The sequence below is a fragment of the Leiobunum rupestre genome, chromosome 6 (assembly GCF_980474605.1).
Source record: "Leiobunum rupestre chromosome 6, qqLeiRupe1.1.hap1, whole genome shotgun sequence".
NCBI classification, from domain to species: domain Eukaryota; kingdom Metazoa; phylum Arthropoda; class Arachnida; order Opiliones; family Sclerosomatidae; genus Leiobunum; species Leiobunum rupestre.
In genome coordinates, this window is record NC_143389.1 from 19,520,833 (window position 1) to 19,592,921 (window position 72,089).

The 72,089-nt window shown below is 36.6% G+C and overlaps 6 protein-coding genes across 8 annotated transcripts; 5 read left to right on the top strand and 1 right to left on the bottom strand.

The window, feature by feature from the left end:
• The first annotated feature begins 441 nt into the window (after nt 1-441).
• LOC149940162 (cuticle protein 16.8-like) lies at nt 442-1,883 on the top strand. 3 transcript variants are annotated; one of them, XM_090177758.1, is made up of 5 exons: nt 442-537; nt 631-750; nt 825-1,055; nt 1,135-1,405; nt 1,454-1,883. In XM_090177758.1, exons 1-5 carry the CDS (start codon nt 526-528, stop codon nt 1,555-1,557), a joined length of 738 nt encoding a protein of 245 aa, XP_090033884.1. In that variant the 5' UTR covers nt 442-525; the 3' UTR covers nt 1,558-1,883. The 3 variants fall into 3 exon arrangements, with proteins under 3 accessions (XP_090033884.1, XP_090033885.1, XP_090033883.1); XM_090177759.1 differs by having other exon boundaries at nt 1,135-1,306; XM_090177757.1 differs by having other exon boundaries at nt 1,135-1,883.
• A 7,603-nt stretch (nt 1,884-9,486) lies between these two features.
• LOC149940163 (uncharacterized) lies at nt 9,487-10,732 on the top strand. Its single transcript, XM_090177761.1, has 4 exons — nt 9,487-9,741; nt 9,818-10,027; nt 10,100-10,330; nt 10,409-10,732. Exons 1-4 carry the CDS (start codon nt 9,688-9,690, stop codon nt 10,688-10,690), a joined length of 777 nt encoding a protein of 258 aa, XP_090033887.1. The 5' UTR covers nt 9,487-9,687; the 3' UTR covers nt 10,691-10,732.
• A 16,607-nt stretch (nt 10,733-27,339) lies between these two features.
• Nucleotides 27,340-28,386, top strand: LOC149940164 (uncharacterized). The gene has a single exon (XM_090179181.1). It carries the CDS (start codon nt 27,340-27,342, stop codon nt 28,384-28,386), a length of 1,047 nt encoding a protein of 348 aa, XP_090035307.1.
• Nucleotides 28,387-28,399: 13 nt separating this feature from the next.
• LOC149940165 (uncharacterized) lies at nt 28,400-30,997 on the top strand. The gene is made up of 5 exons (XM_090179182.1): nt 28,400-28,435; nt 28,477-28,566; nt 28,654-29,072; nt 29,201-29,926; nt 29,986-30,997. The coding sequence occupies exons 1-5, from the start codon at nt 28,400-28,402 to the stop codon at nt 30,995-30,997; spliced, it is 2,283 nt and encodes a 760-aa protein (XP_090035308.1).
• A 417-nt stretch (nt 30,998-31,414) lies between these two features.
• Nucleotides 31,415-32,371, top strand: LOC149940166 (uncharacterized). The gene has a single exon (XM_090179183.1). The coding sequence runs from the start codon at nt 31,415-31,417 to the stop codon at nt 32,369-32,371; it is 957 nt and encodes a 318-aa protein (XP_090035309.1).
• Nucleotides 32,372-39,920: 7,549 nt separating this feature from the next.
• Nucleotides 39,921-40,715, bottom strand: LOC149940167 (very long chain fatty acid elongase 6-like). Its single transcript, XM_090179184.1, has one exon. The coding sequence runs from the start codon at nt 40,713-40,715 to the stop codon at nt 39,921-39,923; it is 795 nt and encodes a 264-aa protein (XP_090035310.1).
• Between the last annotated feature and the right edge of the window lie 31,374 nt (nt 40,716-72,089).

Consider the following 72,089-nt stretch of genomic DNA (forward strand, 5'->3'; position numbering starts at 1 on the left):
TTTCTCCCAAACTTGTTTTTTGGGTGTAACAAACGGGATGGTGACCGTCAATATGCCTTTTTTTTTCAACGTTTTAAGTTTCGATTTTTATTCGGAGATTTGGAGTAAAATTTGAACCCGAAGGCTGAATTTAGGAATTAAAGCGGTCGAAATTAGAAAAAGTGAAAGTGAACCCCACCTGAGAACGAGTTATATCCTAATACGCCTTTAAACTTCGGTAAACCAATGGATTCCTTCGGGTATTATACCCACAAAAATTAAAAGGGAACAAAGTTAAACCACTTTTTTTTCGGCGACTATCCACGTAAGTGGGTGCGAGCTAAGAATATGTAGATATTTGGTCACTCGCGCGACAAAAGCCTGTTTTTTCCAAAATTTTTGCCCTTAGTTTCAGCTATGCTTTAAGTCAGTAACAAAGGTACGTGGCAAAATTAGAGCAAATCTCGGAGTATAAAAATCTCCGTAATCCGTTGGAAAGTCATCAGTTCTTTCTCGATTCAGTTCAGGATTACTACTACTATTACCATGATCGCTAAGGTAAGCCACTTCCGAAGAGATGATGGAAATAATCGAACGTTTTCCATCGGCGACGGAAAGGTTTCACTGACAACGGATTTCTTTTTGCCGTAGATTGCCCTTCTCGCCGCCCTCGTGGCCGTCGCTCACGGAGGAGTCGCTTACGGAGGATATGGCGCCCCAGCCCTCGCTTACGGACACGCTCCAGTAGCTGTCGCCAAGGCTGTTGCCGTCGTAAGTAACCCTTCCAAAAGACCCTCTTCTAACGGTCGATTCAACCGACTCATTCTTCGTGTCTCCCTTGAAAGGAGGCTCCCCAACCATACGAATTCGGCTACTCTCACCACACCGACGATGGTGCCGCTTCCAGCCGTCAAGAATCTAGCGATGCCGGTAACGCCAAGCACGGTTCCTACTCCATCCAAAACCCAGATGGTACCTACCGTCATGTTGAATACGTTGCTGATGCTGCTGGTTTCCGCGCCGTTGTCAAGACCAACGAACACGGAACCGCCCCACAAAACCCAGCCGCCACCCAAGTAAGCCTTCCTTTCGCGGGAAATTATCGCTCGCGATTATTTATGTTCGGTACTGAATGTTTCGCATTCTATCATTTAGATCCTCGCTGAAGAGCCACCGTACAAAGTTCTCCCAGCCGCCGCCCCAATTGTCAAGACCGTAGCTACCCCACTCGTCGCTAAGGCCGCCTACGCCGCCCCAGCCTACGCCGCCTATGGTGGTCTTGGACTCCGTTCCGCCGCCATCGCCGCCCCAGGCATCGCCTACGGAGGTCTTGGACTCCGTTCCGCCATCGCCGCCCCAGGCATCGCCTACGGAGGTCTTGGACTCCGTTCCGCCGCCATCGCCGCCCCAGGCCTCGCCTACGGAGGTCTTGGACTCCGTTCCGCCATCGCCGCCCCAGGCCTCGCCTACGGAGGACTTGGACTCCGCGCCGCCTATGGAGCTCCAGCTTACGGTGGTTTGGGATACCGCACCGCCGCCATCGCCGCCCCAGCCTACGGTGGTCTCATCCACGGTTAAGCTTTGACTTGCCACCTTCCGCGTTCTCTCTCTGTCCATCTTTCTACCATCTCTACCATCTTTGTAAATTATTGAATCTTTCGCCAAACTCTTTTCTCCTACCTCTTCCAATTTCTCGTGACTTTCTTACCTTTTCGTTGGCTTTCATCCTTTTGTTTGGAGGTGTTTGCGCTCTCTCGTCTAGGAACTATTTATTAATTACCCCATGGAATGGTACCGGCTTAAATCTTAAGCGCTTTTCGATGTGAAGGAAAAAAGCCTTTCGGATGTAAATTATGTCGCTCGTGTTCTTGTATATTTATTGTAAAAAAATAAATTATTTTTTCCAATAATCATTTTGTCGTTTGGAATTCATTTGGCAACCAAAGCATTACCATAAGCTTATCACCTCTAAGTTTGAAACGTGCATAGCACCCTTTGTACCACCACTGGACGGGCGAAAAAGAAGAAATCAGGTGTTAGTATCGGCACCTGGTAGAGATAAATTGAAGCTTCTTCCTTCCCCCTTTCTCTCTACGCACCTCTCCCTTGCCAAAGCAGCTGGCATCATGCATTGCGGGACGCGTTACGTTTCTCTTTTCCGCCAACGGGTGGATTTGGCGCTGTACTTTCGCCAGTCGTTTGCTTGAACCAACACTGCCCTTTCGATTCAAACTTAGGGTTGATAGGCTTATGGCATTACTCGTATATTAAGTAAAACCGTAATAACGGTGCCCAATAAATTCATTTGAAATTTTTGAGCTTTTGCTAAATTTCTGTTTAACTTAAATTGGTGTGATTAAACAAGGCAGCTGAAATAGTAGCTTCTCCAAAGTTTTAAAACGTTTGTAGCAGGTCTACATTATTAGAACAACTAGAAGCATTATTGAAGGTCTTACACATCTCGAAATGGTCCAGGGTGTGAGAAATTCAATTGCTTCCAAAGCTGTAAAAATTATATTTTACCTACGAGATGAATAAGTTAATCTCAAATATTAAAATCTTTACTGTTCAAAGTAAAAACCAAATAAAGTCCTTTTAAAAAGCACATCTATCGCCAAATTAAAATTTATTCAAGAAACCCTGGTGTAAAAGGCCCGAAAGAACGAGAGCTTTCGGTCCTTTAACGTTTTGTCAATCAATTTGTCAACAACTAGCTGTCATTTCAATCGCTGATGGCTGGAGGATTAGCGTAAGATATTATGGTAAAAGTGGGTGTTTAGAAAGTTCCTCATTTCGTGTAACTTTGGGATGATGAATTTATGACTAATACTAAATAAAAACCAACTCTCAGGGTGGAAAAATATTTTAATTAGATTTATTTTAATTTTATTTAATAAAATCACAACTGATTTACGATATTTAAATTATTACTTGAACGTTTCAACCTAGTAAGGTTATAGTAATCGTTTTTGAAAGTAATGCATTTAAATTTCAGATTAACAATCATATTTGAGAGTAATGCATTTAAATTTTAGATTAACAATCATATTTGAGAGTAATGCATTTAAATTTCAGTTTAACAATCATATTTGAGAGTAATGCATTTAAATTTCAGATTAACAATCATATTTGAGAGTAATGCATTTAAATTTCAGATTAACAATCATATTTGAGAGTAATGCATTTAAATTTCAGATTAACAATCATATTTGAGAGTAATGCATTTAAATTTCAGATTAACAATCATATTTGAGAGTAATGCATTTAAATTTCAGATTAACAATCATATTTGAGAGTAATGCATTTAAATTTTAGATTACTAATCAAATTTCAAAGTAATGAACTTAAATTTAAGATAAACAATCAATTTTGAAAGTAATGCATTTAAATGTCAGAATATTTACATTTACATTATAAAGCTACTGATTTCGCTTGAACATTAGAGAGTAGAGAGTTCCTCTAATTAATAATCCTTTTCGTGAAAAACTGTTATCGATTGCAACATTTTGGTGCTTTTTATTCGATACTTGTGTACATAAAATTTTAAATATGTTCCAATCTGAGAGCCATTTCTAGAACGACCGTCAGTTTTTGTAAAACTTCAAACTAAGTTCTTAGGCCTAACACGTGTTCATTGCCTTTCGAGTAACTGACAAACTTATAGCACGGCTTATATACACAGGTTAGAATTCCAAAGCGATATGTGGGGTACCGTTACGAACTGAAAGATGGCGGCCCAAGGGAATTATGGCGTTCAATGCGCCATCTATCGATGAATTATTAAATGTATTTTTCAGATTAGTTTTTGGTATTTTTATGGAATATGGAGTCGTGACTCGTGAATTAGCGGATGTTTATTTTAGTATCTTGAGATAATTGAAATAGCAGTGTAGTGGTAAATAATTATGTTACATCTTCAAATTGTTTAATAAATAATTCTTTGGACAATTAGGCGGAGGCATAAGGGGTTATATTTTAATCATATATTTCTTAATTTAGCCTAGGCCTAGCCATTTCGTATGTTTAGTAAACACTGCAAAGCCGTGATATACATTTTTCATCAGGAGGATTGTGTGTATTCCGACCGTCGTACGTCTTGTTTAGCTCTAGCCTGTCTATAAAAGCCGTGCTTATAGATTACAATTATTGACTTATGTTTTTACTTTGACTTTCTTGGATATTAAAAGAACAGACGGGATCGACTTTAACTAAGAATAATTTTCAAAGCTGATTTTCTTGTAAATCAGATTGGTCCAATAAAACTCAACGTATTTTAAAGGGAATATAATCTCAGATATTTGGTGTGGAACACCAACGTTTGCAGCTCTGGCCGCTCTTGCCTTTGGCTTTAAAAATGTTTGGCGCCACTGTACAGGGAAATTTGAAAAATTGAAGGGGTCTTTCATAAAGATTTCTTTGCGAGTTATATTCCCTTTAATTAGTAATTTATTTTTATGCCATTTCTACAGAAAGTAGATATTATCTGCTTCCGAAAAACTGCCGTAGGTGGCGCCATTATAAATACGTCCATCATTTACAGGAACTGCACAACATTCCCTCAACAAAAGCCGTTACAAACTGTAGATTTGAAATGGTATATTGTAATATAATATTGGATAACAATTATATAACATAAATAACGCAAAATTATAGCCATTATATAAAACGAAAAATGACGCGAAAGTATTAACAAAAATATCTATTGTACAGGTAACTTCGTATGCATTACGATGTACCGCGTAGAAGCATTTTTGATGTTTAAAAGCCGCCTAACAAAAACCCGTTTCGTAAAAATTCGAATTCTTGATCGCGATAAATTACTTAAAAGGTGGAGGAAACGTTTCAAAATTAAAAATATGTCAAACACGCGCAATTATACAAGTGAAGAAAGTTATGAAACTTTATTTTAATGGAATATTGATCCTTTTTCTTAAGGTGTTTGAATTTCTACATCTAATTAACCATACTACGTGACAAAATTAATACATGTATACTATTTAAAATACAAAAATTAAGTTTGAATAAAATTGTGCACAATTTGAAATACAAGTAATAATTTTGAATAAAATTTAGCACTATTTGAAATACAAGTATTAATTTTGAATAAAATTTAGCACTATTTGAAATACAAGTATTAATTTTGAATAAAATTGTGCACTATTTAGTATATATGTCCTAATTTTAAATATTATTTATTTACTTTATAGTTTGCAAGTATTAATTTTAAATAATATTTGCCTACTATATAGTTTGCAAGTATTAATTTTAAATAATATTTATCTACTATATAGTTTGCAAGTATTAATTTTAAATAATATTTATCTACTATATAGTTTGCAAGTATTAATTTTAAATAATATTTGTCTACTATATAGTTTGCAAGTATTAATTTTAAATAATATTTGTCTACTATATAGTTTGCAAGAACTAATTTTAAATATTATTTGTCTACTATATAGTTTGCAAGTATTAATTTTAAGTTATACTAGTCTACTATATAGTTTACAAGTATTAATTTAATAAAAATACTTGTCTACTATATGGCTTACCAGTATTAATTTTAAATAGATTTTTGTATACTAAATAGTGTACAAGTACTAATTTTAAATAGATTTTTGTATACTAAATAGTGTACAAGTACTAGTTTTAAATAGATATTTGTATACTAGTGCACAAGTACTAATTTTAAAAAGATATTTGTATACTAAATAGTATACAAGTTACAAAGTACAAATACCAATGTTCATTTTTGTTAAATAAGTAAAATGATCACTCGAAGAAACACTAACCTTAACTTTGAAAACGAAAACAAAAACATTAATTAACATGTACTGAAAAATTGTATTCGAAATTGGATTATTGGATGATGTAAATTTAAGAACATTTATCACTTTATAACAAATACTTAATAATAAAGATTAGATTGTAGTATTGATTTTTGATGTGTTATCCTGTAATCCTACATAATCCTATACCGCCAACTTACATTCATTTTGGTACTTTAAATTGTTCAGCGATTTATTATATTATATTATATTTTGTGAGGAAAAGATTAAATATTTCACCCATTTCAATATTAATACTTTTAATTAAACCCTAATCCGGTTTGTATTAAATTAAAAAAAAAGTTTGTTATAGGTATCTATAGTCGCTCCGAAGTACGAAATGGTATTTTTTTTTACCGTAACTAGGTGCTAATGGAATATTCTGTCTACTAAACAAACTACCATGATACATGGTGCACGTTTTAGTATTGGGAAAATAATAATATAATAATACCCAAGGCGTTTCTATCGTATCTAAAAAAATAATTAATTGAATGGTTTAAGGTTAGGTGTCGATGATAAATGGCCACAGCGCGGTTTTTTAAAATACTTGGCAAAAAAACTTGACTGGCAAGAATTTAAAAAAACCGGAATTATTACAATACCTTCACATGTAAGCTTTCTAGGATACACCAGTTGAGATAATGAGCACGATATATTAGTTTTCTATTGCATAGAAAACTAATTTTTCTAAACTAGACCTATTTGTCAAATTATTCAAATACTCTTAACGAAGGTAGAAGGAGGTTAAACTCAAGCTGGTGCGTCCCACCTTTGAATATACTTCCATCAAACTACGTTTTGAAGTCAAGATATGCGTCCCACTTGTGATTAAACTACAGTCAAAATAGCAATAAAGCTGAATTTCTTATATTGTAGTGCTAGAAGCGAATCAGATATAATCGAACAATGCTTGTTTCAACACAAAACTCATATGAGAAATGAGTTGTTTCGAAAGTTTCAGTTATTGTATTTGCATGTCTAATCACTACTTTTCCAATTATATAAACTCGTTAGTTTCTGTTATATTTTGAAATTACTGTTTAACTAAAGAATAACTCTCTTGTAAACAACAAAACATTATTTTAATTAAGACACCAAACCCGTACATTTAACTTGATATTCGGTGGAGTAACTCTCTCTCTTTTTTTTAGTGCTGCCAACTCGTGCACATTATATTTCCTATTTTAAATTAAGAGTAGATACTAATAAGCAGATGCTAGCGCCATCTGTCATTAGGTTCAAGAGTTATATGCAAACACTACAGTTTCTTATTTGAAATCAGTAATAAAAGACGCTGCTGATACTTCATGGTTTAAAACATTGATTTAATGTAAAAACCATGAAGCCGCGTCTTTTGTTAGAAATTTTATCATTTTAGCCATTACTAATTATTTTAACGTTTACGATTAGTTTTATTTCAAAAACAACCTTAACCAAAGATAAATTATTTGAAAGGAAAATATTGCTCAAAAACACATTTATATTAATAAACACAATTATATGACAACTGAAGAGTAAAAGAAAGATTTTGAGATGCTTTTAAAAACATGGACTAATGTTTGGAAAATTTATGTTGAAGCTTAATACATTTTTAGGGTTTCACTCCACATAACCGGTAATAGTTAGTGTAGGGAGCTGTTGGCTCGCGTGGCATGAAGGGCTTGCCACCACCCTCCTACGCATTGTAGCCACCTGTTTAAAGGCATTATAAGTCGCTAGATGACTTGGGCCTAAGGTGGTGCCTTGGGTATTAGCCTATAGCTGATTATTATTATTATTATTAAATCCACTTATTTCTGATTCCTACATAAAATCGTCGCCAAAAACAAATATGGAATCTTAATCCTACCATATAGTTACGTGATTCGCTTAAAATGTGTACCTTTGCAGGCTATAGTGCTGATTCTCAAAATTGGTTTGGGAAATTAAAATAGTCAGGAAGAAGTTTAATTATTTCAGTAGAAAAATATGGATTGAAAACAAGAAGATATACTTAGGCAGAGTAATAATAATAATAATGAAAAACCAATTCAAAGAAAAAATCAAACAATTTGTCTTAACTGAAAACTGCAAACATGGCTTAAACCTAAAAAACATAGCGCATACCCTGAATAAAGTAAACATCTGTGATATTGACCCAGGCTGATAACCCGTATGAATATTAATTTATTCAAAAGAAAATTCCAGATGACAACAAGCTTTTTCTAAGGTAAATTCTTATACTGTTCTGAATTTGTACGGTGCGAATTTCCCCTTGTGATTATATAATTTTGTAAACACCTGAATTAAACATACCTCCCCGCCTCCAAAAAACTACCATTGTCAAGAAAATGACCCCAAGAATCAGATTCTAATTCTTAAAAAATAATGATAATAATAATAATAATAACAGCTGTTTATTACGTGCAAGCCAACAGTAAAAATGAATGACCTACAAGGGCTCACACGTTATTAGTTGAGTTTAAGTACTAAATACCTACGTTGTCAACGTTAGGAATTAAGTTTAAAATGGGGGATATAAAAAGCAGTATATATAAATTAGCGTAATGTCATAAAATTAAAATTCGAAGAGAATGAATAATGATTGAAATTAACCAAGAACAGTTTTTTTAAACATAATGGTTTGTTATTAAAAATTTCATTGTGATTAGTGGTTTTATTTGCGTATGACATTATTTCTGTTCGAAGGTTGATTTTTTAATACGTTTGTTTTAAATGATTGATAATATTTAGTTCTTTTATCAGGCATGTACAAATTTATTTTGTCAAGTAGTTCAGAACAGTCTATTGCGTTTGATAAAAGATTATGGAGAAATTTAATACTTATTTTAGCTAATGCCGCTCTAATGCTATCTACCTTCAATTTTGTAATATTTCTTTTGTATCCTTTCTATACAGTGATTTCAGTATCACGTGACACGACGTCACCTTTGTTTTTTCCCTAGATAAAAAATCCCGCACAAAATTCATTATCCAGAAATTTTCCGATTTATTTAAAAAAACTTTGGTAAAACGAATATCATTTTAACTTATTTAATTATGTTTTTTACGCAACCAAGCATTAATTTGAATAAAAGTGGTATTTATTTAAATAATTGTTTGTATTATTTAAATAATAGGTTTTATTCACCTTCGATTATTTAAACATTTTACAATTTTTATTCAACTATTGGTTATTTAAATAAATATTATTTAAATATAGCTTAATTTATTCATGGATAAAAATTAATCGACTGCCGATCAGTAGCCATAGCCACAGCTAGGAACTGAAACTACTCTATAGGCTGGATTTTTGGTGTTCGTTACAATGTTTAATCCCTTAGTGATAAAATTCATTCTTGGGCCCCCTATCGACAACAATTCGTCATAGACATCATCCTACATTAACTATAAGTCAGCAAAATGTTAGCACGCGTGCAAAGTGGGGGCCCCGTAATAATTTTTAACCTAAATCCGAGACTGGCATGTTACGTTTAGAAATGCGTAATACACGTACGGAAAGAGGCGCCAACGTATTCAGTGAAAAAATGTGGATCAGCCCTCGCCCGCGGCTCCATTCTCGCGTTTTAGAAAGATCCACCATTTTGGGGAAAGTGTATTTTTTTTCGAGCCGAAAAAACTTGGCGGGGTTACGTTTCCACACCCTCGGTCGGACCAACGATGCCAGCCGTCCGTTTAGAAAGGGATTATGAAAGCTTTATTGGGTGCGGTTAAAAGGGTTATGTATATAATTCGTTCGTTTCCTTCGAACAAGCCCAACGCCGTACGTAGATCATCCTTGGGATATATTTACGCGCGCTTAAAGGTTGAAATAGCATGTCCCACTAAACCCTGAAACGGGGTCGAGTCTCGAATATAAAAATGGGGAGCTTTCGAACCGATGGACATCAGACTTAGTTCGACTGACTTCAGCACTTCGACAATGCTCGCTAAGGTGAATTTACAAACGGCGGATTACGTTTAAAGGATTGCAACGATGGATTTAACATTTTAATCTCCATTGATTTTAGGTTACCTGCCTGTTGGCCCTCGTGGCTTTCGCCCGCTCCGGAGTGGTCCCCGCCGCTTACGGTTTGGGATACGCCGCCGCTCCAGTAGCTGCCGTAGCCGCTACCCCAGTCTACCGACAAGCTCCAGCCCTTTCCTACGCCGCCCCAGCCGTCGTCGCCCACGCCGCCCCAGTCCTCGCCACCCCAGTTGTCGCCAAGGCCGTTGTTGCTGTAAGAATTATACGAAAGAACGTTGTAAAATGTCAAATCATTAAGTATTCATTCAAATTAATATCAAAATAGGCCGCTGCTCAACCATACGAATTCGGTTACTCTCACCAAACCGAAGATGGTACTTTGGCCAACCGTCATGAAGTCAGCGACGCCAACAACAACAGACAAGGATCTTACGGATACACCGGCCCAGATGGCATCTACCGTCAAGTTGACTACGTCGCCGATGCCCTTGGATTCCGCGCTACCATTCGCACCAACGAACCAGGAACCGCCCCGCAAAACCCAGCCGCCACCCAAGTATGCCCCACCCTTCTACGCAATCCACCTTCTACTTATCAAAACTTACCACGCTAATAATTCGAATGGTTATTTCAGGTTCTCGCTCAAGAACCACCCTACAAAGTTCTCCCAGCCGCCGCTCCAATCGTTAAGGCCGTAGCCGCCCCAGTTCTCGCCAAGACTGTCGTTTCTCACGCCGCCCCAGTCTACGCTGCCGCCGCCGCCCCAGTCTACGCCCACGCTGCCGCTCCAGTCTACGCTCACGCTGCTGCCCCAGTCTACGCCCACGCTGCCGCCCCAGTCTACGCCCACGCTGCTGTCCCAGCCGTAGTTAAGGCCGCCGTCCCAGCCGTCTATGGCGCCAGCTACCTTCACTAAATCGAGTCTACTTTGACCAAGCTTTCCTAAAAAGTGTCTCTTCTCTTTTCCACCTTTCAAATTCTTCCTTTTTCACGGTAAAGCTACTCATTGAAAAAAATGGACAGCTATCGTACTGACAAAAGCTCTGTTTTCTACCTTGCTAAAAAACTTTTATCTTGATCTATCCAACAAGTCCCGCTCTTTCCCGTTCCGTCTGTCTTAAATTATTGTTCGCGCTCGAACATCATTTTGTGCGTGTCAAATAAATTATTACTTTTGTTTACAAAAAACATGGTGTTTTCGTTTTATAATTTTTCTACACAAATGTAGTTTCTAAACCTTATTTACATTTCCTAAATACGAGGGAAGATTTCGTTTTACGAACGAGCCAGACGGGGTTCAATTTGGAAAACCAATTTCCACTCAGCAACTGATTAACTTAGTTTCTTAGGGCACCTCTCTACCTAGTGGCCTAGGGGTATGCTTAATTATTGCGAGTGGTTATCATGCCTATGATCATTTATCAGAATTTCCCCACGCACCATATAATGAAACTCAAGACACGCCATATTTATAAGTTAAATCTACTTTCGAAGATACGATTTTTATATGATCTTATCACAAATGTTCCAATATAAGAATTACTTTAAAGTAACACCTTGAAAAGTAAAAGCCGTCCTATTTAAAACAATTCCCGAGGTTTAGTATAAAATGCCAAGTTGCATTTAAGCATCTGAGCTGAAACCGGTCTAAGTTCAACGAGGTTGGACGTAACCTGAAGTCGACATTCTAGTTCGAATTAAATAAGAAAATGATCTTCTAAAGCTGAATTGTAGATTATCCTTTAATCTCGGCTTGGCTTACAGGTACCTTGTGGGTCACTCAATTGAGAAATAGTTACAAAAGCGTATGGCAATTAATTATGATTTCTAATATGATACTACAAAATTAGTGAGAGTTCTTCAGAATGACGTTTTGGCTATGACTGCCAGTTGGGTGAGAAAATATTTTCGCAGTTAATTCACTTTCCCATAAAAATAAAGTGCCGTATTATGCTATGGCAAAGCCGCTAAGTTTGTGGTTCCTTGGACCCCTCGACATTCCCATCCTCGCTGTGAGGCATAGAGCCCCGCTTTTGGTGGGCCACAGGCTTTGACCTTGTCAACCTTATTTTTGATGCGGCATTGCCAAAAATCTCGTTCAAAACAAAATTATAAATTTATCATTACTATGGCGAGTGGTAAAAGTATTTATGCAAAACAACCTATAATATTTTTTCGTAAAAAATCAATATGGTCTTCTTATATTGACCCTTCATCGGCTCTTTTTCTTGTAGAAAAGAAAGGGTAGGATCAGAAGGTTAGCTGTTCGCCGACCACCTTCAAACGAAGGTATAAAAAACCAAAGTAATTTCTATCTTCTCAATATCTGTGTAGTTACATACAGAATAGATTTAAATACTAATTAATATAATTAATTTTAATATAACGGAGAGGATGATGAAACATTATCTACTTTTACAAAAAGACCCTCATGCGTAAATATTAACAAGCTTATATTCGTAATTAAATTGTCGACCAAATTAAGTGAGTTCGAACTGTAACTGTTAAATTTGGAGCCCTTCACTTTCCTCCACTTCGCAGGAACCAGAACAGTGTTTCAGATGTTTTAAATGTCCCTTCAATACGACCGAAATTGGTGACCGGCTATTTTGCGGTATGAACAAAACGAGCTAAGTTCCCCCAAAAATTCCAATTTTGAATGAATCATTATAAAAATTATTACTAAACTTTAATTTTAATTAATAAAAATTACGCCTACCAATTTATCTCACAACCCAAATTCAATAAAGCTTACACGAATTAAGAGCGAGTATTTATATACTATTTGCCGAATAGAGACTGAAGAACATCGTTGTTAGGACTCTGACCGTTGTTCAACTCCTATTACCCCTTTCAGATGACCCCTATTTTAAAAATTTAAGCGAAAAAACTCAACTCTGGTTTACTAAAAGGAATTTGAACCCTTTTTCATAAGACTCATCTGAAAAGTTAAAATATTTTACGTGGAAATATGATAACGCTTTTAATCAACTGGAAAACACGAAGCACCAAAAGTAGGGTTTCCCATTTGATTCTGGTAAGGAGCATCTGTATTAAAATATCATATTTCTAGAGCGGCCAAAACATGTTAATTTTATTTTTATTATCTGATCTTAATTTTTAACTCATCTGCTTTTTAAATAAAACTTTCGGTTAATCAAATAGCTATTAGGTACAAATTTTAGAACAACATTACGTTGCCTTATTACTAAATAATAAATAAAAAGACAAATAAATAAAATATTTTGTTTATTTAAGGCTATAACGACTTTTGTTAAAAGCATAACCTCGCGTAAAGCTTTTTAAAACGTTTACTTTATAATCGATGTCTGGGTCGAGCGGTCTGGGTAAAGAAAGAAGACGGATGTATTTTTATATATATCTGTTTATTCAAATTGTTATAAACTAGCTAACTGGTATTTGCAGATGGTAAAAAAATGGGTTAATCCGAATTTGATATATTTGAAAAATTCTCGGTGTTATCAGATAAAGTAACAGTAGATTATCGATACGATGCCGTTCTCGGAATGCATGAAAAAGTGTTCTGAAAGGGAAAGTTCGGTGGCGAAAGCGAAAAGTGATAAGCATCGTTGAAACCGGTATTTGTAAATGTAAGCTTTATTATATGCGTTTGTCCGTTCGGGGCGAGGCGAATGGAAGTCTGCGAGCAATAACTTTGAAAGGGCGTTGTTTCCCCTCAGCCCAATATAAATATAAAGAGGAATTAACACAGTTAATCCCATTAAAATGAGGTTCACGTTTGTCTATTTCATAAGAACCGAAATATTTTAACGCGAACAGGGTCACCGTTTTCGCGAACTTTTAATCTTGAACTACATCAAAAGTAATTTAGTATAAAACTAGAACTTTTAATGAAACTTGATCATCTTTTACGTACTAGGTCATTTCATTTAAGTTTAATTGAGTTTCCTAATGGTCCAAGAAGAATTTTTGCTTGAAAATATATCGAACATATTTAATAATTCGCTGTTAATTTCTTTATTTAGGTTCAGAGTACTACGTTACACCGAACTAAATCGGGAAATTATTCTATTAGATTAAATAGTTTCGAGATTTCTAAGATACTTGGCACTGTCCATCTACGCCTAGGCAAAGCTTTACCCATTTCTTTAAAAAAAAGGAAATTTTTTAATTTAATTTCGAGAAATTATACTGATCGAATTAAAATTTTAAATATCTCGTTTTAATAAAACGGTACTTGCCACTTTAAAATAACAGCGATAAGTGATATCAAATATATCTTTACGATATTAAAAAATGTAAAATACAATTTATACAATTGCAATGTCCTTGCGTTTAATCGTTTCTTCCCATATACAGGGTGTTTCAAAATGTTATGCAAAAATTTTGAAGGAGTTGTACACTGTTAAAAATAAAGGTTTTATTTTAGACCTCTAAAGTGCTTAAAACATTTCCAATATTTAAGACCATTTAGGGTTTTATCATGGAACATATTTAAACCTTCAGTCCTTTTGTGGAGTGTTTATGTACTTATTTTACACTCTTTTATACATTTTACTTCATAAACAGTAAGATGTTAATCCTTTTTAACTTTATTTTCAGTCCTTTATAAGCCCTTAATTAATTAATTTTTTAAGTATTTAATACGACTCAATAGATTAACCATTAACATGGCCAAAATAGGCTGGTTTTCGCTCGGGGGAAATAGTCGGTGAACGAAGGAAGTTCATCACGTGAAACATCATTTAATACTTACAGCTTTTGATATACACATAGCAAGACATCTAGGGTGCAGATATTTGGGTTATAATAGTTTGACGCCATAATCAATATCCCCTATATTTAAATCTGTTATCAGATTTTTAAAGACTTAACCTTAGTTAAATATTCCTGTTGATTGTAATTTCTTCGCATTATGTTATTTTAAAAAATATATTAGAAAAAGAAATAACGTAGTATTCAAAAACTAGTCTCGAAATGGGTCCATATCATTTTTTCTTCGTTGAAGGGAATTAAATGGGTAGTCAAAAGGATTAAATTTTAGATCATAACTTTTTTATACCTTTACCACCAGGACTGGGAAAGGTTTATTCTTAGGGCTCGGTCCCTTTCAATACCCCAAAAGGTATTTATTAAACATGAAAGAGTAAAATGGGTCTAAAATAATTGATTAGACCTTTTTCAGTAACCAAATGGCTTGAAATAAATTATAAGTCCAATTTTGGTCGTTTTATAAACCTTTATTTTTAACAGTGTAGTGGGTGAGAAGTATGCCTGTTTTTTCCCATTTTCCTACGATGAGTTAAAAGAGCGCCAGAGAGCTTCAAAGTGTGGCCTACTAGCCCCTGGAAGTAGGCTGCAACGAGCGCAAAACCAATCAACAGGGACTTTAAATACTGTTTCAGTTTACTTTTTTAAGCTGGTTACCTCGATTTGTTTACAAAGTCCTTTTTTATACCTATCACACGAACCCAAACCTTTATGTTCGCGTTTCCCTGCTGCTTGGTTTCGCGCGTGTTGCCGCCTAATTCCAGGGACTAATAGGCCACACTTTAAAGCTCTCTGACGCGCTCTTTTAACTAATCGTAGGAAAATGGGGAAAAACAGGCAAACTTCTCAACTTACCCCAATTCCTTCAAATTTGTGCATAACCTTTTGAAAAACCCTGTATATTAACGCTAGCGGGTTCTTTTTCGCCATAAATGTTCTCTGGAATTTTAGATCGCCACTATAGGGGCAATACTTTATAGATTCTGATTTTCTATTTTTTCACTTTCAATGATAAATATATCCCTTTTTGGCATTTCGTTAATTTACGTCAAATTCCTTTCGATTGGGCAGGCGGTGACTTGATTTTTATGAAAGATATGTTTTTGGGTAAGTTGAAATAAATTATAAATAGTTAATAACTGTGCACTGTTGAAAATAAAGGTTTATAAAACGACCAAAATTGGACTTTTAATTTATTTCAAACCATTTGGTTACTAAAAACGGTCTAATCAATTATTTTAGACCCATTTTAATCTTTCATGTTGAATACAATACCTTTTGGGGTATTGAAAGGGAACGAGCCCTAAGAGTAAACCTTTCCCAGTCCTGGTGGTAAAGGTATAAAAAAGTAATGTTCTAACATTTAGTCCTTTTGAATACCCATTTATTCCCTTAAACGAAGAATAAAATGATATGGACCAATTTCGAGACTAGTATTTGAATACTATGTTATTTCTTTTTTTAATAATTTCTTTCAAATAACCAGGAATATTTAACTAAGGTTAAGTCTTTAAATATTTGATAACAGATTTTAAATATAGGGGATATTTATTAAAGCGTCAAACTATGATAACCCAAATATCGACATAAAAAAATTTCTTGCTATGCGTATATCAAAAACTGAAAGTATTAAATGATACTAGGACGATAAAATACGCTTAAAAGTAGGTAAGTCCATAATTAAAAGGGATAATATAGCTAAATCCTAAACAAATTTGAAGAAAATTAAAAACTTACTAATAACTCGTACCGATAGGTCTTCGAGCAACGCGAAACTCGGATCAAATAGATCTTCGAGTAATAAACTAAATTAAAAATAAATAAAATAAAATAGCCAGAAATTCCAACGGTAGACCGGTTTCGTTGGAATTTCTGGCTATTTTATTTTATTTATTTTTAATTTAGTTTATTACTCGAAGATCTATTTGATCCGAGTTTCGCGTTGCTCGAAGACCTATCGGTACGAGTTATTAGTAAGTTTTTAATTTTCTTCAAATTTGTTTAGGATTTAGCTATATTATCCCTTTTCATTATGTACTTATCTACTTTTTCGCGTATTTTATCATCCTTCTCAGAGTCCATAGGTGGTTTCTTCTAACTTAAATGATACTATACGTGATCTATTCCTTTCGTTCAACGATTTCAGGGGCGCTCATTCGGCTATTTCCCCCGAGCGAAAACCAGCCTAATGTGGCCATGTTAATGGTTAATATATTGAGTCGTATTAAATACTTAAAAAATTAATTAAATAAGGGCCTATAAAGGATTGATAATAGAGTTAAAAAAGATCAACTTCTTCTTACTGTTTATGAAGTAAAATGGATAGAATAGATGGCAGGTGGACCCCATGATAAGTTTGGTCAGTGGGCCCCCTTAAACCTTACACAATATTCCAACCAAACTTTCAAAATTAAATTATAATATCACTCAATAAAACTAAAACTGAACCTAACCCTATATTTCGGGGTAGGGTATGTCCCCCCCCCCCTGGATACGCCTGTGGTATTGGGTGGGCCCCCTTTGTCTCTTGGTAGTTCACATTTGTAGACCCAGTCCGCCACTGATCGTCAGCATCTCCCACCCGCCTCTCGCACCCTCTCCAGGTCAAACCCTGTGATCTAGGCAGTTACATGTTCTTTTTTTTAACTTTATAAACACAAATAATATCAAGATTTAAATAGTTAATTGTCTTTCAAAAATAATATCAAGATTTAAATAGTTAATTGTCTTCAGGTCAGATAATTGGACCTTATACGCTCGACCTTTGATTAGGGCTGTGCAAAGTATTCTACATTATTCGATTTGAGAAAATTATTTGGTCATTTTTAGTCTAAACTATTCGCACCGACAAATTCAATTCTAATTTTTAAAATTAAAGAATACCAAATAGTTAACTTTGAAAAACCGACTATTCTAATTCAAAAATATAATTTGATTTTGTCAATTTTAATCCAAATTTATCCAATTATTTGGTATTTGCATCAAATTTCTACCGCCAGAGGGCACTAAGTTAGTAAATATAAAAAAAAACTGGCGTTCTTTTCTGCGCGACGAAACCGAAGGTCACGAGTGACGAAACAAGCAAAATTTAAACTTGCAAATTATCTTGACGTTTTTTAATAATAATTAATTAATGGGCACAAGATAACTATGGAGTAGATGTATACACTATAGAGTGGAAGAAACCATTTTGGGAGGGGTGATTCCATAATATCTAGACTAGTTGGAACTCTTAATATAATTATACAGACCAGTGAGGCGAGAGAAGCTCTTTCTTTACTGGATATATGGAGGTAAATGTTCTATTTTGCGAAGAAAGGTCAAACGGCAGCTACTACTAAGTGTTATGTTACAAACTTATTTACTACAGTCTTACTACCAGATACTCCACCGGTCGAACAAGGTACTCCCAGACGTTACAATTTGAGACCACGAAATTGCCCACCTAGGCGGCGCGTCAATGAAAGAGTGTTTTGTTATGTGATAAATATTTAGTACCTTACCTAAAAACATTTTCTTAAAGAAAAGGGAGATGTCATGTTTATACTATTTTCATAATTTAAGATGTACCGCGCGCTAAGTCTCACGTGCGAGGATTTATTAAAAAAGAAACCAGATGTCAAAGACATTTCCATACACACAATCCCGCTGATGTGTTAATTATCACAGCCCGAATAAAACATTCACCCCTGTCCTAGATTCCAAAAATTACAGACCGAATAAAACATTCACCCTGTATCAAAATTCGCACCACAAAATGTTCAAAACAGTAAATAATCACAGTCCGATATAAAACATTAACCCTGTATCAAAATCCACATCAGAAAGTCTCCAACATAGTAAATAATTTCAGGCCGATATAAAACATTCACCCTGTATCAAAATTTGCCCCAGAAAGTCTCCAACATAGTCAATTATCACAGTCCGATGTAAAACATTCACCCTGTATCAAAATAAGCACCTGAAAGTCTCCAGCATAATAAATAATCACAGTTCGATATAAAACATTCACCCTGTATCAAAATTCGCACCATAAAGTGTCCAACGTAGTAAATAATGAAGCCCGATATAAAACTTTATCCCTGTATCAAAATTAGCACCTGAAAGTCTCCAGCATAATAAATAATCATAGTCCGATATAAAACCGTGGAAATAAAACATTCACCCTATATCAAAATTAGCGCAAACGGTTTAAGAGTAATAACGCAAAATCCGTTCAAATTTTAATCGCCAAGAAGCGTGGGCGTCCACTAAATTGGGCAAATGACCAACTTCTTAGCATCCGATTCAAAAATAATTGGCAATGGCGACGAGGGTTTTCTAAGTCTAATCGACCGACGTATCCTTTGATTTTGTATTGCAAACGGTTCGAGAGTAATCGAACGAACGGCGGCGGCGGCGGCGGCGGCGGACTACACTGTACCGTCTGTACGTGAACCTATTGTGTGTAAAAACCATTAGATAGATACGCTGGCTAGTGACAAGATGTTATGAAATTGTATTCCGCAAAATGTATTCAAGTTTATTATTAATTGCTAATTGAAGTAGTTAATCACCACCACCAAACATTACACTAGTATAGTACTAGGTAGATTGTGGGGAAAAATCAAACTAAAATTTGGCATATGATAAAAATTAATTTGGTCCAAATTTTTAAATGGGGCCCTATTTGGTCAAATTATTTGTTCATTTTGGAAATTCGATTCGACTGATAGTTCCCAAAAAACCGACGCATTTGGTGCTCACCAAATACCTAAAATAACAGTATTCGCATAGCCCTACCATGATTTTTAAGAAAGGTCTTCGCGCCTTGAGGTTTATAGTGTAACTCGTTCGTAGTTTTCGCGCCATTTGAAAAACTTAATGTGCTACCTGACGACATCTACACTGGTACCTAACAATATAATGTTAAATAAAATAAAAACACTATTTAACTTTCTAAAAATAATAATTATTCTGTAAAATATATTTTGGAAGTAATTTAAAAATTAAATATTTCTTAAATTTATTTTAATACATTAGGCTATAAGATTCAATAGAGGGCGCACCATAGTGTATAAGAAAAACTGTAGTTATTTAAACCATCGTTATTTGTCGATGTTTAAACCATAGATATGATTTAGTCAGGTATTTACCTCATGATGAATTTAGGAACATGGGAAAATGTTACTGTAAACTGCTTTTAAGTGGATTTTCAATTGCAATTTTATTAAATTATTATTAATGAATAGACGGTAAAATAAGTGCGGGTGGAATTTCTAACCGTCACTGCCCCTTTTAAATTGCACAGTGTAATCATTATGAAAAGATGCTTAATTTATCTGAAAACGGGTGGGAGCTAAAATGACCTGAGCTTCAGTGGTGGACTGTCCATGGAAAGAACCTGCCCGATGGCAGGTGGGCCCCACGGACCGTTCATGAAGTGGGCCCCTCAAACATGATAGCGTTATAGTTGTTAAAGCTGGGGCCCTTTGTCTTCTGGCAGCTCAAAATATTAGAACAAGTCCGTCACTGCTGAACTTCGTTTTGAAAATGAGAAGCAAAATGTTCCTGAGCCGTCTAATGAAAACTCAAAGGTAAATAGTCAGAATGATGTTGATGAACGAGAAATGTATTTGTATATAAACCCACTATAGACGAGTAAGTGGTATGAGGTTTGTGCATTATTACGTTGTAACACGAATGCACTGCATTGCGAGAGGGAAAAACAAGAACCTTCTATAGTAAATAAAAAGTCAAAATTAGCTGACAACAGTGTTCCTTTCAGGCATCTCTCCGGGTGGGGGAGCGAGCCCCCCCCCTGGAGCTTCCCCTTTTTCCAACGCCACTGGATACCGGCACCACCGAATGTCTGGGAAACCACCCAAAGAAAGGTTTCTGAAAGAAACACTGGCTGACAATCAACCAGAAATATCAAGTGTTTCGAACGAATCAAGGGACGTCAATCCAGCAAAAAGAAAGAAAACGGCCATTGAAATTGAAGACAGACGATCTAACAAATCGACTGTGATAATATATAAATATATATATATATATATATATATATATATATATATATATATATATATTATAATTTTTAAGATAAAAATAATATTATTATATATATAATACTTATAATAATTTATTAGAGGTGGGCAAAACAGATAAATTAACTGCCAAAATATCGATTAACCATAAAAATTGCCGTTAACTGTTTATTTATAGATATTATCCACGGGTAGAAAATTCATTTGCACAATCTCACTCTACCCTGACCAACGGCTAGGGTAAAAGTATGGGGGGAATGATCAAAAAGGGGAATTTCTAAAGCTTTTTGCGACAGGTTTTTTAACATGACGCCGCCGTTCCTTCTCTACTTCTTCCATGATAATACTAGCATATCATAACCTATTTTCAATTTCATACCTTTTTGTATGAAGTATTTGAATTACGCAAACAATATTAGTGTCAGTAGCTAACTCTAGAGGCCGCTAAAAGCAGGTTAAGTTTTTCCTCCCCCCAGCGAGGTGTTTGTCACTTAAGAAAAATTCGTATAAGATTCGGAATCAAGGAATCTTAGAGTTGATCCTCGTTGATATCAAAAATTCTTCATATCATTTGATTCCATGATTCCATTCCGATTTCACCTTCGATTTCTTGGATTCCTTCAAAAATCCGTTGATTCTGCTTAATTTTAATATTCTTTTAAGATTCCAAATAATCACAATTTTACGTAAATTACGTTTTTCCTAACTTATGAATGATTATTTTTTAGTTTATATTTAAAGGGAAGAGGAATTGTAATATTTTGCATTTGAAGGGATACGTTGCAGCATTTGAAGTTTTCAATCTGATAATGATGTTTTGTATCCCTCCACCAGCATCAGCGTTCACTACTTATTCACACTACACCCAACTTTTACCATTTTTCTGCAAATTAAGTTGCGAATCCTGTCTCGGAAGACATACGCGCCCCACACCATCCCCACCGGCTTTGGAAGGCTAACGCCCCATCCCTACACCGAACTCGTTATGGATTTGTAAACAACGTAGCAAAAAATAGAAAAAGAAGCAAAGATTCAGTGGCGCGATTCTGATTCATAACCTCCATGATTCACCGGAAAAGATGTGAGTGAAAAAGATTTAACCCTAAAATATTTAAAGAAATTACGAAACTTACGAGTAACTCGGACCAATAGGCCCTCGAGGATTAAAAAAAGGTGCAAAACTCGGACCAAATAGATCTTCGAGTAAAACAAAATTGAAATAGCCAGAATTTCAGACGGTACCGGTTGAACCCTATTTGGGGTTCATCAGTACCATGCAGATAATCTGCTCTAACAAACCAAAAGGAGAAGCTTAGCCTTACCATTAAAAATTTCAAAACGCGTTCCGTGAAGTAAGAGCTACATTTAAACAAGAAAGCCACGTTACTTTATAAAAATAACTATTATGTAGTTAAAAACCATACAAAGCACTTAATATAATTTGAAGGGAAATAACGATCAAACGAGTAAACATGTATGAACACCAACTAATAATGAACTTAGCAACGGTACTTGAAAGGCAATCACCTACCACGATTGTAATGATTAATCAGTTATGACTTTGAAAACGAGCATCCTAAACCTGAAGCCCCAAAGCCCTCCCCTTCAATACGGCCTTTCAATCGACATTTGAATAGCTGATATGGCACCTAAACCAGGGTTGTAGAGAGATGGTTCTATCACTTAGCAATTCTACCATAGGAGAGTTTGGCTAAATAAAAAGTGGCTAATAGATGGCGCGCTCGACACTGTGTAGCCCCTTAAGATACCTATAAGCGTTCTCCCAAATGCATAAAAGTACTGAGGTGCAGCCTAATTTATAGGAGGCCGCGGTAAATTTAAATTTAACAAGCTAACTGGGATCGCTTTAATTTCTGTTTCGTTTTTACACGTGTGAATTTTAAGGAAATTTATTTTTTTAATATTTATAATAAGCGAACATTAAATTTCAGATTCTCAGATATTTATTTGAACTGAAATACAAATTTTGTACTAGAATTAATATAGGAATAACACTGACCGTAGTTTTGCCTTTTGGCTCTTAATTAGCGTAGGTTTGCTTAGATTGTTCGCAATTTCAATTAAATTGTTAATGAATTTATAACAAAGCGAAAATTAACTAATTTAGAGATCATAAAAAACCGAGATCGATCGACACGAAAACTTTGTAGTGTTCTCTTTCCATAGGTACTCCAGTGTCATGAGGTAAAACCCACAAAATATCTGTAGGGGCAACTTAGCGTCACTAGCACCATCCGTGGTAGAAAAATATTTCGCCGAATAAAAAATCTAAGTGATCGAACCATCTCTCTACAACTAATTAGCGGCGAAACTAGTAATCAAGCTGAAATAACAAGTAGGTCGTTAGGGGTAATCAAATCGACCAAACTTTAGGTTTGTGGTATGCTCGCCGAGGTTGTCAGCGCTGTAATACATAAATACAAATTAATAGCAAATTTCTGAATGTCTTTCTCCTAAAACGACCCGGAAACTCAAGTTATCGAGAAAGATTATTAGCACCTATTTCATATATCAGAAATGTTTCTTATAGTGTGTGGCATTATGTTTCGCGTGTAAAGGTCAATGGTAGAAAATGGTGGGTGATTCCCAAATTTTCCGAAAAATGATGATATTCCGAATATTAATAAAACCACTTTGGCGAGCATAGCTTTTTAGGTATTTATAATTAATAATTAATAAGTTAAATTAATTAATATTGAAATGCTTTAGTACACACACACACATATATATATATATATATATATATATATATATATATATGTATATCTCTAATCCATCTCAACAATGAAATAGCCACGAGCAAATGATTGAAGCGCAACAGCCTACACCTATTACGTTCCCATTAGACTTTGATGCTTCAGCGTTAGATTCGATTTGTCGCGATCTTCAAGCGTTCCTGGCTTCAGTTATTGGTCGTCTGCCGGGACCAAAACACCCAGCGTCGAAATTCTATGCAGCCCGGAAACGAAAAGAAGCAAAAGAAAAAGACAAAGGATATAGAAACTATAAAAATCCGATCGAAAAAAAGTCACGACGAATACAATTATGAAAAAGTTCAATATGAATATTATAATCGACGACGAAAAGCCTGGAGATCGGTCACAAAGAAAGAAGCGAACGTCACGTGCAAAGTTCCACTGTCTGAAATTCAAGCCCATTTCGAGAGTCTATTGTCTCAGCCGAATCCATCCGTCAGAGAATACTACGGGGAAGCGGTTAAATTATCTAACGAGTCTGAAGTCGACTAGCCATATACCGTAGAAGACATACTAGCAGCTATGAAAGGTATAGCCATCGACACAGCTCCTGGACCGGATAGAGTGTTGATGAGATCAGTCAAGGAAACGAATAGCGCCAAAGTCATTGCAAGGATCGCCAAACTGATGGAACAATGGTCTTATGTCCCATCTCCGTTCAAAGCTGCCAGAGCAATCTTAATTCATAAGGGCGGAGACGAAAACAACTTGAACAATTGGCGTTCCATAACGATATTCTCTATTATTAGAAGCATTATTGAAAGGGCAATCGACAAAAGAATTAGAACGCAGTTCCAACCTTGTGCCGCTCAGAGGGGTTTCGTACCAACACCTGGAACGCACATAAATTCGTCACTGGTCAATGGTGTTATAAGGCACGCGAAAGCGAATGCGTCAGACTGTACTGTGGTTTTCCTGGACGTGGCAAAGGCTTTCGATAATATCGGACACTTGCACGTTGAAAAAACCCTCGAAGTTCTCCCTTTCTCAAAAAAGCAACGAAGTCTCCTTTTGTTACTTATTAAGGACAATGAAGTCCAATTAGAAGTGAATCGTATGAAAACAGGGAAAATCCAAATAAGAAATGGCGTGGCTCAAGGAGCGCCTCTCTCTCCATCGCTGAAAGAATTAACGGAGGAAACAATGGCCAAGGCTTACGGGTACGAAGTTGTGAAAGGAGAGAAACCGTTATCTGGATTGGGCTTTGCGGACGACACCACGGCAATAGCCAAAAACAAAGATTCCGCAGCGATTATGGTACAAGTAATAATTGACGGCCTGAGGGAAATCGGTCTGTCAGTGAACTGCAAGAAAAGTAAAGCAATAATTATCAGCAAAGGGCGCACAGTGGGGCAAACTGAGCCCAAACCTGGCCAAAAGTCAAAAAAATAAATCGCGCATATGAATTTTATTTTAATTTATAATATTTGTTTACAAACCACGCACACTTTACCGGTGTTTGATTTTTGACTGAAAAATTTTATTATCCACCAGGCTCCTTAGAAGTAGTAGAATTATTTTAGAAATTTATGTAGGAGTTTTGGCATAGTTTTTGGTATACATTCAGGCTTGATTTAAAAGGTAAAGATTTTTTTTTGCAGACTTTAGTTTTGGAAATATCAATACCAAGTAGATATCGATATTTTCGAGTTATGAAACTATTATACAAAGCCGCGTAATTCAAATAGTGTTAATTCTGGAAAACGACGTTAAAGGTCTTAAACTAATATATTCCTTTTAGAATTAATGTGACTTTTAGTTATGAATTCAGGTAGATTAAGTTACAATTTTTGATTTCAGCTCATAAATGTTCATTATTTATCACAATATCGATTAAAAATTTTGCCAATATTTGCCTATTTACTAATTTTTGTACAGATTTTCAATAGATATATAAAATTAAAAAGGGTGTCCAATTTAAAAATGATCCATGGCGATAACATCAAAATTGTTTCCTGTGCTAATTGAAATTTTTGTGGCACTTAACACGTGTTGGGGGACAATTGAAAATGATAACATCGATGACCTTGAACCGTTTCTTCAAGGTCATTGAAAAATTATCTTGAGTACCATTAGATTTAGAAACTTACTTGATGACCAACTTGTTTTTCGACTTCCAATTGATCAAATGAATTCGGACCAACATTATTTAGACATGAAATATGATGAGGAACAACTTTCTAATTGGAACGAAGTTTCTAAATCTAACGATTCTCGAGATGATTTTTCAATGACCTTGAAGACTTGGTTCAAGGTCATCGATGTTATCATTTTTAATTGTCCCCCAACACGTGTTAAGTGTCACAAAAATTTGAAATTAGTACAGGAAACGGTTTTTGAGATATTAATTTTGACCAGGTTTGGGCTCAGTTTGCCCCACTGTGGGGCGCCTAGATTGTTCAGAAGATTTCTTAACATCTCTAAACGGAGACTTAATCCCTACTCTGAAGCACGAGGAACGGGTCAAGTACTTGGGAATCGATTTCAACGACGAAATTGTACTTGACAAATTTGATGTTCTAAATACCATCGCTGTGAACAACCAATTCCTTTGGCCGTCGGTAGTCTATCCACTGCAAAATGCTCCGCTCAAGAATTTGACCAAGCAGTTTCTGAGTGACATCGACGTCTCCATAAGAGGGGCTGTAATACAAATAATTATTTTTCCGAATGATAGTCCGGACACCATGATTTATTCCCCGAGAAAGTTAAGAGGGCTTGGAATCATTTGCGCCTCTTGGGAGGCATACCTCCAACATTATAGCATCGCAATGAAATTAAACAAGGTCAACGATCCGGTCCTTCACGCGTGTCGTGACTTCGAACTGGAACGCGGTGATTGTTTGAGCAGATTAAACATTCAAAAGGGTGCGACCGACACCGTTCTGTCTTCACAGAAGCTAAGGGACTTGCTTCGAAGGAATGCCTTTGAGGAATGGGCCAATTTATCGGGTAAGGGTCTCGGTGTAGCCCAGTACGCGGAGTATCCACAAGCAAATTCTTGGATGACCACCGGGAAGGGTATTTCTTCATCGCAATGGACTTCGGCGATCAAAATGAACGCAAATTGCTGCTCCACTCGTGGAACAAAGGGTCGATCGCAGGACACAACCTCATGCAGACATGCCAACTGCATGAAGAAGGAAACATTATGTCACGTGCTCCAAGACTGCCAACGAGTTGATTATTGCAAGGCATAACCGGGTAGTCAACTTAATTGAAGAATATTGTAAATCGGCCGGACATGAAGTTTACAAAGAGGTCCATTGCACCGACGAAATTGGAAGTAATAAACGGGCGGATCTAGTGGTGATCGATCGGAACTTTTACGTTTTAAGATCAGACCCTACGGCAGCTAACGCCAGAGAACATCATGGCTATATTCTGGATCCAACGGTGAGATTCGAGCAGTACGACGACCAGTCCAGCCGTGTGAATGAAGAGAAAAGAGATTATATGGACTCCGCGCACGCGTACTTCCGTGAGAAGTATCCCGACGTGACGGAATGGGAAACGATAGGATTATACGTGGGTTCTCGTGGGACAATAACGAAATTTTTTGTAGATTTCGTTCATAGGTTTAACCTTCAAAGGACACTTATAAACGAAGTGGCTACATCTGTTTAGTTTATGCTTGTAATTTAATTTGATTTTTTTTAACTTTATCTAATCTATCTATATTAAAAAATGTCATTAAATAATTTTTTAGTGTAGTATAAAAGTGGAATCAATTTTAACATGTAACCAGTGCTTTTCGCTTTCTTGAACTACGATGTAATTATCCATCAATTTAAATGTAAATAAACGTATTCATGTTTTAAAGTATTCAACGTCTTTAACAATTTGTCACCACTGTCACGTCTAAACATTTGGTCCGTCGAGCCGGATCCCCACTACAACAGTTGAAGTTACGCCTCAGCCGAGGGGATTCGTCACCTATCACGTGAGCAGCAGACGGGTGAGAATCGTCGTTTAAGCAAAGAAGTCTGGTCAAATTCATATCAACTAGAATGGATGCCCTTCTCAGCAAAAGACGAGCTATAAAAGGTCAAATAACAAGACTGGAGAACGTCAAACAGAAACATATCGCGCAACCATTGTCCAACATTGCCGTGCAGACGTATCGGGACAAGGCCGATAAATTACAGACCGAGCTGGAGGATTTGCAACACTTAATTGTAGACAAAAGTGACGACAGCACTTTCAACGACATCGAAGAAGAATACAATCTACTCATTGAAAGAGCAGAAGCGATTTGTTTCTTTTTCAACGAGCTGGTGAATCAACAGACAGCGGCGAATTATACGGGTACATCTCAAACGACGTCGGACATTCGACTACCAAAATTGGAACTGCCTATTTTTAGCGGGAGCTACGTCGAATGGTTGACGTTCCATGATTTATTCGCAGCCACTGTTCACAATTCATCGCTGTCCGGAGCCCAAAAACTGCAGTACTTGAAAACGTCTTTACGAGGGGAAGGCGCCTTGCTCATTCAATCCATTCCTATCACCAACGGAAACTACGCAGAAGCCTGGGACATTCTCATTAACCGATATAACAACCCAAGAGAAGTAATCGATGCGCATATCAAGCGATTATTCAATCAGCCACCAGTTCGGGACGAATCGGCATCGGCTCTTCGCTGTCTAATCGACACCACTATGGAATGCACACGAGCTTTAAGAGTCTTAAATGAGCCAGTCGATCAATGGGACGCCACTCTCTTGCATATAATCAAGGAAAAGGTTGACAGAGAATCTCACAGGCAATGGGAATTATCACTCAAAGGCACTAGCCGACCATCATTCCAAGAGCTGATAACATTTCTGAAGCAGCGGGCACGAGCGTTTTTGGCATCTCAAACTACAAGCCACTCTCAGAAGCACAAATCAATTACACCATACTCGAAGAAAAATACGCTAACTCATCATGGCTCAGTACAAGACGCCTGTATCATTTGTAAAGGACCACATTCCGTCTACAGATGTGAGAAGTTCCTAAAGGCCACCACGGAAGATCTCTGGAGGATCACAAAGAACCATTCACTCTATTAGAATTGTTTGCGACATGACCATCAAGTCACCAATTGCAAGTCCGGGACGTGTAGAAAATGCAATGGAAAACATAGCACATTATTGCATCAGGATAAGCAAGAAGGAGCTACAATAGAAGATGCAAGGAAATCAGTTGAGGTCAATTGTCTCGTTTCAAGAAAATCCTTTTCGTTATCGCAAGTAATACTAGCGACAGCCATCATTTGAGTTGAAGCTTCAAATGGAGAATTCCAACCAGTCCGTGCCCTTTTGGATTCCGGGTCGCAGGCAAGCTTAATCAGCGAGCAATGCTGTAAAAAGTTGCATCTCAGAAGACGTCGGCTAAATGTAGCAATTGGAGGGATTGGCGGAGCTGGAGTAGGAACATCTCGAGGCAGTGTTCTTCTAACAGTAAAACCAGAGGCTGGGAACAAGTCGCTCGTCGAGATCAACGACTTGGTACTCAAGAGAGTTACGGAGGACCTATCAAACCGTGTGATCAATCCTGACGCCTGGTCGCATCTCAAAGGCCTAAATCTTGCCGATCCCAAGTTTCACGTACCTAGAGCAGTTGACGTACTGTTGGGAGCCGATGTTTATCTGTACCTTGTTCAAGATGGCACTTGTATCGGACAACCTGGGACCCCGGGAGCGTTCAATACTATTTCGGATGGGCTGTGTGGGGTTCCCTCGACTCTCATAAACCAGTAAAGTTCACGCCAGGCATTCGAATTTATCACTTGACCATCGACGATCAACTGCAAAGGTTTTGGGAACTGGAAGAATTATTCCCGAAACAACTACTTACCATAAGCGAAGCACAATGTGAATAAAGCTTCGTCAACAATTATCGCCGTGACAATGAAGGGAGATACATTGTCAGCCTTCCTATGAAGAATGACCAACATAAACTGGGAGATTCAAGAAGGATGGCTGTTCGAAGATTCTCATACCTTGAAAAGCGATTACAAGCAGACCCGGGCCTTGCTGAACAATACCGTGCCTTCATGGAGGAGTATCTCAAGCTTGGTCACATGAGACTAGTGTCACCAGAAGAAGCTGTAAGGACTGAAAGCTTTTACCTTCCACATCACGCCGTAGTAAAGGAAGGCAGTAGCACCACTAAGTTACGAGTAGTATTTTACGCCTCCGCCAAGTCAACCACTGGAGTTTCTCTTAACGATCTCCTGCTGGTTGGTCCAAAAACTCAAGATGATCTCATAGCTCTACTACTTCGTTTCAGACTTCACACCGTGGCCCTAACAGCCGACATTGCCAAAATGTACCGTCAGATCCTGGTACAGCCTGAAGATACTAATCTACAGAGGATCGTTTGGCGAAGTAACCCAGTAGAACCGATTCGGGACTATCAACTACTTACCGTCACATATGGTACAGCGGCGGCACCATTCTTGGCTACAAGAGTACTCAAACAACTCTCATTAGATATGAAGGACAAGTATCCGATGGCCTCTCGAGCTTTATTAGAAGATTTCTATGTCGACGACCTGATGTCAGGTGCCGAATCTACAGAAGAAGCCCTTCAACTGCAATCAGAATTGTTGCAATCCACAGACGAAGCTGGGTTTCAACTACGAAAATGGACTTCTAACGATCCAGCCTTGCTTCATTCAATACCCGTGAAGGTCAATGGCCACTGAAGATAGACGTAGACGAATCAGTTAAGACCTTGGGCCTTCGATGGACACCGGGAGCAGATTTCTTCTCATTTTCAGTATCAGGTTCTAACAAAAACTCGATAACGAAACGAATTATTCTCTCCGAAACAGCCAAAATCTTTGACCCCCTGGGGTTATTGTTTCCAGTTACCATCCAAGCGAAACTACTATTACAAGATCTCTGGAAACTGAAGCTAGGCTGGGACGACCAGTTACCCGAACCTATCTCTAACAGATGGAGGACATTTCAGTCGGAACTTCCAGAAATCGAGTCTCTCGTCATTCAACGTCACATATCTCAACGACAAGCAAGTGAAATCAGTTTACAAGGTTTTTGCGATGCTTTGGAAAAGGCCTACGCCGCTGCAGTCTATCTAAAGACAAAGAACAGTAAAGGAAACATCAAAGTTCAACTCATTGCGGCAAAAACCAAAGTGGCCCCTTTGAAGCAAGTATCATTACCAAAACTCGAACTCTGCGGAGCCTTACTATTAATCCGACTGCTAAAACTTACTTCAGATACCCTGAAGCTAATAATTCCAGAAATCCACTGCTGGAGTGACTCCATGACAGTATTGGCTTGCATAGCCTCGCCTCCACAAAGATGGAAAACCTTTATAGCCAATAGAGTATCCGAAGTACAGACTGCTCTTCCTCAAGCACACTGGCATCATGTAAAGGGAGAATGTAATCCTGCTGATTGTGCCTCGCGTGGGATCTCAACTGCTCAACTATGTCAGCATTCACTATGGTGGCATGGTCCCCGATGGCTGATGGCTGGTCCGACTTTCAAAGAGACAACTGTACCTGTTGAAACCGAATACTGCATACTAGAGGCTCGTCCACCATCTACAACGTCAAACCACTACACAATCGACACGACGTTAGTTGATGCACATTCGAACTTTATTCGTTTGGTTCATGTAACAGCTTATATACAACGATTCGCTTAAAACGCGCATGGTCTCAAATCAGACAGGACTATTGGCCCATTGACAGCTACCGAAATCGATTCGGCGCTTAAACACTGGATAAAAGTAACCCAAAAACAAAATTTTAATGAAGAAATCCATTGCCTTATTACAGCCAAACCAGTTCCATCGAAAAGCAAACTACTATCATTGAACCCCTTCTTGGATTCAGAGGGAATTCTTAGAGTTGGTGGCCGAATCAGATACGCTAAAGTCCATACAGATCAAATTCACCCTATTATTCTTCCAAGACGAAGCACCTCCACGCTGGTTCTCAATTACTTATGACAGTTCTCCAAAGAAATTACTGGGTTTTTTGGAATCCGAGACGCTATAAGATTTCACATCAGACGTTGTTTGCGATGCACTCGCCAGAAAGCAACTATTGTTCAACAAATCATGGGTGATTTACCAGCAGCCCGAGTAAATCCACCCAGAGCCTTTCTGAAGTGCGGTGTGGACTACGCCGGTCCATTCCAACTTCGAGTCATGAAGGGTCGTGGTCAAAAAACATTCAAGGCGTATATATCACTGTTTGTGTGTTTCACGACCAGAGCCATCCATCTCGAAGTAGTAAGTGAGTTGTCTACCGCCGCCTTCCTTGCAGCTTTGAAACGATTCGTAGCCAGACGAGGGAAGAGCTCGTACATTTACAGTGACTGCGGGTCCAACTTTGTCGGTGCCAGTCGAGAAATGCGAGAGTTCCTGAAATTCGTGTCCAGTTCTGCAAACAACTCGTCTATCACGCGCTGGACGTCAGACGAAGGTATCAACTGGCAATTGAATCCGCCTGCAGCACCACACTTTGGAGGACTATGGGAGGCAGGTGTAAAATCGGTGAAATATCACCTAAAACGAGTTGTCGGTTTAACTATTTTATCGTACGAAGAGATGAATACGTTACTCTGTCAAATTGAGGCTTGCTTGAACTCGAGACCTCTATCTGCGCTATCTACAGATCCAGATGACCTTGTGGCATTGACTCCTGGACATTTTCTCATTGGCGGTGCACTAACGGCTATCCCAGAACCAGACCTCACAAACGTCAAGGTCAACCGCTTAACCCGATTTCAGATGGGTCAACAGCTTCTGCAGCATTTCTGGCGGAGATGGCAGAATGAGTACTTAACAAGGTTACAACAGCGTCCAAAGTGGCTGACCGTACAGAAAAATCTACAAGTAGGAGATCTCGTCATTCTTAAGGATGAAAACCTTCCACCTCTTAAATGGAAGTTGGCTCGCGTACAAATCATCCATCCAGGGAAGGACGACTGCGTTCGGGTTGTAACTGTAAAAACGGCTGATCGCGAAATCCAACGACCAGTAACCAAAATTTGCTTACTACCAGTAAACTAATAAAAATTCACAAGTTTGTTTTGAAACTCAACATTTCAAGGACACCGGAATTTCTTTTAAATTTCTTTTAAATTTTTTATAACGCTCTTTTACAAGATGAATATTATGACAAAACAAGTATGCAAAATTGTTACTCTTAATAACGCAACGGTAAGCTGTGCTAAGGCAACCTCTGTAATATGTACACAGGCAGTTCTATTTCGAATAAAATAGTTAATTAATCTCTCTCTCTCTCTAAATGTAAATCTGATCTTTTACAACTTAGCCACCTCCCTTAAATCTGTTTTGGTAAAAACATTTCGGTTTCAATTTGGTAAAAGGGGGAGGGCAGTTGGTACAAGCGTTACCAAATGTTCGTGGGGGGGACAGGAGCGTCCACTGAAATACATGTATATTACTTTACATATCATAAATGTGTAAGGGAATTATTATTTATTTTAGATACACTAGCAATGAAATAGCTGCTTTTTACATTCTAGATTAAACCAATGAAAAAATCTTAGTTTTGAATATATTTAGTTAATTATAAAGCTTATGGTACCATTGTTGTTAAGGGGTATTGTATTTTTGCATGGTTTAATTTGTGAATTGCCCCTTATTTTTTCTTCCCTGAAGCTATAGATCATCCACAATTATGTTTTGATAAAGTCTAGTCCTAATTCCTGTACATGTAGTTCTGCAATTTGAAATCTGTTAACCCCCTTTTGGGTCTCCCGAAAGGTTGTGTATCTAAACATTTTCCATTTTGTTACATAATCTACTAAATATGGAAGTACTTGGATATTTAAAAAAGTGGATGTTTATAAGTTGCTTTGATGGAAATGGACCAAAGAAGCCAAGGAATATAAAGGTCACATTTAATTGCTTGAAAATAATTAACGTCAGTTCAATTTTTGCGAAACATCTTATTTTTAGCGTTCATAATTAAATGGAAAGATAATTTAATAATGTTAAATGTAAACCGAATTGGCTCACTCATCCTGGAATATATGAAAAACGGTCATGAATAAATCAGAGTGCTCTCCATTGAATTCCCAGCTACTACCACGAACCTTTTCCAAAGTGGTATATAGATTTCATAGGACACTCAAGTAATATTTATTGTCTACTATTTCATTTAGAACATATTTTATAATGAGAAAGAGTGTAGCTTTCGTATTTTATTTGGACGTAAAAAAAGTGGTTTCTTATAGCCGAAAATGTGGAAAAAACAATATTTGGCTTACGTCAGCTGCTGGTTCTATCAAAAGTAGCATGAGACCCAAAAGTGTGTCAGAACGGTATAGTAGTTAAGGAGAGTTTGCCGCAGAGTAAAAAGGGGAAACGAAGCGGGGGTTGGAAAATACGACATCAAAATCGAGGTACTCGAGTGCCGCCGAGTGAGGCGTTTTAGAACGTATGTCTACGGGTAAGTAAATCGAAGACAGAAAATCGCGCCATACTATAGACTAAATATAATGTTGCTAGTACTATTCCATCTAGTAGGATATGTAGTCTATAGTGTGACTACTATAGGTCTCACTAGAAATTTTAATAGGCGCGAAGGTACAGCTGACACACTTTTGGGTCTTATGCTACTTTTGGTTCTATTAAACTAAATTATGAAAAGTCAGTGCTTGCTTTGCAGCGACTCGGAATATGAGTCACGTAATGCATTTTTTACCTCTCCGAGGGGACAAAGTCCCCTAGGAGGGGTTATACAACCACCGTGTCTGTCTGTGGGTCTGTGGGTCTGTGGGTCAGGCCTGCGAACGCGTTCGCATTTTCGGTGCAAAGTGTAATCACTGCGTACGCAGTTTCTCGAGATCTCTGCGTTCGCAGTTTCTCGAAGGGTTGGCAAAACCACCGTGTGACGGTGAGCGTTAACGGATTCATTTGCGGTTTGGTTTGGATGGTGTTTTTTCGCTCACCGTCGTGACGGTTTGGTGTATTACGTTTTTACCTCTCCGAGGGGACAAAGTCCCCTAGGAGGGGTTATACAACGACCGTGTCTGTCTGTGGGTCTGTGGGTGGGTCTGTCTGTGGGTCTGTGGGTCTGTCAGGCCTGCGAACGCGTTCGCATTTTCGGTGCAAAGTGTAATCACTGCGTACGCAGTTTCTCGAGATCTCTGCGTTCGCAGTTGCTAGTAATTAGGGAACAAAGTCGAAAAACCGTGTTTGCAAAACCACCGAGGGACGGTGAGCGTTAACGGATTAATTTGCAGTCGGGGTTGGTTTGGTGGTTTTTTTTCGTCAACGCTCGCCGTCACGACAGGTTTAATTCAGTGGTTTGGATATTTCGCTATTGTAATGTTTATGTGTAGGGTGGTAATGTTGTGTTATTGTTATGACGTTTGTGGGTGTTGAGTTTGTGGTGTGTATGTACGGGTGGTATCTCTCCAACTCTTTCTTATTGACTTTTGGGACGGACCGAGTGCTGAGTGTAATGCTACCTCTCAACATCCAATGGCAGGGTTTCCACCAATTGTTCACGGTATTCGTCTTAGTATCAATTTGCGATCGCATCGGGCGGGTTTCGAACCCGATACCGCCTGTTTGACAGGCGGACGTTCTACCACAGAACCACCGACACTTGTTACGTTTCATTGAAAATTAGACCTTCAGCTTTATCGAAAGCGTATTTAATAGAGTATGAAATTTTGGTTTAATTGAAATAGAGCAAGATTTCGTGGAAGATTTAAATTATTGCATCGAAGAAATTCTAATTTAGCGATTTCTCATTTGATTAAAAACAAACGCGTCACCCAGGTTTCGAACCCGGGCCGTTCAGTTAGGCAGTCGAGCGCTCTACCACATAACCAACGATAACTTCAAGCTATACTGCAAATAAGACACTCATTGTAAGCATAATAGTTAACAAAGTCTTGAATTTTTTTACGAATGAAATTGTGAAGGCCTAATGTGGTTTTTTTAGGAAAAAATTATAAAGACTTAATCTTGTTTAATATAATAAGTTGCTTTATTTCAATTTGGTACTTTTGTTTAGGGTTTTTTTAATGAATGGAGTTAAAGATTTTTTTCTTCTATTATTTGACGTTTTATTTTTGCGGTTGTATATTTGTTTTATCTTTTATTCTTTTAAAATTATTTACTTCTTCCGCAAAATGGTTCATTTTTTGGAGGAACCTTTTTACTTATTTTTTGTGTATTAATGTTTTGAGAACCTTTACGTTTGGGAAAGGATAATTTTTGACGGAACCTTCAAAGTGTATACGTCGCATTTTCAAAAAATTTAATGGTCAAATCTTGTTTTAGCGCAGTCAGCAGATAAGATAAAGGGTAGAACCCGTTAGTTTTTTGTAATTTATTTAGTTTTTTCAGTCGTATATTCTTATCTATTAGGTTTAGCGTATTGGTTTTCAAGCTTAATAATTCATTTATTAACAACATATCAAGTTGGTCTGGTTTTCAACTCGGTCGTAATTTATATTAAACGTTTTCTCGGCTGATTAAGATGTTTAATGCAGTTCATCAATTGGGTTCGTTTGTGTTTATTTATAAAGAACCCTAACTATTCCCTCTACGGTCATTTATTGATATACGTATAGTCTAGTGGCTTTCTGTGCTTTGTGAATGGTAAGTTTTTCGCTTCTTGTTAATAAGTTTTTTGGTGGTGTGGATATTTGGATATCTACGATTCCTAATGCAGTCATTGATATCCTGGGTGTGCGAGTCATTATATGATATTGGAAATTGGACGGTTTTGGTCTTTTTCATGCGGTATGTGTCACAACGTCAACAGGATGGTTCCGACAGTCTACGAGTCGTCCACTACCAGATATCTACGGTATCTTGATCGGGCGAACGTTGAAATAAAACGAGCGTTAACTATGCGGCAAGTATTTCGTAAGCGACAAAAATACAAATACCCTCTGTAGATATTTCTTTCATTAAAATTGGCTTCGTATTATATTTAACTGCTAAACTTGTACCGTAAATAGGGTTAAAGTCAATTGTGCATTGTTTTAGTACGTCTAACTCACTGTTGTAACTACTTAATTTATAATATTCTGAATAAATTAATCTCGGTTGTTTCGTCTCAATTATTTTAATTCAATTAAAATTTTATACCGGGCGGGATTGAACCGGGATTACGTTTTTAGTAAATAACTCGGAATTGCGGAGATATATCTTTAAAAGTCATCTCGAAAAATTAATACCGCTAGGGACAATTCTTCCGAGGAGAGGTATATTTTGGCTTGCCAACTTGTTTGTAATGTGTATGCGTAGGTTGTGAGTGTTGAGGTCGTGTTATGACGGTTGCGAGTGATGAATTCGTGTTATGACGGTTGTGGGTGTGGAGTTTGTTGTGTTTGTGTTATGATAGTTGTGGATGTTGAAATTGAAATTATTGCATCGAAGAAATTCTAATTTAGCGTTTCTCTATTAATTAAAAACGAATGCGCCACCCAGGTTTCGAACCCAGACCATTCGGCTTGGCAGTCGAGCGCTCTACCACAGAACCACTGATAGCTGCTTAGGTTCAATGAAATTAAACACGCATCGTAAGCATAATAGGTAATAAAGTCTTTTTTTATTAATGAATTTATGAAGGCCTCATCTGGTTTTTTTAAAGTTTAAATCTTGTTTTAGCGCAGTCAGCCGAGATAAGAGGGTTAAAGGGTAGACCCTGTGGGTGGTCCACTTTCTTAGTTTTTTTGTTATTTATTTACGGGTATTATGAACGACCTATATATAGTTGTGTTAATTCTAAGGAGATAATTTAACGTTAATTGCTTTAAGAGCTGGCGGTTAGTCAAGTGGCTCTCTGTGCTTTGTTGATGGTAAGGTTTTTGCTTCTTGTAAATATATATGGTGTGGATATTTGGATATCTACGATTTCTAACGCAGTCAATGATTTCCTGGGTGTGCGAGTCATTATATGATATTGAGAATTAAACGGCATTGGTCTTTTTCATGCGGTATGTGTCACAACGTCAACTGGAAGTTGAAATAATATGAGCGTTAAAGATGCTGTAAGTATTTCGTAAGCGAGAAAAATACAAATACCATCTGTAGATATTTCTTTCATTAAAATTTGCTTAGTATTATATTCAACTGATAAACATGTACTGTAAAAAGGGATAAATTCAATTGTGCATTGTTTTAGTAAGTCTAACTCGCTGTTGTAACTACTTAATTTATAATATTCTGAATAAATTAAACTCTATAGTTTCGTCTCAATTATTTAAATTAAAATTAAAATTTTATACCGGGCAGGGTTTGAACCGAGAATACGTTTTTCGTAAATAACTCTGAATTGCGGAGACGTCTTTGGGGGTCGTGTCGAGAAATTAATACCACTAGGGACCATTCTTCCGAGGAGAGGTATATTTTGGCATGCCAACTTGTTAATTAAGCTAACACAAAGGTTGCATAAAAATCTTAATTAAAAAAGTTGAACAGCTCTTTTACAATATTGTTTCCTTGTGTCAATTCAACATGACTGCGTACGTGCTGCAACGGTTGATTAATCCAACTTCGTATTGATCATTTTATTACGCACCATCTCCAAAGGATACGTGTGTATTATTTTTACGTACCATATAGTCAGTCGCCGTTGGTGCCATCGTATAATAATAATAATAAACAGCTAGGCTACTACCCAAGGCCTAAGTCATCAAGGGACTTTTAAAGCCATTAATTCAGATGGCCGGGTTACAATGCGTAGGAGGGTGGCGGCCAGCCCTGCATGCCAGACTATCAAAAGAAAATATTTTCACGCACTACACCGATTTTATGTCCATTTCGGAGGTCAGGGCCAAAAAACTTAATCTTAGTAATAACCAATAAATTGCTGTCTGCTAGCGCCTATATGAACTTGGAACATACCGCATACAAATAAGTTGCGTTTGTTTTAATTCCTTCGTCTGATGAAACATTATTATTGTGCAGTAGCACGATCATGTATTTATTGCACTTTCAAAACATTTTCTAAATTTATCGTTTTGAAAATGTCATCATTTTGTACTAATACATTTTACATTAATCTAGTTTTGGCTTCTTTACGTATTAATTTAATTTATTGTTTTACTCTTTTAGGTTTTTAGCTCATAAGTTATAAGAACCTCATATGTACTGCATTGCCAAGAGTTATAAAATACTTGAATAGGTATATTAGTCCATAATGAAAAGGGACATATAAAAACTTGTAGAGGTTAACGGTAATAGTTAGTGTAGGGAGCTGTTGGCTCGCGTGGCATGAAGAGCTTGCCACCACCCCAGTGGCGTAGTGAGTTTATTTGGCGCCCAGGGCCAAACTCCTAAATTTGCGCCCCCCCCACCCAATTTCCGCCATAAAATTCCTTGTTTTTAAACGAAACCTAATCATTATCAATAACAAAATTAATATTAATCTATTACAATTTAATTGATATATTAAAAAATTTCCAGTTTCCTATATCTGCTTTAATACTTTAAGCACCTCTTTGGCGCCCCCCTGGCCGTCGGCGCTCGGGGAGTATGCCACCCCTGACCCCCCCTCATTACGCCTATGCACCACGCTCCTACGCATTGTAACCCGACCACCTGTTTAAAGATATTAAAAGTCGCTCGATGACTTGGGCCTAAGAGGTAAAGAAGACGAACAACGTTTGGGGAAACTAAAATATGTTTATATAATAAGTTAAACCGATACGCAGTGCTTCGGGGGATAGGCTTTGAAGGCGAAGTTACAAGTTAAGACTAACGAAGATCTCTTTGGTTCGAGTTTCGCATATTTATGTTTGCTTGAAGAACTATTGGTACGAGTTATTTGTAAGTATTTTAATTTGGACTATTTTACCTATTCGCGTATTTTACCACTTGAAGCTCATAATAATGAAATTATAATTTTTTTCCTATGAAGCACATTTAAAAGATACATAATTTGTTTATAGTTTTGCAAGAATTTTAGATTTTTATGACAATTGCTCAACAATTTTACAGGTTTCGTATCGACGTTATATGGATTTAAAAATTTGTTGTTTTTATTTTTCTATTTGACGGTCTTTACTTCTGGATAACTTATAATCTTTTTAATTAATATCTGACTGACGTAAACTACAATATATTGATGTATAGGGTTTTTGGCGTTTTGTTTATTTAAAATTTTATTTGATATTGCGTGTACTTGTTATAAATAGCAAATTAATTATCTTTCTGCGAATAAAATTGAATTTATTTTCAACAAGAACCTCATGTTTACAGAATAACCAAGTTAATAAAATTTCCTTAAAGTAAAATAAAAGTCTATAAATTTTTACAGTTCTATAGTTTTGAAATCAATGGTAATGACCTACAAAAATAACTTATCGGCCTTCAAAATTCAAATATAAAATCATTGATAATATTATTATTGTTATTATTTAATTGATATTCTTCGACAAAATGTTATCAAACTATAAATTTACTATACATTTGATCATACCCAGTTAAAAGTAGAAAAACCGAATATTGTTTGTCTACCACAAGGTTTTTAAATTTCTGGAGCATTTTTTAACTGTCAAAAATAACCATTAGATTGACTTACGTTTAATAGTAAATAATGATAAAAGGAAATCGTAACCAATTAGTAAGTCTTAGTTTTTCTTTTATGTTTGAAATACCTGTTAATATAGTATTCGCCAAAAATGTATATGAAATAAGCATTAACAAAAACTGCGCCATTGGCAACAGATTTGGATGTCTTACACTCGTGACCAAGAGCTAAAATCAATGAGCAAAATGAAGCAGCGAAAAACACGAAGAAAAACTGTAGGACCTGGATAGACGTCAGCCAAAACGATACTATTTCCGGCATGCGAATTTTCATGGATTTCACAGCGAAATACGAGTACATAAACGAGTGAACTACTAGATTCATTATTCCAGACCATCTCGCCAGGGCTGGTGTCTCCGACGTCCAATAGAAGCTGACGAACAAAGTGAGGACGTGATGCACAACGTGGATGAACGTCAGTCGTTTTCGAAGCACCACGAAACTAGTCTCGAAAAGTTCCAAAACTTTGGAAGCGATGGTAAGTGTGCCCCAAAAGGCGCTAACTGAATTAAACTTATTGTTGCAAACCGAAAACTCCAATCCGTAATTCCACAGAACGTGAAGAAATTCCGGCAACCCTCTGCACGTGGCGAAGAAGCTAAAGATCGCCAAAGCGACATTCCAGATGAGGAATGGCCGTCTGACGTCCATCGGCGCTTTGTTCTTCATGTAGCATTGCAACGCGTACACCCAAAGTAGGTATACCGCGGAAATGTACAAAGAAATGGACCAGTTTTTTTCGAACCATATTCGCACCGGTTCGAATTCGTAGTCCCGTTCGAATTGAAAGACACAAGAGTAGAAGGGATATCCGTTGTATTCCATCGCATCAGTTTCACGTTTATCGTCCTGCTCTGTCACAGCGCGAGAATTTCTTATATAATATTAAAGGATATGGTGACACTTTTGTTTGCCGAGAGTCTAATCTAATGCTCCACTGGTCTTTCACTGGGTTTTTTTCATATATAAGTTGATTTGGGAAAATATTTTCCTGCAGATAAAACCGTGTAGGTGATTTTTTTTAAATTTTCTAAAGAAATTATATCGGGAAAATCTTGATTATAAATACGTTAATATACGTGATGGAATTTTGAATATTTTATAACGTCGGGCGGGTGGTGTAATGCAGGACATACATTTCAAATGGTTTAATGGATTAACGGCTCTCCTTAAAAACATATGAAGTTTCAATACGTTATTATTGTCCTCATATGTTTTTTTTTGTTTGATGCTTTCTGACTTCTTCCCGGATGACTGAACAACACCTTGATTTATGAAAAAGAAGGTCAATATCACTTTTTCAAAGTAAGTCAAATTTTATGAAATGAGCTTACCTGCTAGGAAAGACTTTTCCTTGAAGCGTTTACCAACAACACATACAACCTTTTGAACGCACACCCTATTAGCTAGTATTAGACTAAATTTAAAATAAAAATTCACCGTTTCCTAAGGTGTTAATTTTAAATTTATGGCCCTGCTTGAGGAAGATTTTTAGCAGGATAACCCTTTTTGTACATTTCAATTCCATTACTTACCAATACAATGAAAAAATTATGACACCGCACATGTATTATTGCTCATGCATATCTTTGGCGTTTATCTAGTAAGTCGTGTTCCGTCAGGGATTAATTTTTAGAAACTTTGAGTTAGTTTTGTACTTACTACACCAGCGCAAAAATGTGAATATACGCTACCTGGCAGAGAAAAAGAGCAAATCACCCCCCCTACAACCAATACTACCTCTTACAATCCGGTAGCATGAACTGGAGTATTTGTGCATAAGTTTCAGTTTTTCACCACCAGATGGATTCATTTGTCTAACGTTAAAATCCATTTTTTTTTTCAAATTAAGGGGGAGGGGCCTTGATAGTCTTATGATAGCACCCAACATGTTTGGTGTTTTTATGTTGGAGCCCGGGTGAAAAGAGTGTTTAAAATATTTCAGATCAGTTTAGTCGTAGAAACTGAAATTTTCTAATTCCAATTTTTTTAAATAATCTCTGAATTTACCTGATTCCACTAGATTTCATATAGATCGTTCCTTCAGAGCGATCGATCTGATTTGTAACACAACCCTTTGAGAATCGAGGTTCGCTAACCCAAGTTATGCAGTTAATTCCCCACTCCCAGTCCAGGTTTGTCTATCTTATGGCTGACCCAGGGTACGTTCAACACCTCTCACCGGCTAGTAATCGCTGACACCGGTTTCCTAATACACGCTTTTTTGCGTTTCCGGTTTTGACGTGACGATGTTCACCAAAGTCACCGGCTGGAAGAGTAGGTTTTTACGATGACTGATGATATTGAAAAAAATTCATCGCCATTTTAAAAACGCCGATGACTTAAATAAAAGCTTTCAACAACTTACGACGTCATTACGACGAAAAAAGCTCATCGGTTGAAAATATAAAACCATCGGGTTTTTTTTCCAAAGAAAGTTATTGAACGTAATCCCAGAGTAAGCTTTTTTTAAAGGCGGTGCATTTTCTCTGTGCGCCAGAGGTGGGTGGAGAAGATACGCTTCATAATTTCCCCCCCCCCCTACGGCTTCAAGGAAAATATCCAAAGCGTCACGGCTAGATTAGTTCGCGAGTATTAGCGGGAACCTCACAGGTGGCGCTTTTCAATTTTCTCGCCACCCACAAAGATCGTCTCATTCCGACGAGGAGGTGAAACACCTCGACTAATTCTGCGTTCAGTAACGCTCAACGAACTCACCGTTGAGTAAACGTTCGGTCCGGATTCTTACGGTACACTTTTTCGCGTTTCCAGGTCTGACGTCATATTGCCCGTCCGTTTTTCAACGAAATCATCGGCTGTAAGAGCTGGTTTATTCGTTGCTCAACGGTCACGGAGGAAGGCTAGCTGCAGTAGACGTGACAGACGATATATTGCCAAATTTACCACAAGGGTAAAAAGCGTTCAACAAGATCGGTCTCAACGAAAATAATTTTTCAGATATTTCGTTGAGCGTTACTGAACGCAGCCTAAAAGGAGGAAAACGGAGAAACACTTATGTCTACCGTTAATGGAATACCCGCACTATCAGTTTTGGAATAAACCATTTTCTGTTAAGTGGGGAAGCGGAAGAGACTTTTCGGAAATTTTTGGAGGCCGGGTGCTCAGAAAGGTTTTAGGTGGCTTAAGAGCTCCCTAAAGCACCTTAGCGACGCCAGTAGCTAAGCTGTCTTCCTTCTGGGATGTTTATTTTCCAAACATACACTAAAATTGAAGCATTGAGAATTTGAAGAACTAAGGCCAATTATTATTTAAAGCATTTGAATAATTTATATTTTTAAAAAGAATATAAAAAATTGATCGATTACTTCAAAATTTTCACACTATCCCGTTAATTTAGCTATCTCTAAATATCTTATCAAGAATTTAAGTTCCTGCCACGCGCTAAAGATGATCGAAATTACGTTTTAAAAGGAACCCTTAATTGAAAAGTTGACAAAGCACTTCTAGAGGGCGAGAATGAACAGAAAATACTCGTATTCCAAAGTATACTGGCAGTTATCAACGTTTTTTGGAACACCAATGTGTCAACTTTAGATTTTTATCAAAAGGGACGGTAGTCCCTATGCAAGGTCCGGGTATAGAGTAGAGCACCAACCCGAGCACTTGCTATATTATCTCGAGTCAGAATGAAGCCGATTGTACCCCCTCGTATCTCATAAACTATAGGTCGTATCAAAACAAGTGATGCATCGTTTGAAAGGTTTCATGCACGTGACAAACATATACGAATTCCAAAAAACAGGGTTGAGGTTACGTTTCGTAGTAATGGGGAAAAGTTAGGCTTAATTTTTCTTCTTCTTCTTCTTCTTCTTCCATCTTCTCCTCGCAGACCGCTCTACAGCAAAAACTACAGAACCGATTTAAATGCAATTTATTATACAGTTTCAAATTAAGCTCCCATTGTGTCCTTCCAAAGGAGAAGTTCATATCTGGTATAGTACTTGAGCTACGGCGACAAATGTACAGTTCAGCGACTCGGTAACGAAACCATGGAGTAATAAACACATTTGAAGTACTAAACCACTCCGGTAGCGATTTAAAAAAATTAATGCAAAAGGTTTGAGGGTTGATTCTAGGTGAAAACGGGGCGCTGTGTTCGATAAAATAGTCTTAAAGGTTAAAATGTCCGCTATGACGGATATACTTGGAAACTATGTATGCAACATATTTATAGGTGGATTGTAGGTAAAAAAAGGCGCTGAGTTCGACAACAATAGTCTTGCGAGTGTCAGGGTGGGGTTGTCCGCCATAGGGCGGTCAAGGTCAAAATGGCCGATACTAGAGAAATAGATTAAACATTCGAATGCTACTGATTTATAGGTTGTTTCTAAGTGAAACAGGTGCAGTGAGTTCGAAGTGTCTTGCCAGTGTCAGGGTGGGCAGTGTGCCGCCAGAGGGCGGTAAACGATGCCAATGAGTAATAAACACAGTAGAAAACGTGTTAAGTTTAATAACAATCGTAAAAGCTTTTTTATTAACATTAAAAAATGAATTAAAGAGCATAATGACGTCACGTTTTCCAAAAATTAAAGTAAACAATATCTAAACGTACACAATGTTGGCGAAAGAGCTAGGCAGTTCTCAATATTCCAAATAGGTGAAAGTTCACTTTCCAATTTTGTTTATGATTATTATTTCCGCTTTGTTACGTTTAAAGGTATTATAATAACTTCACTTCTATTGTTATAAACAAAAAGGCGTAAAATCCACCCAAAACCCATTCGGTTAAAAATTGCAAGGTCCTTTAAACAAAAACGTCACGTCCTATATTACTTTAGGCCATAAAAGTAGTGAAATCAAATAACGGGCAAGATCCGTAATTAAATTCCCATAAACGTCATAAACTGGACTTATTTATCGACAAGTGATGTGCTCTGAAGTAATATGCTAGACCTTGCGCGTCCTAAGTGTTTTACTGAGTTAAAATCCTTTGTACAGCCATAAAACATTTCAAGGAAAGTTTAGAATATAATGAATCTCGAAGTTAGTTTACGGTTCAGTGAAACTTCACATCCCTCCTTCGCTAAAATAATGAATTTTAGAGGCATTACCTGTTATAACAAAATAATACCAGTGCAGGTAACGTTTGTTGTTATTTTTATATTTTTTTATACTAAAACCACCAACTTGGGAATATTAAAATCAAATACTTCCTTTCGGAAAATTTTCCAAAAAAGGTTCAGCTCGCATCTGCAATCAGAATTTCCTCGTTCAAAGCCTTCACGCCAATAAACTGTTCATTATGAAATAGGATTTCATATATGAGTAAGAGATAAGGGAGTGCGTCTACCGATAAGGGGGCACCTGCGGGCGGGGGAAACGGGGGTGAAACGGGCCCCTATAGGGGCCCCCTTTTGCGGCAATATTCGGCGGGGTCAAAAGGTTAGCTGATTTACGATGTTAGGTCAATAGGTTATCTGCCCCTATGGACACGATGCAAACAGCCGTTAAATAAGGGTGAAACGGGCCCCTATAGGGCCCCCATTTTGCGTACATTTTCGGCGGGGTCAAAAGGTTAGCTGATTTACGATGTTAGGTCAATGGGTTATCTGCCCCTATGGACACGATGCAAACAGCCGTTAAATAAGGGTGAAACGGACCCCCTATAGGGGCCCCCATTTTGCGTACATTTTCGGCAGGTCAATAGGGCAATAGCTGGAGGCACCCCATTTTAGGGTCAATAGATGATTTACGGGGTTGATTTACGATGTTAGGTCAATAGGTTATCTGCCCCTATGGTGGTGACACGATGTTATGCAAACAGCCGGCCAGTCATAGTTAATAGCTGGAGGCACCCCCATTTTAGGTCAAAAGGTTAGATGATTTACGATGTTATAGCCCATAAAACCCAGGTGCTAACCCATTATAGGTCAATAGGTTATCTGCCCCCCCTATGGCGGTGACACGATGTTATGCAAACAGCCTACCCGTCATAGTGAATGTCGGGCACAATTCGAGTTGGTTTTCGCCGACAAACACTTTCGGGCCCCTAAGGGTAGCGTAAAATAGCGGGCGGTCATCGGTAAAAGTGTTTTGGAAAAAAAGGGCAGAGTGTATACAAATTATAAGGTTTTATTTATACATTCAAAGTTACAGTACATTAAGCGGATGAAAACGTTTAAAGATAAAACAATTTATTTTTAATATATGTATGGTTGGTAGATACCATATTAAACAAATTGTAAAAGTTAAATACACAAAACATATTTTGGTTGGCCACTGTTTCTTTAAAATCGTCAATAATTTTAAATGCTGTTACGTAATTGGACGCGTAGCGGACAACGGTATCATACCTTTCATGTTCATCCGATAGAAATAAATTGTTGGGTGCACATGGTTCTTTATACAATATTTCGTAAATTTTACGATAATTATCGGTTATAACGTAACCCATTAATTCAAAGAGTTTTTGGTTCACTTTAAGGAGTTGAATGTGCGAATTAATGAAATATTTGAGTCTGTCCAATTCTCGAGTTTCCGGCGCTTTGATTACGACCGACGCTTCGGATATCGTACTTTGCAAGGTTAATTCTTTTTGGTCAGACATGGCGGCGGTCACTAGCGCATCAGATAGCGGGAACGGTGATCGAAAGGGCAACCGTTGGGGATCATTTATTTGTTCCCAGTGGCCGTATAAATCATCCCAGGCGCGCGAAGACATTTCAAAGACCTGGTGTGTGATTTTATTGCATAGAGCTACAGATATATCGAGCTCAGACGTAAAACCAGTAGTAACGAAAAGCTCGGATGAAAGTGAATACCGAGGGTTAACTTTCCGCTGAGTCGGATCAAATTTAGACATTTTAGTAGGCGCTGGAACGTTATCTACACAGCTTCGTTTAGACATGATGCTCGAGAAACGGTTTGTAGTGTACTGCCGATGGATGACGGGGATGAATCCCTTATATAGCGATAATAATTTGATGACGTAATCAGGATAACGTAATAGGTTGACTCAATGACTCACGCGATTAGTCAAATTTTGCGGTGTTATGTGTATAGCGACGGGCCATATTGGTAAACCAAAGAGATAGAAATTCTACAAGTCCCATTAAAAGTAAAATCAACGCGATTAGTAATGCGTTTTTAGGATTGTTCGCGATAAGGCGAGTAACGGGAAAGGCGGGATCGTCCCTATTCGGTAGGGCTGGTGGAATCATCTGACATGATGTTATGCAAACAGCCAGTAGCTATAAACCCGAGTAATGGGCCCCCTACGGCATCTGTCAAACACTTTTTTCCACGTGCGAGTGGTGTTATGAAATAAATCCAAATAGTTCAATGGGTCGAGCCCTTTGTGTATCTATTCATAACTATTTTCACCGACAAACACTTTCCCCGTGTAACATTATTTTCAAACACTTTTACGATGCGCAAAGCTATCCGTCTTACGGAATATCGGCCCTAAGGGGTAAAGGGTAGATAGAGGATGGCCCTTGCCCCCAGCGCGTAAAATAGACACAGCGGGTGTCCCCTCTCGCTAGCTAAAAGTGTCGTTTTTACATCAGGTGTGGATTCTTCGCGCTAAAATGGTTATAACAAACGATTGTTCCCACCAAAAATGTAAAATCCATCTCCGCTGTTCTCGGATGAGGACGTAGCCATTTAAGTTTTTATCAATTTTTATATTTTTAGCTTGGTGATGTATTCCAAAATTAAATGGTAACCAGTATGCGTTACAATTTCAAGATGCAAGATACTCGAGAATGGTAAAATAGTCTATATTTAAAGTTAAAATGCGAAAACTATATTTGTATAGTCGAAATTTATTTTAACGTATTAAAATAAAAATTCATCTTTCTGACAAGAGTCTTACCCATCATACATACACCATCTAATCTGGAATCTATGTTTAACAATTGGAGGAATTCGTGTTTACGATAGGCTCTTTTTTAACGTAACTTAGTACATTAATTGAGTATTTTGAAATATTTTAATATCGGAATTTTTTTTGATGTATTAAAAGTAGAGTTAAGATGCTTTTATAGTATTTTCTATGTATTAGCATATCTGAACTTGCGGTTCAATTTTGGGTACATGGACCACTTACACGCTAATGATATTCAAATGAAGTTTAAAAATATTTCCATTTGAACGAGTCCCTCTTTTTATATCAGCAAAGTACTGAACGATTCTATCTTATGGATTTAAATAGTTCTAACAATAGTACAACTACAACATTTGAGAAAGACACTTTTCCCATTGTGAAAGTGGAATACAAAATAAGAATCACTTCAATTTAAAACGCACTTTAAATTTAAGTATAGACTATTATACCATTCTCGAGTAACTCTTTTTTTCTTTAAAAGCTGAAGAAATATTAGAAACGACATCAGTGATCAATTAATTGTTTCCGAGTATGACAGACGATTTTTGATATTAAAGAGTCATTTTTCAAAAGTAAGATTGTTTTCGGTTATTTTTTTTAAAGCTAGCTTAGAAATCACATTATTTTTATATATAATTATTTAGTTGTAATGTTAATTCTTAATTACTGGTAGCCTTCACTAGAAACTATTATAAGAATTATATATGAATTTATAACCAAGCGTGTATTTACCACTAGTGAATGCAATATCAGTCGAAGAATTGAAGAAAGACGGAATCACGTCATTATTAAGAACTGGTGACTACTTCTGTATATATTGTGACGGTTCAGTTTTTCATGTTCCAACTGTCGGACGGCTAGCATGGTACTGTGACGGATACTCAATCTGTTTGAAGTGCCGTAAAGCTGTTTATTTCCAATCAAAAAGAATTCTAAGTATAAGAATTCCTCCAGGTGTATTAAAAGCGTTACCACGCATATATTTGTGTTTAAATTGTGATATGTTGGGCACTAAGAGAGCAGTAAATTTGTCATATTGCGAAGTAACTGGTGGATGTTGTGTATTTCCAAAAATTAAAAAATAATAATAGTATGTGTGTGTTTTTCTATTATTTTTCCACCTATATTTGGCGTATTGAAAGCTATTTTAACGTATTGAACGTAGAGTCAGGGGTTTTTATAGTATTTTACTACCTATATTTACATTTTGGAAAGCTATTTAAACGTATTGAGCGTACAGAGTATTTTGCATTATTTATGGTAATAAAAGGTAATTATTGTAGAAAATAAAAGATATTTTAATTAAAACATTTCGGTTCTCTATTCCAAAATTAAATGGTAACCCCGTATGCGTAACAATTTCAATATGCAAGATACTCGAGAATGGTAAAATAGTCTATATTTAAAGTTAAAATGCGAAAACTATATTTGTAGTGTTCAATTTAAAAGAAAATTACTTCAGCTTTTAAATAAGATTTTTTTTCTGTATCTACCCTATATCATTTACATATTATTTTTTTATTCTAATTTAACCATAACTTTAAAAACGTTGCACGTCTGAATAGCTGTGTAGAGTACGATTAACAGAGATAAATATTTCTGGGTTCAGTTAATGTGATGATTCGAGTGAAAAATTTGAATATGTTAAAGTTATTGGATTGAAGGAAACTTCAGTGTTTTCAGAGTGATAATTAAGGGAAGTTGCCGTACAATATAGTTGAAAATTATCTTTTTAAGTCTGTGTCCACCCGTTGATTATGTTAGGAAGTGAAAAAATTTCATTTAGCAAGCTTTTCTTCAATTTCGGTATCCACCCTGTATCATTTAAAAGCTCAAGCATTGTTTTTATCAAGTTAATTTCAAAAATATCTTAAAACAAGCTTCCCTAAGTCTGACTAGCTCTGTATGGGTAATAATAAAATAGCTAAATATTTTTTGGGTTTAATACTTGTGATGCTTAGTGAAAATTTTCCATATATTACAGTATTAGGTTGGCTAATTATTTTTTTCACCTGCTACCATTCTCAACGGGTGAACATAGAATAACAAAGATAATTGTCCAATATATTTAAAGCCAACTTTCCTTACATTTCTCTATGAAAACACTGAAGCTTCTTTCAATGCGATAACTTTATTACATTCATTTTTTTCTCCAGAATTACAATTATTGAATCGAAAAAAATATGGAACCACCCTAGAATTAACCAACACAGGTATTCAGAAGAGATGGTGTTCAATTTAAAAAAATTACTTTTTTTGGATCCACCCTATATCAGTTATATAAAACCTGAAATTATTTATTTTTTTGAATTCTAATTTAACCATCACTTTAAAAACGGTAACTCCCCTTAAATTTCAAACTGAAAACACTAAAGTTTCATGCAATCCAATAACTTTGACTTTTGAAATTTTTTCACTCAGAATCATCACATTAAATGGGAGCCACTCTGTATCGTAAAATTAAAAGCTCAAGCAATTTTTTTTCCAAATTCATTTTTAACTTATCTTAAAACACGCTTCCCTAAGTCTGACTAGCTCTGTAGGTTAATAATAAAATAGCTAAATATTTTTTGGATTCAATAATTTTGATTCTGAGTGAAATATTTGCATATATTACAGTATTAGTTTGACTAATTAATTTTTTTTTCATCTGCTACCATACTCAATGGTTGAACATAGAATAATAAAGGTAATTTTCCACTATATTTAAAGCCAACTTCCCTTACATTTCACTATGAAAACACTGAAGCTTCTTTCAATGCGATAACTTTATTACATGCATTTTTTTCCCAGAATTACGATTATGGAATCGAAAAAAAATATGTGACCACCTTAGAATTACCCAACACAGGTATTCAGAAGAGATGGTGTTCAATTTAAAAAAATTACTTTTTTTGGATCCACCCTATATCAGTTATAAAAAACCTGAAATTATTTATTTTTTTCAATTCTAATTTAACCATCACTTTAATAACGGTAACTTCCCTTAAATTTCAAACTGAAAACACTAAAGTTTCATGCAATCCAATAACTTTGACTTTTGAAAATTTTTCACTCAGAATCATCACATTAAATGGGAGCCACTCTGTATCGTAAAATTAAAAACTCAAGCATTGTTTTTATCAAGTTAATTTTAAACATATCTTAAAACACGCTTCCCTAAGTCTGACTAGCTCTGTAGGTTAATAATAAAATAGCTAAATATTTTTTGGGAGTCAATAATTTTGATTCTGAGTGAAATATTTGCATATATTACAGTATTAGTTTGGCTAATTAATTTTTTTTTCATCTGCTACCATACTCAATGGGTGAACATAGAATAACAAGGGTAATTTTCCATTATATTTAAAACCAACTTCCCTTACATTTCACTATGGAAACACTGAAGCTTCTTTCAATGCGATAACTTAATGGCATGCATTTTTTTTGCCCAGAATTACAATAATTGAATCGAAAAATTATCCAACTCGGCTTATTACGCGGATAATACAGAAATATAAATTACTTGATCAAAACGTTTTACGAATAATTTTGAGAGCTTTATCTATTGAATAAAAGTTAACCATCCCCAACCTCAAGGGTGGTATCGCGCTTAGATAGAAGACCCGATATGTTCGCGAATTCCGACAACGACCATAATTTCAAACTATGTTTTTTATATTTTTTATTTATTTCTTTCTTTTATTTTGTTTAATTATATATATTTAAAATTGAAGCTGAAACAAATTTTAAAATGACTTTGTTTTCCCCATAAGACATGTTACCCTCCCCACCTAGCCGTCTTGCACGCGTGCGCTGATTTCCCCTGGGGGGCGCGGTCTGGGGCGCGGATTTCTCGGGGGGGGCGCGTCGCGGTTAATTTAAAAATCAAATGAAAACATAGATTTAAGTGTTTTGCGCTGTTAATTTGAATTTGAAACATGGATTTGAGTGTTTTGACGTCATAGAATATTCGTTGTTAAAGTAACGTAGAATGGAAATATTTCTAAACTTTATTTTAATATCATTGTAGTACTTAAATATGCTGGGCACTTGACCCTATATCACGAGTATTTCTTAAAACGACTATACATCTAAACTCAACTTTTAACGCGGCAAAATACAATTCCGATATTCAAATATTTAAAAATACTTAATGAAAAGAGACTTTAACCGTTTTTAAAATTCACAATATATTTATGCCATCCCGATTCTCTTTGAGCTACGGAATAATATTTCTGGGTTTAAACCCCCCAAAATGACGTAATCTATAAAAATGACGTAATCTATAAAAATGACGTAATTTAAAAATGACTCACTAAAGATGACGTAATCTACACCATGAAACGTAAAGATTACGTAGATGCGTTGTGGTTTTCATAAGCCAGCCGCTATGGGAAAGAGGAAGATGTCTCCGCTTAGTGTACCCAAGAAATGCTGGATATGCGCGGAAATATACCGGTCCGTGAGAGGTTTCAAACAACATTTAATGACTCATTTATCGTGTAATACAATGAAAGAAGATTCGGATCTGGCGTGTGATTGTGATACGAGTGAATCTCTCCATTACACGGAGGTCGAGGAAATGTCAGATGATAAAATTATCGATTATCTTAACGAACTTATTGGGGAATGTAAAAAGCGCGGTGCCATAATGGAATCAACCGAGTCAACTACATCTAACCTGCCAGCCGAATTAAAAATTCCGACTGAAAAGGAAATGGCTGCTCTGATTTATTTTCAAGAATATTGTAAAACTAATCAAATTCATAATATTAAAACCGCTGTAAAGAAAATGTGAATAAACGTTTTTATATTGAATACATTGTTATTTTTAAAGGTGACCGTATAAAGTAAATTTTACATTTGGGTAAATTGACACTTAATATTTTTAAAATTCTAAAATACGTTTATAATATTTTTCCAACGTGGGCGAATGAATGGACACAATGAACTATTAATTACATAATCTAAAAAATGACGCGAGCAATGAGAAATAACGAGTCGGATTTATAAGATAATAAAAAATATTTATTTTTACAAAAAAATTTTATAAGATGATATATTACAAAAATTATTTTTCTTTTACGAGTCAAATAAAAATATTATAGTGCGATACAAAAAAAAATTAAAATGGACATCGTATTTGGTTATCTATTTCAGCGCGGTTCTGGGTAATCCAGTCGGCGAAAAGTAGACTTCGTTCCAAAGAACACGGTTGTCGGGTGTTTAGAGTTTGATGTCTGAATAGACATTTCACTGGCGGGGGCGTATCAAACGTCACAGCTCGGGGACAGTCAAAAGTTTCCAAATCGTATATGGCGGTCTCAATATAATCGGCTAAAAATTTACACTTTACGTCTCCTTTTGTAAAAATCATATCAGCACTCGAAGCAGCTGATATAAGGCAGGCGGGTAGTTTATAATAGGGGAGATACCCCGCGGTCCAGCAAATACCGTGAAGGTTCCTAGACACCCAGCCGTTTTGTCTTTTAATGGCGTTCGGAAGTTGTTGTACTGGATAGGGTTGATCGAAAGTCCAAGCTTGAACGGCGGGAGGGGTCGATACTGTTGATATAGCTAGTTCCTTCACGACAATGTCGGGGGGCTCTCCGCCGGAGCGCGAGGCGGATTTTCCTAGTAGAAAGTCAAATTCGACAACGGCCATTCTCGCCATGCCACCGACACGATACTGAGGGTTTAGTTATGAATAAAACGGGGTGTAGTCGCGCGACGGGAATTTATACTCCGTTTATGACGACGTAACACTAGCCTTTGAGAAAAAACGCGCGCGGCTAAAGAACAGTAGCCTCCACTATATGTATGCATAAATATTTTTTCGTCCCAAAGTTCCCCCCGACCGCGCCCCAGACCGCGCCCCCCAGGGGAAATCAGCGCACGCGTGCAAGACGGCTAGGTGGGGAGGGTAACATGTCTTATGGGGAAAACAAAGTCATTTTAAAATTTGTTTCAGCTTCAATTTTAAATATATATAATTAAACAAAATAAAAGAAAGAAATAAATAAAAAATATAAAAAACATAGTTTGAAATTATGGTCGTTGTCGGAATTCGCGAACATATCGGGTCTTCTATCTAAGCGCGATACCACCCTTGAGGTTGGGGATGGTTAACTTTTATTCAATAGATAAAGCTCTCAAAATTATTCGTAAAACGTTTTGATCAAGTAATTTATATTTCTGTATTATCCGCGTAATAAGCCGAGTTGGATAATTTTTCGATTCAATTATTGTAATTCTGGGCAAAAAAAATGCATGCCATTAAGTTATCGCATTGAAAGAAGCTTCAGTGTTTCCATAGTGAAATGTAAGGGAAGTTGGTTTTAAATATAATGGAAAATTACCCTTGTTATTCTATGTTCACCCATTGAGTATGGTAGCAGATGAAAAAAAAATTAATTAGCCAAACTAATACTGTAATATATGCAAATATTTCACTCAGAATCAAAATTATTGACTCCCAAAAAATATTTAGCTATTTTATTATTAACCTACAGAGCTAGTCAGACTTAGGGAAGCGTGTTTTAAGATATGTTTAAAATTAACTTGATAAAAACAATGCTTGAGTTTTTAATTTTACGATACAGAGTGGCTCCCATTTAATGTGATGATTCTGAGTGAAAAATTTTCAAAAGTCAAAGTTATTGGATTGCATGAAACTTTAGTGTTTTCAGTTTGAAATTTAAGGGAAGTTACCGTTATTAAAGTGATGGTTAAATTAGAATTGAAAAAAATAAATAATTTCAGGTTTTTTATAACTGATATAGGGTGGATCCAAAAAAAGTAATTTTTTTAAATTGAACACCATCTCTTCTGAATACCTGTGTTGGGTAATTCTAAGGTGGTCACATATTTTTTTTCGATTCCATAATCGTAATTCTGGGAAAAAAATGCATGTAATAAAGTTATCGCATTGAAAGAAGCTTCAGTGTTTTCATAGTGAAATGTAAGGGAAGTTGGCTTTAAATATAGTGGAAAATTACCTTTATTATTCTATGTTCAACCATTGAGTATGGTAGCAGATGAAAAAAAAATTAATTAGTCAAACTAATACTGTAATATATGCAAATATTTCACTCAGAATCAAAATTATTGAATCCAAAAAATATTTAGCTATTTTATTATTAACCTACAGAGCTAGTCAGACTTAGGGAAGCGTGTTTTAAGATAAGTTAAAAATGAATTTGGAAAAAAAATTGCTTGAGCTTTTAATTTTACGATACAGAGTGGCTCCCATTTAATGTGATGATTCTGAGTGAAAAAATTTCAAAAGTCAAAGTTATTGGATTGCATGAAACTTTAGTGTTTTCAGTTTGAAATTTAAGGGGAGTTACCGTTTTTAAAGTGATGGTTAAATTAGAATTCAAAAAAATAAATAATTTCAGGTTTTATATAACTGATATAGGGTGGATCCAAAAAAAGTAATTTTTTTAAATTGAACACCATCTCTTCTGAATACCTGTGTTGGTTAATTCTAGGGTGGTTCCATATTTTTTTCGATTCAATAATTGTAATTCTGGAGAAAAAAATGAATGTAATAAAGTTATCGCATTGAAAGAAGCTTCAGTGTTTTCATAGAGAAATGTAAGGAAAGTTGGCTTTAAATATATTGGACAATTATCTTTGTTATTCTATGTTCACCCGTTGAGAATGGTAGCAGGTGAAAAAAATAATTAGCCAACCTAATACTGTAATATATGGAAAATTTTCACTAAGCATCACAAGTATTAAACCCAAAAAATATTTAGCTATTTTATTATTACCCATACAGAGCTAGTCAGACTTAGGGAAGCTTGTTTTAAGATATTTTTGAAATTAACTTGATAAAAACAATGCTTGAGCTTTTAAATGATACAGGGTGGATACCGAAATTGAAGAAAAGCTTGCTAAATGAAATTTTTTCACTTCCTAACATAATCAACGGGTGGACACAGACTTAAAAAGATAATTTTCAACTATATTGTACGGCAACTTCCCTTAATTATCACTCTGAAAACACTGAAGTTTCCTTCAATCCAATAACTTTAACATATTCAAATTTTTCACTCGAATCATCACATTAACTGAACCCAGAAATATTTATCTCTGTTAATCGTACTCTACACAGCTATTCAGACGTGCAACGTTTTTAAAGTTATGGTTAAATTAGAATAAAAAAATAATATGTAAATGATATAGGGTAGATACAGAAAAAAAATCTTATTTAAAAGCTGAAGTAATTTTCTTTTAAATTGAACACTACAAATATAGTTTTCGCATTTTAACTTTAAATATAGACTATTTTACCATTCTCGAGTATCTTGCATATTGAAATTGTTACGCATACGGGGTTACCATTTAATTTTGGAATAGAGAACCGAAATGTTTTAATTAAAATATCTTTTATTTTCTACAATAATTACCTTTTATTACCATAAATAATGCAAAATACTCTGTACGCTCAATACGTTTAAATAGCTTTCCAAAATGTAAATATAGGTAGTAAAATACTATAAAAACCCCTGACTCTACGTTCAATACGTTAAAATAGCTTTCAATACGCCAAATATAGGTGGAAAAATAATAGAAAAACACACACATACTATTATTATTTTTTAATTTTTGGAAATACACAACATCCACCAGTTACTTCGCAATATGACAAATTTACTGCTCTCTTAGTGCCCAACATATCACAATTTAAACACAAATATATGCGTGGTAACGCTTTTAATACACCTGGAGGAATTCTTATACTTAGAATTCTTTTTGATTGGAAATAAACAGCTTTACGGCACTTCAAACAGATTGAGTATCCGTCACAGTACCATGCTAGCCGTCCGACAGTTGGAACATGAAAAACTGAACCGTCACAATATATACAGAAGTAGTCACCAGTTCTTAATAATGACGTGATTCCGTCTTTCTTCAATTCTTCGACTGATATTGCATTCACTAGTGGTAAATACACGCTTGGTTATAAATTCATATATAATTCTTATAATAGTTTCTAGTGAAGGCTACCAGTAATTAAGAATTAACATTACAACTAAATAATTATATATAAAAATAATGTGATTTCTAAGCTAGCTTTAAAAAAAATAACCGAAAACAATCTTACTTTTGAAAAATGACTCTTTAATATCAAAAATCGTCTGTCATACTCGGAAACAATTAATTGATCACTGATGTCGTTTCTAATATTTCTTCAGCTTTTAAAGAAAAAAAGAGTTACTCGAGAATGGTATAATAGTCTATACTTAAATTTAAAGTGCGTTTTAAATTGAAGTGATTCTTATTTTGTATTCCACTTTCACAATGGGAAAAGTGTCTTTCTCAAATGTTGTAGTTGTACTATTGTTAGAACTATTTAAATCCATAAGATAGAATCGTTCAGTACTTTGCTGATATAAAAAGAGGGACTCGTTCAAATGGAAATATTTTTAAACTTCATTTGAATATCATTAGCGTGTAAGTGGTCCATGTACCCAAAATTGAACCGCAAGTTCAGATATGCTAATACATAGAAAATACTATAAAAGCATCTTAACTCTACTTTTAATACATCAAAAAAAATTCCGATATTAAAATATTTCAAAATACTCAATTAATGTACTAAGTTACGTTAAAAAAGAGCCTATCGTAAACACGAATTCCTCCAATTGTTAAACATAGATTCCAGATTAGATGGTGTATGTATGATGGGTAAGACTCTTGTCAGAAAGATGAATTTTTATTTTAATACGTTAAAATAAATTTCGACTATACAAATATAGTTTTCGCATTTTAACTTTAAATATAGACTATTTTACCATTCTCGAGTATCTTGCATCTTGAAATTGTAACGCATACTGGTTACCATTTAATTTTGGAATACATCGCCAAGCTAAAAATATAAAAATTGATAAAAACTTAAATGGCTACGTCCTCATCCGAGAACAGCGGAGATGGATTTTACATTTTTGGTGGGAACAATCGTTTGTTATAACCATTTTAGCGCGAAGAATCCACACCTGATGTAAAAACGACACTTTTAGCTAGCGAGAGGGGACACCCGCTGTGTCTATTTTACGCGCTGGGGGCAAGGGCCATCCTCTATCTACCCTTTACCCCTTAGGGCCGATATTCCGTAAGACGGATAGCTTTGCGCATCGTAAAAGTGTTTGAAAATAATGTTACACGGGGAAAGTGTTTGTCGGTGAAAATAGTTATGAATAGATACACAAAGGGCTCGACCCATTGAACTATTTGGATTTATTTCATAACACCACTCGCACGTGGAAAAAAGTGTTTGACAGATGCCGTAGGGGGCCCATTACTCGGGTTTATAGCTACTGGCTGTTTGCATAACATCATGTCAGATGATTCCACCAGCCCTACCGAATAGGGACGATCCCGCCTTTCCCGTTACTCGCCTTATCGCGAACAATCCTAAAAACGCATTACTAATCGCGTTGATTTTACTTTTAATGGGACTTGTAGAATTTCTATCTCTTTGGTTTACCAATATGGCCCGTCGCTATACACATAACACCGCAAAATTTGACTAATCGCGTGAGTCATTGAGTCAACCTATTACGTTATCCTGATTACGTCATCAAATTATTATCGCTATATAAGGGATTCATCCCCGTCATCCATCGGCAGTACACTACAAACCGTTTCTCGAGCATCATGTCTAAACGAAGCTGTGTAGATAACGTTCCAGCGCCTACTAAAATGTCTAAATTTGATCCGACTCAGCGGAAAGTTAACCCTCGGTATTCACTTTCATCCGAGCTTTTCGTTACTACTGGTTTTACGTCTGAGCTCGATATATCTGTAGCTCTATGCAATAAAATCACACACCAGGTCTTTGAAATGTCTTCGCGCGCCTGGGATGATTTATACGGCCACTGGGAACAAATAAATGATCCCCAACGGTTGCCCTTTCGATCACCGTTCCCGCTATCTGATGCGCTAGTGACCGCCGCCATGTCTGACCAAAAAGAATTAACCTTGCAAAGTACGATATCCGAAGCGTCGGTCGTAATCAAAGCGCCGGAAACTCGAGAATTGGACAGACTCAAATATTTCATTAATTCGCACATTCAACTCCTTAAAGTGAACCAAAAACTCTTTGAATTAATGGGTTACGTTATAACCGATAATTATCGTAAAATTTACGAAATATTGTATAAAGAACCATGTGCACCCAACAATTTATTTCTATCGGATGAACATGAAAGGTATGATACCGTTGTCCGCTACGCGTCCAATTACGTAACAGCATTTAAAATTATTGACGATTTTAAAGAAACAGTGGCCAACCAAAATATGTTTTGTGTATTTAACTTTTACAATTTGTTTAATATGGTATCTACCAACCATACATATATTAAAAATAAATTGTTTTATCTTTAAACGTTTTCATCCGCTTAATGTACTGTAACTTTGAATGTATAAATAAAACCTTATAATTTGTATACACTCTGCCCTTTTTTTCCAAAACACTTTTACCGATGACCGCCCGCTATTTTACGCTACCCTTAGGGGCCCGAAAGTGTTTGTCGGCGAAAACCAACTCGAATTGTGCCCGACATTAACTATGACGGGTAGGCTGTTTGCATAACATCGTGTCACCGCCATAGGGGGGGCAGATAACCTATTGACCTATAATGGGTTAGCACCTGGGTTTTATGGGCTATAACATCGTAAATCATCTAACCTTTTGACCTAAAATGGGGGTGCCTCCAGCTATTAACTATGACTGGCCGGCTGTTTGCATAACATCGTGTCACCACCATAGGGGCAGATAACCTATTGACCTAACATCGTAAATCAACCCCGTAAATCATCTATTGACCCTAAAATGGGGTGCCTCCAGCTATTGCCCTATTGACCTGCCGAAAATGTACGCAAAATGGGGGCCCCTATAGGGGGTCCGTTTCACCCTTATTTAACGGCTGTTTGCATCGTGTCCATAGGGGCAGATAACCCATTGACCTAACATCGTAAATCAGCTAACCTTTTGACCCCGCCGAAAATGTACGCAAAATGGGGGCCCTATAGGGGCCCGTTTCACCCTTATTTAACGGCTGTTTGCATCGTGTCCATAGGGGCAGATAACCTATTGACCTAACATCGTAAATCAGCTAACCTTTTGACCCCGCCGAATATTGCCGCAAAAGGGGGCCCCTATAGGGGCCCGTTTCACCCCCGTTTCCCCCGCCCGCAGGTGCCCCCTTATCGGTAGACGCACTCCCTTATCTCTTGAGTATATGAAATTATCTGACAAATTGGAAAATTTTACATCAATATAACTGAAGTTAGAATTATGAAAACATCAAGCTTTTTTACATTTAATGCAATGTTAACGACTGGTTGGTATAACATTGGACGCTATTTTATATTTTTTCAGTTGATAGGTTGCACGTTTTCATAAATAATTTTTTTTTAAATTGTGCTTCGTCCATACATCACCGTGTTTGTTTTACAAATTAATAACAAATTATATATTTTAGAAATAACATGTTATTGATATTATTTTAAAACCCCAAAGCTCTGACCGTAAACAAATTGTTCCTTAAATGGTTTATTTTACGAAACCTTGCATGTTTAAGAGTATTTCCTTCAAATATTTTCCAATTAATTTAATATATTACCTACATTATGAAATATTTTAACCGAATATTAGATTTAAAGAATTTCCAAATAATATACAGGGCGAGGGGTCGGACATTCCCAAAAAAAGCGTACGGGATTTCGAAATCTCTGTGATTTCGCGATTTCGTCAAAGATTTCGTGATTTCGTGATTTCGTCAGATTTCGCGATTTTGTCAAAGATTTTTCGCGATTTCGTCAAAGATTTCGCGATTTCATCAGAGATTTCGCGATTTCGTGAAAGATTTCGTGATTTCGTCAGATTACGCGATTTCATCAAAGATTTCGCGATTTCGTCAAAGATTTTTTGCGTTTTCGTCAAAGATTTCGCGATTTCGTCAAAGATTTCGCGATTTCATCAGAGATTTCGCGATTTCGTCAAAGATTTCGCGATTTCGTCAAAGATTTCGGGATTTCATAAGATTTTGCGATTTCGTCAGAGATTTTGAAATTTGGTCAGAGATTTTGCGATTTCGTCAGGGATTTCGCGATTTCGTCTGAGATTTCACGATTTCGTCAAAGATTTCGCGATTTCGTCAAAGATTTCGGAATTGTATAAGATTTCGCGACTTTGTCAGAGATTTTCCGATTTCGTCAAAGATTTCGCGATTTCGTCTGAGATTTCACGATTTCGTCAAAGATTTCGCGATTTCATCAGAGATTTCGCGATTTCGTCAAAGATTTCGCGATTTCGTCAGAGATTTCGCGATTTCGTCAAAGATTTCGCGATTTCGTCAGAGATTTCGCGATTTCGTCAAAGATTTCGGGATTTCATAAGATTTTGCGATTTCGTCAGAGATTTTGAAATTTGGTCAGAGATTTTGCGATTTCGTCAGGGATTTCGCGATTTCGTCGGAGATTTCTTGCGAAGTGTACGGGATTTTGTACAAATGTCCGACCCCTCGGACTCAACACATCATACTGAGAAATAAGGATTTTTTTAAAACTGGACCTGTGTCCAGTAGAGCCTAGGTAGTTTAATTAAAAACTGCCCACTGGCCACTTACCATTTTTAACCTTCAAAATCAGGCATTCATAATTTATGGTCAAATAGAGTGTAGAGTAGACCGACTAACGACACCCAGTCACCCACCCATACACACAATTTACACAAGTCCAAGCACAGCGCGTAGAAGCAAAGACCAAACAATTTTAGGGATTAATATAGTCTGTTTTTAATGAACTAAAATCTTGAAGGGATTATTATTTTTCAACTGCAACACATGTCTAAAATCTAAGGGTATAGGACCTGGCCTACTAAGCACAGGCCTATGGGTCCCCACCAACAGAAGGCCCCTACTACTAATGAAATCAAGAACGCATAGAGGTACTAAGAACTTGGAACCCTAACATTCGCGCATGCTGCCTTGCTGTTATACTTTCAGAAGCAGTCTAAGCAGTCGACAGTTCTCTCTATGTAAAAATCCATTACACCAATGCCCAAGCTAGACTTAAGCCATGGGCAAAGTATAACTTCATGGCGCCACCATTTAAGTTTTTCATAGTTCTTAGTACCTCTATGCGTTCTTGATGAAATCAATGGCTTTTCACTGTTTCGGTTTAAGAGAAAAACATATCGTCACAAAAGCTCAGCTTCGGGACATGCGAGTTTTGCGATTTTATGCTTTCCTTACATAAGCCCATACCAAAATCTGCCTAGGGCCCCACTTTCAGCAAATCCGGTACTGCTTTTCTCAGATGTTGAAGTTTATAATGAGCATAGGTTTTCCAACTGTTTAGGTTTTCATCGTGTTTACCTAATTTTGAAGTAGTATAGGTTTTCATGTGTTAACGTTTCCTTATTATTATACACTATTATTATTATAGACACGGAATAAAATCTTTTAATTGCCAGATCAAATATTATTTGAAATACATGTATAATATCAAGCACTATATAATACTTACTAAATATTAACAATTATTTAAAAACTAAGATTTGTGCCCTAGTTTTATTAGATGAACAGATATTTCGATCAGACATTAAAGCAGACTATCTCTAGCTGTAAATAAACCCCGAAATGGACCGAGAAATAAGGAATTTGGTTTGGCACCAGACATCTCCAATTAGAAAAATAGAAGATGGCACAGCCAAAATAATAGCCTTTTCCTCCTAGTACTCTTGATTTTACCCCTTTGATTAAAACCGGTGCTCAGCACTGGAATAGGAAGATAGAGATAACTAATATCCCATCGAATGACGCCTGAAATAAATTTATATCGCGTGCCGTTGAAGATAATTCGTCGATTCCCGGGGACCTATACACGATGTAATTTGCAATCGGCGGGCCAAATATCCCACTTTTGATTAAAAACCGGTGCTCAGCAATGGCATAGGTACATACCAATCAAGTGAAGCCTGAAATAAATTTATATCGAGTGGCGTTGAAGATAATTCGTCGATTGCTGGGGACTATAATAATAATAATAATAATAAAATGGCTTTATTATTAATAATAATAATCAGCTAGGCTAAAACCCAAGGCACCACCTTATGCCTAAGTCATCAAGCGACTTTTGAAACCATTAATTCAGGTGGCCGGGTTACAATGCGTAGGAGGGTGGTGACAACCCTGGATAGGATATCGAACTCAGATTTACACTGCTTTCCAGTTGGGTCCAAACAACTTAATACAGAATACATGAAAATTATTTACATAACACAAAAATAAAATAATTAAGATTAAATATACAGTTTAGGGTTAAACACCACGAAGCAATTTAGATACAGCATTACGAAATTGTGTTATTGAGGTAGAATTGTCTATAATAGACTGCAGAAGTCCATTCCACAATTTTATTCCCCGATATTTCACACTTGTATTGCGCAATTTGAAGGGAATGATGGGAATGTGATAACCATGGATCGATCCTTTGGTGTTATAATGATGGCAATGAGATGTAAGCTGGAAGAGATCGCATAGGTATTTAGGAGCTTGATTGAAGTAGATCTTATACATTAAAATGTATATGTGTAGAAGATAGTCTTGTTTAAGCGTTGACCAATCAACCGATTGTTGAGCCGCCATCGCTGAAGATCGTCGGGAAGCACCACGCACAGTCTTAGCTGCCCGATTCTGTAAGACTTGAAGACGCGACAAGTTAGCAGCTGTAGCCGAGTTATATAATATGTCGCCATAATCAAACAACGGTTTAACCATTATTTTATAAAGGATATTTAATAGAGGAATGTCCAAAGAGGGCTTCAAAGATCGGATGCACCATAGCTGTTGATTAACTTTTTAAAGAGATACTCCACATGATCGTCCAAGTTAGCCGTTCATAAAATTGTCTACCAAGATATTTAATACAAGATATACGCTTAACTTTAGATCGTGAGATCAGCCGTATCATCAGCAAATAGATGAGCCACGCTATGAATAAGAGACTCAGAGATGGCATTATTATGAGTGGAGAAAATTAATGAACCCAACACACTTCCTTGGGGAACTCCAACATTCACCATACTAGACGTCGATAACGAACCTTCTACTTGAACATACTGCGTACGATTTTCAAGATATGATTGTATCCATTTTAACGATTCAGTAGAGAAAGAAAAACCACGTAGAGTATTTAGGAGGGTCGTATGGTCAACAGAGTTAAATGCTTTGGCTATTTCTAAGAATACGACACCAACGTACTTATCGCGTGACAAAGCATCAAGTATTTGCTCAATCAGATTGGTGACACAGGTTATCGTGGAATGTCTGGGTCTAAACCCTGATTGAAGATGATCAAGAATATTTGAATCCAAAAGAAAACCCAGACCCTGTTTATGAACCATTCTTTCAGGAGCTTTAGTAACAGTTACTTGACGGTAATTATTAGTTTCAGTTTTACTTCCTTTTCCCTTATATAGTGGAAAAATCTTGGCTTCTTTCCATTGGGTTGGAAAATATCCAGTTTCTAAAACTACAATTGATAAGGTCAGTCAAAGGATCAATCAGAAGCAATGCAGCTCCCTTTAAGATTTTCGATGGAATACCATCCGACCCCGTTGCCTTGTTTGTCATTAACGATTTGAGTTCGAAAAAAGTATGCTGTGGTTCAATTTTACTTAAGCTGAATGCCTTAGAGACATCAGGACCGTAAGGAATTTCACCTTGATTTAGCGGAGATTTCTTAGTGAAATGAGCATTAAGAGCATTAGCTATATCCTGCGGTTGATTGAACACACACCCAGAACATTCAATTTTAGATATAGGTGCACGTGGGCCAGATAGATGCTTCTTTAAGGATTTCCATAACATACGAGAGTTCCCATTACATTGAGCAATCACATTTCTGAAACAATTTCGTTTTTCCGATTTCAATTCATGGTTTGTAATATTACGCAATTTCTTATATGTCGTGAAATTCAGCATTAACTCCATTTCGTCTTGCACGGTGGTGATCGCGAAGATACGCCAAACGTCTGATATTAGGAGTAAACCAGCTAGGGACGGTAGTGGAACAGCGGTGGGAGATCATCGGCGCATTCACATCAAAGGTAGCCAAGATAGAATTCTTAATGCAGCTCCAACTATCGTCAACTGAAACGACATATTGCCGTTGAGCAAGTTAATCCGAAAGCTGCGAGAGAAAGCGTGTTGAGTCGAAGTCTCGAAAAGAGCGAGAACTAATGATCTTCATATTCTTCTGAACGCAAATTATTAGGTCGTGGTCAGATATACCCACAGGAATTACCAAAGTCGTTTTAATAGTTAAAGGATGCGTGACATAAATGTGGTCGATAGCAGTTCTGGAAGTTAATGTAGAACGGGGGGTTGGGGTAATGATCAGCTGCTTCATAAATGAGGTAGCAGAACCTAAAAGGCGACCACGACAGTCAAGTGGCTTAAGAATATCAACATAAAATCACAAAATAGAATCACTTCGCCTCCATTAGCTTCTAAAGAATCAAGAGTTTGAGAGAGATCTTCAAAATGCGATGAACCAGCGTCTGGTGGAAGATAGGACACCCCAATAAAAATAGGAGACGAATGCGGAAAACGGAGAGAGCTAAAGAGTATTTCAACTGCAGTCTTCTTGAGGGAGACCGTTGTTATAGGTAGATATTCTCGATGATAAATCATAACTCCTCCACCACGTCTACCGCATCTATCCTGAAGAATGAACAGGTAATCAGGATACTTCAATACAAAATCTGGAACATCATCATCAAGCCAAGTTTCCGATAAGCAGAGTATGTCAAACGCGTACGAAGTTAAAATCTGGTGCAGTGGTAGAAGTTGAGCTCGTAAAGAACGAACGTTAATATGTCCTATAAAGAGTCCTCGGGGTAGGAGTGTGGCTGGAGCTATAATATTAGTATAATTTAAAGGGCTTGAACCGGGAGGCGATGATGGTGAAAGAGCAGGTAAAGTAGGTGAAATAGGTTTTGAAAGCAACGAGGGTGCTGTTAGAGACAAGCCTACAGTTGACAAAGAGAACGAAGATGACAATGGTGACGTAAATGATTAAAGTGACGGAGAAAGTGTGCGTAACAGAGTGGTGAGTGTGGTTGATGGAGTGTTAAATGTGGCTGACGGAGTAGTGAGTGTGGTTGAAGGAGTGTTAAATGTGGCTGACGGAGTGGTGAGTGTGGTTGACGGAGGGTTAAATGTGGCTGACGGAGTGGTGAGTGTTATTGACGGAGTGGTGAGTATACCTGAAGCAGTGATGAGTGTAGTTGACGGAGTGGTGAGAGTAGTTGACGGAGTGGTGAGTGTAGTTGACGGAGTGGTGAGTGTAGGTGATGGAGTGGTGAGTGTAGGTGACGGAGTGGTGAGTGTAGGTGACGGAGTGGTGAGTGTTGTTCAAAGTTCCCGCTCAGTAGTGGCTGACGACTGAAGCGCGGTATGGCGTAGTTTTTTAAAAATGGTTGGCGACGACTATAAACATTACCAGCAGGGTGATAAAGAAAATTTACCTCGTTTTGTGAAAGAGTGGTTGACTGCAGTGGTAATTGAGCTTGATAATGAGAGGAAGGCACATAACATGGTTGATTGGACACAGTAAATGGTGCAGGAAAGCTTAGTGTGTTACATTGTGATGGATTACGCACAGGGTACTGGACATGTGTCAGATTTATAGCCCGGTGTACCCGGTAAGATTGAAACCACACCACCGGAGGTCTGTCAACATGATGCCCTACGCCAGCGTCCACAGGCGGCAAAACCAGCATGGGTAGTAGTACGTTACTATTGATGGTCGCGCCCTTGACGCAAGCCACTCAACCCAGCAGAAGGTGCAGCAATGGGTCGACCAGCCCCACTTCACACACAGCAGTGGGAATGAGAGCGGATGCTCTGGCAACGCCAGCCGACACCCTACCCAGAAAGGTAGAGAGCCAAGCCCATTGGAAGGAGCGCCTAAAGGGGAACGGCGGGCACACGGCAGCCCGCATAACCCGGCACAGCTGGAACCGGATATCCCGGTGGAACCCCAAAACGCCTAGAGATGGGTCCACCGTGCCCTCACACGGAGGCCCGCAGCCCCACAGCAGGCTACCCAATCCGCCGAGACGGCCAGTTTGCCCAGCCCCACTCCGTTAGCCTGGGCCGAAGCCCAGTTACCAGCCCACACCGGACCGAAGTCGGAGGTGAAGATGGGACCATTTGGACGGAGCTAACATCTCCCAGTGCGCCACCGCCCGTGCTGGGTCAAAAGAGCTGAACCCCGACTCCCCGGTAAAGCCACCAGTTATTGCACCCTCCGACCCCTCGTGGGCCCGCACAGGATACTGATGAAAAGACGACATGGGAGTTGTGTTACAACTGTTGCTTTGCAACATCGGAACCACCTTATTTTGACGTATAACTAGACGAGATTCACCCTCATTTAAACGTCGACCAAGTTCATCACGAGCTCGTCGAAAATCCTGGAGTTGCCTAGGTGTCTGATCGATCCGAGCAGAAAGTAAGAAATTTGGATCTTGGCGTCTAGTTTTGATAGTAGCCAGAAATGCTTTCTTCTGGGAAACTTTTGGAAATATTATCTTAATGGACCTTGGTCGAGCGTTTGGAAGTGGTGGACGGCCAAGACGGAAAAATTGCGTGGTTTCCGGAGCTTGACTAGCAGTAAGCTTGAACCCGGACTAGTTTAGATGTTAAAGATTCCAATAACGAAGTCTCCATCGAAGCAACGTTTGCAGACAGTTGCGTAGGAATGGCACTTAGTCGTTGTGACAACAGATCAACTGATTGTTAGGTCATAGCAGCATTATCAGAAAAAGCTTTAAAGAGGTTGTCTTGAGCTTGAGATAGAGTCGAAAATGAAGAGGCAATAACTTGCTCTAGCTTAGAACACTTTGACTGAAGAGCAGAAAGGTTTCGTCTATCCACTTAATTATCTTCTCGCATTGCATTCAACCTTGATCTGATCTCATCAATATCCTTTTTATTAGATGGTAAAATATCCATGAAATTCACCTGAGATTCTTCAAGAGCATCCTCTATAGTTAAGGAATGCAGCTCGATAACGTCACGAAGCTTAGCCTTAGCATAAGGATTACATAGTGAACAGAACCAGTGAAAGCAATCATCTCCACAAAGAAATTTAAAAACCTCCTTAGGCACATCTAGACATGATATATGGGGTGCGTTCAGCAGCGCTCATCGGACTCACCAAGTACTAATCGGTGAGATCGGTTTCCTACTGTACGCTTTTTCACGTTTCCGGTTTTGACGTCACGATAGTCATCGGTTACTCACCAAAGTCATCGGCTGGAAGGGTCGGTTTTTCCGATGACTAACGTCATTACTGACGTAAAACTACTATAAAAGATACGCCATTTTAAAAAAACACCGATGACTGAATAAAAGCGTTCAGCATCTTACGAGGTCATTATGACGAAAAAGCTCATCGGTGGAAAATATAAAATCCATCTGGTTTTTTTTCGTTGACTGCTGCAGAACGTACCCATGAAATACTTGACCACAATCTTCACAATACGGTGATTACAGTTGTAAAGTGGCCACGTCAAACCTCAAATTAGCAGACGATAGCTCCATAAAATATTGTTTGCGTCCTGCCTAAGCGCCACCTAGGAGGTAACAGATATACTAAGTCCGCCATGTTAAGGGTCTTCTCTGTTGGAATGTAAAAATGGTTCGTTATTGCTGTGTTAAGAGTTGTGGAAGTTCCAATAGAACAAGCGTAAAAGATAACAGTATAAAATATTTTCAAATTCCGCGTTTAATAACGCACCAAGGAGAAAAAACAGAGACCTTGTCTAAAGATAGGTACAGGAAATGGTTGAAATGTTTAAGCCTTACAACAGAATCATACCGTGATTATATGACTGTTTGTTCAAAGAATTTTTTCTCTGGAAGTAAGGATTTTAATATTTTTTTTTTAAATTTTCTTAACATAATTTGTCATCGCTATATGACATTCGAACCCTGACTGACTTCCAAGTAGGTACCTTAACGGAAACTCAACCAAGCAAGACACTTCCTGTGACACTTCGAAGCTTCAGCGCTATGAGAGGAAACGTAGGAGGCCAAATCTTCCTCTTGTTAAAAAAAAGCTATTAGTAATTCCAATTATGAAAAACCCTTGTGTGACACTTTAATTTATGTTTCAACATCACTAGAAGAGAGTGGAGTTTCAATTGTTAAAAAATCAGTTATTTCTAAAAGTCTAGAAGAGAGTGGAGTTTCAATTGTTAAAAAATCAGTTATTTCTAAAAGTCTAGAAGAGAGTGGAGTTTCAATTGTTAAAAAATCAGTTATTTCTAAAAGTCTAGAAGAGAGTGGAGTTTCAATTGTTAAAAAATCAGTTATTTCTAAAAGTCTAGAAGAGAGTGGAGTTTCAATTGTTAAAAAATCAGTTATTTCTAAAAGTCTAGAAGAGAGTGGAGTTTCAATTGTTAAAAAATCAGTTATTTCTAAAAGTCTAGAAGAGAGTGGAGTTTCAATTGTTAAAAAAGCAGTCATTTCTAAAAGTCTAGAAGAGAGTGGAGTTTCAATTGTTAAAAAATCAGTTATTTCTAAAAGTCTAGAAGAGAGTGGAGGTTCAATTGTTAAAAAATCAGTTATTTCTAAAAGTCTAGAAGAGAGTGGAGTTTCAATTGTTAAAAAATCAGTTATTTCTAAAAGTCTAGAAGAGAGTGGAGTTTCAATTGTTAAAAAATCAGTTATTTCTAAAAGTCTAGAAGAGAGTGGAGTTTCAATTGTTAAAAAATCAGTTATTTCTAAAAGTCAAGAAGAGAGTGGAGTTTCAATTGTTAAAAAATCAGTTATTTCTAAAAGTCTAGAAGAGAGTGGAGTTTCAATTGTTAAAAAAGCAGTTATTTATAAAAGTCTGGAAGAGAGTGGAGTTTCAATTGTTAAAAAATCAGTTATTTCTAAAAGTCTAGAAGAGAGTGGAGTTTCAATTGATAAAAAATCAGTTATTTCTAAAAGTCTAGAAGAGAGTGGAGTTTCAATTGATAAAAAATCAGTTATTTCTAAAAGTCTAGAAGAGAGTGGAGTTTCAATTGTTAAAAAATCAGTTATTTCTAAAAGTCTAGAAGAGAGTGGAGTTTCAATTGTTAAAAAATCAGTTATTTCTAAAAGTCTAGAAGAGAGTGGAGTTTCAATTGTTAAAAAATCAGTTATTTCTAAAAGTCTAGAAGAGAGTGGAGTTTCAATTGTTAAAAAATCAGTTATTTCTAAAAGTCTAGAAGAGAGTGGAGTTTCAATTGTTAAAAAATCAGTTATTTCTAAAAGTCTAGAAGAGAGTGGAGTTTCAATTGTTAAAAAATCAGTTATTTCTAAAAGTCTAGAAGAGAGTGGAGTTTCAATTGTTAAAAAATCAGTTATTTCTAAAAGTCTAGAAGAGAGTGGAGTTTCAATTGTTAAAAAATCAGTTATTTCTAAAAGTCTAGAAGAGAGTGGAGTTTCAATTGTTAAAAAATCAGTTATTTCTAAAAGTCTAGAAGAGAGTGGAGTTTCAATTGTTAAAAAATCAGTTATTTCTAAAAGTCTAGAAGAGAGTGGAGTTTCAATTGTTAAAAAATCAGTTATTTCTAAAAGTCTAGAAGAGAGTGGAGTTTCAATTGTTAAAATATCAGTTATTTCTAAAAGTCTAGAAGAGAGTGGAGTTTCAATTGTTAAAAAATCAGTTATTTCTAAAAGTCTAGAAGAGAGTGGAGGTTCAATTGTTAAAAAATCAGTTATTTCTAAAAGTCTAGAAGAGAGTGGAGTTTCAATTGTTAAAAAATCAGTTATTTCTAAAAGTCTAGAAGAGAGTGGAGTTTCAATTGTTAAAAAATCAGTTATTTCTAAAAGTCTAGAAGAGAGTGGAGTTTCAATTGTTAAAAAATCAGTTATTTCTAAAAGTCTAGAAGAGAGTGGAGTTTCAATTGTTAAAAAATCAGTTATTTCTAAAAGTCTAGAAGAGAGTGGAGTTTCAATTGTTAAAAAAGCAGTTATTTATAAAAGTCTAGAAGAGAGTGGAGTTTCAATTGTTAAAAAATCAGTTATTTCTAAAAGTCTAGAAGAGAGTGGAGTTTCAATTGTTAAAATATCAGTTATTTCTAAAAGTCTAGAAGAGAGTGGAGTTTCAATTGATAAAAAATCAGTTATTTCTAAAAGTCTAGAAGAGAGTGGAGTTTCAATTGTTAAAAAATCAGTTATTTCTAAAAGTCTAGAAGAGAGTGGAGTTTCAATTGTTAAAAAATCAGTTATTTCTAAAAGTCTAGAAGAGAGTGGAGTTTCAATTGTTAAAAAATCAGTTATTTCTAAAAGTCTAGAAGAGAGTGGAGTTTCAATTGTTAAAAAATCAGTTATTTCTAAAAGTCTAGAAGAGAGTGGAGTTTCAATTGTTAAAAAATCAGTTATTTCTAAAAGTCTAGAAGAGAGTGGAGTTTCAATTGTTAAAAAATCAGTTATTTCTAAAAGTCTAGAAGAGAGTGGAGTTTCAATTGTTAAAAAATCAGTTATTTCTAAAAGTCTAGAAGAGAGTGGAGTTTCAATTGTTAAAAAATCAGTTATTTCTAAAAGTCTAGAAGAGAGTGGAGTTTCAATTGTTAAAAAATCAGTTATTTCTAAAAGTCTAGAAGAGAGTGGAGTTTCAATTGTTAAAAAATCAGTTATTTCTAAAAGTCTAGAAGAGAGTGGAGTTTCAATTGTTAAAAAATCAGTTATTTCTAAAAGTCTAGAAGAGAGTGGAGTTTCAATTGATAAAATATCAGTTATTTCTAAAAGTCTAGAAGAGAGTGGAGTTTGAATTGTTAAAAAATCAGTTATTTCTAAAAGTCTAGAAGAGAGTGGAGTTTCAATTGTTAAAAAATCAGTTATTTCTAAAAGTCTAGAAGAGAGTGGAGTTTCAATTGTTAAAAAATCAGTTATTTCTAAAAGTCTAGTAGAGAGTGGAGTTTCAATTGTTAAAAAATCAGTTATTTCTAAAAGTCTAGAAGAGAGTGGAGTTTCAATTGTTAAAAAAGCAGTTATTTCTAAAAGTCTAGAAGAGAGTGGAGTTTCAATTGTTAAAATATCAGTTATTTCTAAAAGTCTAGAAGAGAGTGGAGTTTCAATTGATAAAAAATCAGTTATTTCTAAAAGTCTAGAAGAGAGTGGAGTTTCAATTGTTAAAAAATCAGTTATTTCTAAAAGTCTAGAAGAGAGTGGAGTTTCAATTGTTAAAAAATCAGTTATTTCTAAAAGTCTAGAAGAGAGTGGAGTTTCAATTGTTAAAAAATCAGTTATTTCTAAAAGTCTAGAAGAGAGTGGAGTTTCAATTGTTAAAAAATCAGTTATTTC

What these genes read in the sequence shown, in the direction of transcription:
- LOC149940164 (XM_090179181.1), top strand. Translation starts at nt 27,340, where the DNA reads ATGGATGCCCTTCTCAGCAAAAGACGAGCTATAAAAGGTCAAATAACA.
- LOC149940165 (XM_090179182.1), top strand. Translation starts at nt 28,400, where the DNA reads ATGACCATCAAGTCACCAATTGCAAGTCCGGGACGT. An exon ending in AATCCTTTTCGTTATCGCAA is followed by an intron (nt 28,567 to 28,653) that starts GTAATACTAGCG and finishes TCCGGGTCGCAG; the next exon opens with GCAAGCTTAATCAGCGAGCA. An exon ending in CTTCAACTGCAATCAGAATT is followed by an intron (nt 29,927 to 29,985) that starts GTTGCAATCCAC and finishes CTAACGATCCAG; the next exon opens with CCTTGCTTCATTCAATACCC.
- LOC149940166 (XM_090179183.1), top strand. Translation starts at nt 31,415, where the DNA reads ATGGGTGATTTACCAGCAGCCCGAGTAAATCCACCCAGAGCCTTTCTG.
- LOC149940163 (XM_090177761.1), top strand. Translation starts at nt 9,688, where the DNA reads ATGGACATCAGACTTAGTTCGACTGACTTCAGCACTTCGACAATGCTC. An exon ending in CTTCGACAATGCTCGCTAAG is followed by an intron (nt 9,742 to 9,817) that starts GTGAATTTACAA and finishes CATTGATTTTAG; the next exon opens with GTTACCTGCCTGTTGGCCCT. An exon ending in TCGCCAAGGCCGTTGTTGCT is followed by an intron (nt 10,028 to 10,099) that starts GTAAGAATTATA and finishes ATATCAAAATAG; the next exon opens with GCCGCTGCTCAACCATACGA.
- LOC149940162 (XM_090177757.1), top strand. An exon ending in TCGCCAAGGCTGTTGCCGTC is followed by an intron (nt 751 to 824) that starts GTAAGTAACCCT and finishes CTCCCTTGAAAG; the next exon opens with GAGGCTCCCCAACCATACGA. An exon ending in AAAACCCAGCCGCCACCCAA is followed by an intron (nt 1,056 to 1,134) that starts GTAAGCCTTCCT and finishes TCTATCATTTAG; the next exon opens with ATCCTCGCTGAAGAGCCACC.
- LOC149940167 (XM_090179184.1), bottom strand. Translation starts at nt 40,715, where the DNA reads ATGGAATACAACGGATATCCCTTCTACTCTTGTGTCTTTCAATTCGAA.